Source organism: Pinus tabuliformis, chromosome 3_1, assembly GCF_031772625.1.
Source record: "Pinus tabuliformis cultivar Carrire ecotype Pingquan chromosome 3_1, CPIR1, whole genome shotgun sequence".
Classification (NCBI taxonomy): domain Eukaryota; kingdom Viridiplantae; phylum Streptophyta; class Pinopsida; order Pinales; family Pinaceae; genus Pinus; species Pinus tabuliformis.
Genome location: NC_142301.1, coordinates 175,245,327 through 175,317,415, shown reverse-complemented (window position 1 = coordinate 175,317,415; position 72,089 = coordinate 175,245,327). Strand labels below are relative to the sequence as shown.

Genomic DNA, 72,089 nt, shown 5'->3' with positions numbered 1-72,089 from the left:
TCTCCATTGCTGGTCTTCTGTTCGATGATCAACAAATCATATTTGGCAAATCCCAGTGGTATTGTGCTTTCTAGATCCTGGCATTGCTGTACCCAATTTCTGTCTTTAGCAAGGTAATTGTCACAGTGTAAAACAGATGAACGAGGATGGTTTTTAGAGAACCATCGTCCATACATACAACCTTCAAAGGCAATTACTTAATTCCATTGCAAGAGGCCCAAAATACAACATCTAAGAATAGGATTTTATCAATCCAAGACTGTAGAGAAAACGCTCTGACTTTGATTTGAAGAGATCACCAAGGGAGAATCGGATGGCAGGTTCCCTTATAGGAGATTTTGTATCTTGGCGAACAACTTCTACTGTCTTGGCATCAACGGGGTTTCCAGCTGTATTAGTCACATAGAACACATCAGCTACCTTATCACCCCGCGTTGACACCTCTGCTTTTGTAACTGACATCCCATTTTCTCTAAATATGTGAGTCACCTCCGACAGAAGCCCAACACGGTCGTTGGTGCAGAGTTCCAGTCGCATACCCTGAATTCATAAAATATCATCAACAAAACTCACACTAAGATGACTAAAATTTAAAAAGGATCAAATTTGAATGCACCGGGAATCCCAAGTCTTAATGGATTCGATCCTTGGACTCATACCTCTGATGTTCTTCGTCTAATGGCATCCTCCAAACACTGAATCACACGCTGCTTCTCTGCTTCTGAATACACGGGGCAACCATCAGTGTGCCTAATGTAGTACTCCTATATCACAAAAGAGAAGAATGGAAATAAATACCCCAACTCTTCTTTAACCTAATTTAGATTCAATATTAATCCCATTAGGGATTTGATCTGAAACCACCTATACCTCGTTTAACAAAATCAAATTAGCAAATAAACATTTGAAAAAAAACAAAGATCCTATGAAAAATCATGTCCCTTGTAGTTGCTGGAGCTACACCTGAAAAGTTTGTGGGCCTTGAGAGTCTATAGTGGCATGAAAGACAACATACTCCATATCTGTCAAGCTGCAAACAATATCAAAGAGAAGCTTAGGTCTGTCTTTACACTGAATAGTCACCACAGAATACCCCCTCTCCAAACAGTTGTCAACAGTCACAAGAGGCTTGGCGTTGTCGTTGTCCTTGAGAGAAAGAGATGCCGTGTCTCCAGTTCCATCGAGTTTATCATAGTCATGGTCAGCAAACATCAATTGATAAAGCCGCCTTTCTGTGTGAGTGAATCCCATTGACACCACCGTTTTAGCTTCTCTGTGTTAATTCAATTGTCGTATGTTCAGCGGCTGCCTCTAGACCTACTGGTTTTCCAAACAAAGGCACTACGCAAGGGTTTGTCGCCAACCTCTGCAATACAACGCATGGATGATTCAGAGGGATATTGCATGGATGATTCAGAGGGATCCAGAGCGGCGTGGAGGGATCCAGGGGAGGCAAGTCCCGAGGGATCCAGGGGAGGCAAGTCCTGACGCCCGCCTGGAGAACACCACTGGAGAAACCCTACCTCTAGAATGGCGATTGGCACCCCGCGCTCTTCATTACCTGGACCGCCTCAGTGACATTTTTGATCGACGGTTCCAGTGTTTGTAATCGTCTAACATCTAATCGTACGGCGTCAAAGGAGGACACGTAGGCAAAAATGGGGATGGATTTCAGAGGGAAACGCCTTACGACGTAAAAATAAAAACAAGCAGTACTGAAAAGAATTATTATTTAGCTCAGACATTGAAAACCACAAAATGAACCTACAGAAGTTCTCTACCCTGCACGGTGTAACTTCAACAGGACATACTCTATTTTGATAGCGGTTTGAATATTCTACTTTTCTTCTTGCTTTACTTGATGGTCTAAATATACAGATGTATGTCGACACAGGCTAGAATATGCTGGCTGAACATCTAAGAACAAACAAAACATTACCAGAATTAGCACAAAATTTATATGTATCCTGGTCTGGTTTAAAGCTTCATTTTGAAGTATGTTGGCTGAATTGTTCGGATTTAAAACTCTGATATGCACCTTTGTGCTGCAGATTTTGCATCATATGTAAATTCTATACTGATAAATATATCGCTTTTTTCATCTGAAAAAAAAAGGTGTATGGCGTCATAGAACAGGGTTATCCTTAAACCAGTTTATCTATCAACGGGAAATTTGTTCTATAAGGATTCTATAGCTTGAATTCATGCGCTAGCTACAGCTTTAGAAGTTGGAGTTTTGGGTTGTAGCAGACATTACAAGTTGGGGTTTTGGGTTGCAGCATACATTGATGGACTTCTGTTAAATAAATATGTTACTTGGGTTGCAACATGCATTAGAAGTTGGGATTTTGGGTTGCAGCAAACATTGCTGTACTTCTTTTAAATAAACAAGTCATTGCAATCTAAACAAAAACTGGCGGACAAATTCGTGTCTTCAACATATTGTTGAGTGTTTCAAAGAACAGAAAATGGTTGGTGAAAGCAGCGGTACATGTTGATTTTTCCCAAAATGTATTTAAACGCAACAAGAAATACTACCAACAGTGGATTTTTCTGCACTTAGTTAGGTGACCTCACATTCGATCTGAAAAAAAACATTGAGCAGAGGAAACCTGTAACGGAAGTTTATTACCTGATTTTGCTAATATCAAAACATCCAAAAAGTTGTTCGTATGAATATGCCACAAATCCACCGCGCACACGGGCATATTAACCATGTAAATCAGGCTGCAGGTCGGCATGTGAAAACCATAAGATAATAGGAGCCCGTTGTTTATTATCAAATTCTATTTGAAAGCATCTGCTTTAGACCAGGTTTAACATACTCCATATCTGTCAAGCTGCAAACAATATCAAAGAGAAGCTTAGGTCTGTCTTTACACTGAACAGTCACCACAGAATACCCCCTCTCCAACATTAAACCAGCGAGGATTTAGGTGATGAAATAAATGCAGGGCTTGGGTTTACAAGCGATTCCTCCTCCTCAATCCCTCTGAATCCATGTCCACTTCCTCATTCAGTCAATGTGTTTACATTTCCAGATTATTTACATGAATTACAATCCATAACAACATTTACGAGGGATTAGCTACAAGGGCCGTCACACAAACGTACAACAATATTTAAAAAAAATCTACTTAAAACAACATAATTTGGATTTTGACTGTTCCCTTCTCCTCCCATCTGAATTCTTGTCGATACTTCTAGATCAGCATTTCCTAGCAAGTCAATTAATATAAATTGAACCTCAGTGGTAAAATTTTTACTCGTTAATTGGATATTCAATAATCCTTTTCCCATTTGATTGTTTGGAAGAGGCCCTTGTCCGTCATATCTCCACCTTTCTTTGGACCGTTATTGAGGCTTACCACATCCAGGCCATCAGCGTTTTGTTTGGCATTTTTTAGTAATAAACCTGAACAACATCACCGAAAGGGCAAACCATGTGTCACTGCAGAAGGACCTGTAAGCAATGGTAGTGGATTCCTTGGCTACAGATTGGACAAGAGTTTTGAGCTATCTTTGGTTCTTTAGGGGGTCCAGCGGGCTGCTCTATGACGGAGCTACATGCCATTTTCGTGAAGGCACCTTAATGGATTGCTGTATGAATGTTAATTGTGGTCTTCAAAATTACAATCTTCCTGCAATTTGAATGCAGAAAAAAAAACCCCATTTTTATAAGAAAATAACCAAAAAATAAAGGACCCTATACAGCAAACTCGGTCAGTGACAGCAACCATTTGACCTCTTTCAATGAAAAAAAGTAAAAAGACCGTGCAAGAAAACCACACAGTCCCAAATAACTACTCCACTCGGAATCGTTTAATTCAAAAGTATTAACGCATGGAATTCAACGCATCTAAAAACAACGAGCAATCACACCATTATGAAATACAATAACAATCCAGAGTTTTGGAAAACAAAATTCCAACTGGATATGAAGAAGACACAGAAAAGGAAGCACGATGAGTATTACCAACAGTCGCAGAGTCATATGTAGAGGGAACACCAGGGAGGGACGGCACACTCATAGACCCCCTGATCACAGTCTTATCCATGCCATCGCCCACAAACATGAGATTAGTCTTATTGGGAGGAACCCTAACAGTCTCCTCATAGACCCCAGTCTTTACATATATCACGAATCTCCTATCAGAAAAATCAGGTGCACTGTTCACCGCTTGTTGAATGCTCATGGAGGATTCATCCTTGGAGGATTCATCATGCAGGTATTCCAAACAGTCGTTAACGGCGCCCGTGAAGTTCGCGTTAGTTGAAGTGGTGAGCAGCTGTTTAGAGTGAAGATAACTTTCTGTGGTTTCGGCGGACGAGAGATCCATGGCGGCACCAATGATTTCCTCTGGCCCTGCATTTTCACTAATATTAGAATTGGCCCGGAGAGATGACTTGCAGAGGTCCGGGTAGTGTGACGCCTGGCATGCTAAATCTATGATATGGCTGGCAGAGGATTTCTGAACTGAGAGCTTCTTTGAATGACCTCTGCGGGCTGAGAAATGATTAGCTGAGAGTTGAGCAGAGAGCGCAAGGAGGAGGATTGTGATCGATCGGCACTCCGCGCTCTTCATTACCTCGACCGATGAACCGCCTCAGTGACATTTTTTGATCGACGGTTCTGGTGTTTGTAATCGTCTAACATCTCATCGTACGGCATCAAAGGAGGACACGTAAGCAAAAATGGGGATGGATCTCAGAGGGAAACGCCTTAAGGCGTAAATATAAAATATAAAAGGCTTATTTTATATAAAATTTATAAATAATTATATTAAATTTGTTTTGAAAATTAAAAATTAAAATTATTATTATTTTAAATTTATATAGTTTTATTAAAAATATATTTGTTAATATTTTTTTATTAAAATTTATAAATAAAAATAAATATTATTATTTCTTTAAATTTATAAATAGGATTATTTCTTTAAATTTATATATTTTTATTAAAAACATTATATAAAAACGTAATATAATATGGAAAGTATAAATATTTATTTCAATTGTTTGAATTTTCAATTTTAAAAACATTTCACGTTATTATCCAAAAACTAATTAAAAAATAAGATTATAATTTTAATCCTTCTAAATTATTTAAATATAAATTTTATATTTTTTAAATATAAAATATATTATTTAATTTCACAATTTCATATTTAAAGTATTATTAGTTTCCACTTGAGGTAAAGACTAAAATCTTTTACATCTTTGAGGAATTTAGACTTCTGTGATCCATAATATTGTAAGAAAATCTTCGGCAAATTCACATAACCAATCTTTTGTCGACGCGTTTCGAACCAACCAGTGTGGTTCATCGTCTGGACAAGTTAATTTTATATATATATATATAAAAGTTAAGTGAGGATTATATATATATAGAGTTAAGTGAAGATTATATATCTATCTATATAAAGTTAACCGAAGATAATTGTTATTTTATTTTAAAATTAAATTAAGAAAAATAAAGCAAAAAACTAAAATAATAGAAAAATAAAAAATAAAATGCAATAAATCTAAATAGCAAAAACTTATGACTAATCGAAAAAGATAAAGTTTGTTTCAATTGAAAATTTTATTTATAATTTTTTTTAACAATATCAATTAGTTAATGCATATAATATAAATATAATAATATTATATATACTTATTAGTCCCTGCCTGGGACTAATAGCGATCGATCCATCGTTGACCATACATTAACCGGTCTTTTGACCAAAAAAATTTATCCACTATCAAAGTTTAACCAAAGTTTATCTCTGCAAATATTGGTGTAAGAAATTTATAACCAAAGTTGTGAATTGGAGGTCTTATTGCACGCTTCACGTGCCCCGATGCAAATGAACTATGAACTTTAAAATCTTTCCCTATCTTAATTATTTTATCTATTTGATATTTTCAGTTTACATAATATTTGATCTGGCTGTATGTCTAAGGACACCGTAAAAAATGCAATTGCATAAAATAATTTTTATATTATTATATTAATTGAAAATAAATATTATTGGGCGTTAGATAAAATTTACAAGTGTATGAGTTACGAATGTAAGGTGAAATAACGAAGTTATATTAATAATAATAAAATTTGAATAAGAGGCTATGTTAACCACAACTGGCTGTTGGCATGTTAGCCATTTGTCATCTATGAAGCTTCCCACAACTGCTAAAACAACAATTTGTGGCTCCTCTCTTCGCTTTTGGGGTTGGGTCTTCCCACAACAGTTCTTCGCTCCTCTCTTCGCTTTTGGATGGGGATGAACAGAGTTGGGTCTAGTACTAGATCTTCAAGTGCACTTTTTTCTTTGTGATGCAGATAACCCCAATTAATTAGTCATAGTAGCTTCCAGAAGACAATTTCTGTAATTTCCCCTGGTTTTGAACATCAAATAACCTTGTTTTTCTTTTGGTTTGTACGCTCTTTCCAGTGCAGATGCAAATAGAGTAACAGTTTTAGCAGCACTACCAGCAATTGCATTTACTCGAGGAGAAGTGAGGATGTAGATAGAGTAACAGTTTTAGCAGCACTACCAATAGTTTCATTTTCTCGAGGGGAAGCACCGAGAAGTAAAGTAGCAGAGGTCAAAGCATTCCATAACCCATTTACAAAGTTGAACCAGTATCCAAGGTTGAATAGAACAAACTCATAATAGAACACTCTCCAGAAAGGGCAGAATAAGAGTTGGTTTGTCTGTTCTTGAACTTCCAATATTTTCTTTTGAATTTTCATGAATATTGATGCATTATAAATTAATACTGAAGTCTGTTTATGTTTGATTTAAAATTTACTTATGTTTTCTCTTGAATTTTTAGTGTTTAATTTTCAAAGTTCTGTCTAAGTTTAGTCTATTCATACTTGCTTTACTGTCTAAAATTGATTGATATTTGCTTTACTGTCTATGTTTGGTCTAAAATTCATTCACGTTTTCTTTTGAATTTTGGAATTTTGGAATTTTCAAGAATATGGGAGGATTCTTTGCTTTACTGTCTATGTTTGGTCTAAAATTTATTCACGTTTTCTTTTGAATTTTGGAATTTTCAAGAATATGGGAGGATTCTTTGCTTTACTGTCTATGTTTGGTCTAAAATTTATTCACGTTTTCTTTTGAATTTTGGAATTTTCAAGAATATGAGAGGATTCAAATTTCCAAGAATATTGGAGTATTAAATTATGTCTATGTTTCTCTAAAATTAACTCATGTTTGGCTTCAGAATTTTATTAAATAATTTGTTAAAATACAAACATTTTTCATTCAATTCAAATTTACTTATGTTTGGCTTCAGAATTTTATTAAATAATTTGTTGAAATACAAACATTTTTCATTTAATTCTTTGCTTAATTATAAGATTCTTCTTATAATTCGAGGATTAGGCTTAAAACAATTGATATACATGTAAACTCAAAAGCCACAACTTCAAAATCTTTAATAAAAAGTATTATACAAAACTCGACTCAAGCATATTCACAAAGCTGCATGCACTGTGATTTAAATGAAAAGAATTTTAACTTCAATATCCTTAATAAAACGTGTTAGGTGAAACTCAACTCAATCAATCATATTCACAAGGTTGAATTCACTCTTATTTAAATGAAAATAAATTTAATTTGGCCCCATAAAACAACAATTGTAACTCAAAAATGAACACTCTTGAAAAACCAGTTTCAATTTACAATCGCAACTCAAAAAATAACACTCTTGAAAAACCTGTTTAGCCTCTCCTTCAGGTCTAAAACTTCCTTCATATGATCCAGGTACTTCAGGTGTCTTCTGCACCTTTGTTTCTTCCTTTTTATACATTTCCTTTTTTCTAACCTTTGTTGCTTTTATGTACATTTTTTTTCCATTTCCTTTTTTTCAAACTTCTATTTATACCTGCCATTTCCTTTTGTCCAACCTGTAACAAATGCCTTTTTTTCCATTTCCTTTTTTCGTACTTCTATTTATACCTGCCCGATTACTATATCTAAAGGGGCATCAATAGAGCAGTTGGTTGATTAGGCAGTTGCTATGGCTGATGATGCAGTTGCTATGGCACAAAAATGATTTGGTTATTTATGTTTTTCTTTCATGATGTTCGAGCCAACAAAATGATTTGGTTATTTATGTTTTTCTTTCATGATGTTCGAGCCAACAATGGTTTGCATCGCTGTCCACCTGTTTCAATGGTGCTTTGCATGGAGGCCCATGTGTCAATCCATACTTTTTCCGTTAAATAACAAGATATCCGTGGTGTGATATGTTGGGTTATAATCCAAGATAGTGGCTCCATTTAATAGACCATTCCAATAAGTTCCAGAATTCAAAAATCAATGCTGACTTGGAACATTTTTATAAAATTCATTTATATACATTGATTTTATATTAAAATAACCCTCTCATAATATTCAAAGTATCTTAGTAAATACTGAAAACAAGTGACGTGATTATATCAATTCATCCTCATGCTGTGAACGCATTGTTCATGAATAGTAGAAATATACTAATAAGTAGAGGACCAATGTCCTTGGGATTCCCTATTGGTTAATGTAATCACACAGTGCATTGGGATTACTTATAAAAATATATATTTTTCAATATAAAATATTATTTTTATGATTTCGTGAATTTTTAAATATTTTTATTATTGTTATTTTTGTTTTTGTTTTATTAGGGAAATTGGAGAGTATTGGATTCTAATTACAGTTGGTTAATTATTATAGTTTTTTTTCTTTTAAATTATATATATAATTATATAAATATTTTGAAATTTTCTTTACATTAAAAATTAAAGTAATTTAAATCAAATATTATATATATATATATATATAATAATTTTATAACTCCATTTATTTAGTAAAAATGAAATGCATAATTATACTTTTTTTTTGTGTTACATATAATATAATCAAATATATTGAAAGTCATTGAAAGATTAAGTATATATAATTTTTTAGTGTAAAATCTTTTATATTTTATGATGTTATTGGTTTTATTGAAGTTTGAACATAATAAATTGTAATATCCCATTTCCTAAAAAATGGATGATGTAAAGAATTAATATTTAATATCAAAAACTTGTACAAATAAAAATGTAAAAAGATTTAAGAATTTCTAACTTAAAAATATTGTAAAAGATTTAAGAATTCCCAAGTTAAAAATATCCAGATCAATTACATAATTGCAAAATCAATAAAAACACTACTCTTTTCTTCAAAACAATGCACTGCATTATGAATAATGAAAAATGTCTTATAGTTTAGGTGGTGAACATCTTTGCTAGTTTTTAAATCTGAATTAAGTCTTAAAAAATATTTATTTTTATGTGTAGTAGCATGCATCTATTTTAACTATTATATTATTTAATGTTAATAAAGATAAAATGAAATTATATATCCATTTTAACCATTATATTATTTAATCTTAATAAAGATAAAAGAAAATTAAACAAAATATTTTGTTCACATAAATATATATAAACTTTTATTAAAAAAAAACAAAAACAAAAACAAAACCATTATTTTTCATTGCCTAAAAAGTAGGAAACTTTTCCCTAGCATTCCAATAAAACCATGGAAGAGATCTCCCAATGCACTAAGCTATATAATTTTATATGCTTTTATTATATAATTTTATTTTATTTTAAATATATATTTATACGTTTGGGAAAAATATTAAAAATACACATATGTGTGACTAAGACATATGCACTGAAGGATAAGACATCAAAATTTTCTCACCATAAAATCCAATTATATACATTGAGCTTGGGTTAAAATAACCCTTTCATAATATTCAAAATAGTTAAATAAATATTGAAATCTGTTTCAGCTAATCAGTAGGTCTAACTAAAACAAAATCCATAGGTTTCGAATAAAACCCAATTACATATCAAATTCTGCACATCACCATCGATTTGACAACTCTAGGTGAACTATTTCAGTTCCATTTCAAATCCCATTTCAAATGGGACAGTATACAATCCATTTGTGTTGTCCTTGCAGACCCGTCAGGGACTACCGCCACGGCAGTGGCTCCTTGTTATTAATAGTGATATATATTTGATCTTTTACCAGTTGCACAATATTAATAGCTAATGGTATAAATATATTATGTTATAACAATATTAATACTTAATTTACAATTGATAACTACTCATACGCATTTGTTTTTGGGAATTGAGGTTTTTGTGATTTGAATTTAGTTGATCTTCTTTTTCTAGATCATTCTTTATAGATTTTATGAATAAATAAATTTTCCTTATTTTAGTTATCTCATCACAAAGAACACTCTTTACCTGTGTACTTAGTCACATTAAGTTTAACTATCTACCAATATAGACCCATCTTAACTATGAGTCTACCAAGCAAGGATAGGGATCAAATCTCTTAACAGACATGGATCAAATCTCTTAACATTAATTTTTTTTTTTAGTGCAAAACTTAAGGAAAGATTTGCACCTTGAGAAATTTGATTCTTATAGAAGCTTGGTATATTTGTAGTTAAGATGAATCTATGTTGATTCTTAATAATATAAATTATGTTTATATAAATTTCACATCTCCATATATAAAAATATTCTTATTCTTCTTTTATTAGAACCCTATAATACATATTGTTACATAGTTTATAAATTTTGTAATTAATTTTTTAATATACATGACATTGATGATATAGATAGATATATAATTTAGAAAAACAAATTATTGTAAATATTGATTTTTATATACTTATTAAATAACTTTAAATATAATAATTATGGATATAAATCACTATTTTTTAATTTATATGATCAAATAAATCTTAATTTATATAACTAAAACACATATATCAAATTTCGATATTTAAAATTTTTGTTATTAATTATATGTTCAGAAATATGAATTAGTATTATTTAAATTTATTTTAATGTGATATGTATATTATCTCTCATACATAAGAGAATTCAAAGGGTGATGATCTCGGAGAGAGTTAGGGTTTCTTTGTGTGCATCCTCACATGATGTCACAACCGAACTCTAGCAGGTTGCAGGCATCATTAGAAGGTTCAAGAGCGGGGATATTGGTTTTATCCATCCAGGAGGAAAGAATCATTTTTATGTATATTTGCAGTTCACAAATTACTCTCCCTAATGCTCTATTCTTTGGACCCTTGTGGACCAACGACACTTTTGCTTGATTGAAGAGTGGTTGCAGCGAGACTATATTACTGGACTGCCGTCCAAATGTTTTTTGTCACAAGATCTAAAAGGGAATGCAAGCTTTGGTATGATGGGACCCTAAATCGAGGAGAAGCCATGAACTTCAAACGAGAAAGGCTCAATCACGCATGAAGAATTGACTCTCCCTTCTAGATTTGAAATTATCGAAAGAAAGATGGTCATTTATTTTGCTTGATATGGGGGTTTCGTTCCTTAAACCCCATATCCGATTAGATCTGAGTGAAGATATCTTACCTCAAGATCAACCCATATATGAATATCCTATTTGGTGTTTAGATCCATAATTGGACAAAAGCTAGAAAGAAAGAGAAAAATATCATGTCTTTGTTAAGAATTTAGATGGGAAGGCCACAATTTGTTGGATCTAGGGCACAAATCTAGTGAAACAACTGAAACAAAGCATAAAAAATGATTGGGCATTACTAGTAACACATCAAATTTTGATATATGAAGGAAAAGTGCCTCGAGACTCTCTCCAGCTGAAATATTATGGCATGGCAAAGGATTCTACCATAATTTTAAATCTGAGAATGCAGGAGGGTTCTACAACCTTCAGAAACCCTAATACAAATCATAGAAACCCTAATGGATCTATCTCATTCAAGGATGCATTGAAAGGGAAGATCGTTTCTCCAGCTGGTTAAATCCAAAATCTGCCAGGACCTTACATTGTCGAGCAAATGGACAAGGCACCAACTATGGATGTAAAAACCCCAAAGGTAAAATTATACTTTACTGATCTACAATCTAAGGCCTTAATATGTTGGTTTAATTGATGTTGGTAGATACTTGAAGACTTATATTAGTGGGTGTACTCTTCTTGGACAATGAATTGTGATATCTACTTGTGCTCTAAAGGATTCTTCATAGCAAAATTTAATACACAACAAGATATGGAAAAGGTACCAAACGAAGTGCCATGTTTTTTGGGTAGAGCTGAGATTTTTAACAAGCATGGTGGTAACAACGATGCCATTTTAGGTGAGGTTGCCAAATCTCCCTCTTCCTTTCTGGCACCATAAAGTCTTGGAGGATATCGAAAATACTTTGGGAAAATTAAAAAAAATGGATCTGGACAGAACAACAAAATGAATCTTTACATTTGCCAGGATATGTGTAGAGATTGACCTTAACAAAGGTTTTCCTGATCGTCTTCTTTTAAAACATGAAAACTTTCAATGGACACAAGTGTTAGATTATGAGAACACGACATCTAGATGCTGATCTTGTTTTCAGATAGGTCACTTGCAAAATACCTACCCACAAGCAAAAAAGCCCCAAAAATGAAAAAGAGGCAGCCCCCTAAGCCAAAGGATTGGTAATTTCCTGACACTTCAAAAGATGAAAAAGAAGAGCCCGATTTTTTTTTTCAAATACAGAAGCATAGACACAACCTGACAAGCAATAAAATGGTGGAGTGGAGGATCAGTAAGGAACAATGACCCTTAGCCAAAATGGTACAAAATCAACAAAGATCATAGTATTAGAGCAACAAAAGGCAGAAACACCCACTTAAAAGTAAGAGATGGGCATAAAGAGAACCCATATATCTGAGAGCTCAAACTTAGAGAAAGAATTCCCCCTGCAGGTAGATGACAATCAACTGGTAATAATAATAGCCACTCCCAATCAAGGAGTATGGCAAAAGGTGGAGAAAAAGAAAGGAAAAATGGGGAAGCTAAATGACTTTTATCACACTTAGCCTCGACAAATTTATGTAATTTGTTTATATGGTTTCTTCTTCTTTTTGTTCACAAGCCTAAAGGCTGATATGATTAAATGCTTCGGAGCATTTGCATAATGTAATTTTGTTCATTGTTTTTCAAGTTCTTAAAATTACGATTTTTCCTAGGGTAAAAAATGTAATATATAATAAGTATATTATGATTTTTTTGGTAAAAATTGTTTGTAATTTTATAAAATAAAATAAAATTATAATATGAAAAATTGAATTGAATTGATTTATTATTTATATTACTTTTTTTTGTTCACTCAATATTATGTTTTATTATTATTATTTTTTGATATAATGTTTTATTTTAAGAGCATTACAATATTTTTCCCATAATGAATGTATATTTAAAAGTTTACACTCATTTCAACCACTACAACATCTCTTCCATATTGAATTAACATGTAAATATTTACAATCATTGGTGGACACTACATCATCTCCCCATATTGGGTGGTAGAGTATATCTAAAATGCAATTATAATACTTTTAAATTTTTTTACAATGACTAAGTTAACATGCAACACTTGTTTATTAAATAATAATTTTAAATAATTTTTTTAATAAAACAAAATTGGTTTTAAAAAATATTTATTTTTATGTATAAATTAATAAGTTAAATTATTATCGAGGATAATATCTGATATATAAATAAAAATTAAATATTATTAAAAAGTAGATGATTTTAGTGAAGGTAGCATCAAAAGATAACGACAAAGGACATGTGCTCTTTTTTTTTAGTACTATTCATTAGTTAAGAATTAGTTTTTTCCAATTTTTTAAAAATAACAATGGTAAGTCAATTATTTACAAAGTACAAATAAGAATAAATAATTTTAGATGACATCATTTTTTTTTTAATAACAAGAGCCACTTGGTGATAATGTCAATGCTTTTCCATTTTTGCAAATTGTCATCATGTGTCTTTTGTTTATTATGCAAGAATGACTATAACCACTATTTAATTAAATAAGTTACATGGGTTAGTTATATTCTTATTAAAATAAAAGTAATGGACCCTCTTTATACACTTACAATTATAAATATATATTAAAAAATAAATTATAACTTAAATTAATAGTTAGTTATCAAAGTTATTATATCTAAATATTGGAGTAATTAATAATTAGTTATAAAAATTATTAAATATATAAATATTAGAGTAATAAATAAATAGCTAGCTATATTTTTATTAAAATATAAGTCAAAGGGACTGTTTCATACACTTATTTATAAATAAATATTAAAATAAATTAATTATAAACTAAATTAATTTTAAATTAATAGTTATTTATAAAAGTTAAATAAATATATAAATATTAGAGTAATTTAAGGGAATGATAATAGAGTAATTTAAATTATAATTATGTATTACTCTAATATTTATATATTTAATAATTTTTATAACTAACTATTAATTACTCTAATATTTAGATATAATAACTTTGATAACTAACTATTAATTTAAATTAATTTAAGTTATAATTTATTTTTTAATATATATTTATAGTTGTAAGTGTATAAAAAGGGTCCATTTACTTTTATTTTAATAAGAATATAACTAACCGAAGTAACTTATTTAATTAAATAGTGGTTATACCTTAATCCTGTCCTAACTAACTAGTGAAATCTAGCTGTTACCTAGCCATTGGAGGTTCTGCTCTATCTATTTAACATGCAAAGCATGATCTGTTCATTCAACTTATCTTGACGATGAACCACACTGGTTGATTCCCTCAACAAATGAAATATCATGTGATAAAAAATCTCTCATAAACTTATATTTTTTTTCACAAAATTATTTTTATTATAATTTTAAAATCTTTAAATAATTATATATTTTTTATTTTCATTATCTTTTAAATCATAATTTATTTTCATTATATTTTAAATCATAATAAAAGGAAAATTTTAAATAATTTTTTATAAAATTATGTATGCAAATGGATTTTTTAAATATACTTATACATTTATTTTTAAGTTTAATCTCCTGTTAATTAATTAAAATAAAATTTAGATATTGTCATAACTCTAAAAATAAAAGTTATTTTAGTACTCATTTTGGTTTACAAATTTTTATATTTAAAAAAATAAATAAATATTTATATATTCTAAAATTGAAAAAACTTCTTTTCTCATAGTTTTAATAAATTAATAATTTATTTTTTTTATAATATTTAATAATTAAATTTATAACTATATTTAAAAATTCATAAATAAAGTAACAAGTATACTAACCTGTTTAGAATAAATATTTATTAGTCCCTACTTTTTGGCTTTTTAGCTTGGTATTTATCTAAACTAGTCTCTAAATTAAAATATCATAATCAGGGCCAAGCGAAGTGTTTCTTTGAGTTATACTTGTCAAGGTTGCCACGTCATTTACAAAATAAAAAATTAACAAAAAAGTTTTACCATCCAACCATTGAAGATTTTAACGTCCTTGCAACCATTGAAATGGCATCCCGCCTTCTGGTATACTCCTTGCGACCATTGAAATACCATTTACAAAATACAAAAATTAACCAAAAAAAAAATTTTACCATCTTCTCACCGCAGGAAAAAAATTCAAATTCAAATAAAATTACAATTTTTATACTTATTTTTTTATTCAGAGGGGAAATCCCCTTTGAAAAAGCTTTATATTACAGCATGATACAATTATATTAGAACGTTAATCGAGAACAATCCAGCAAATGCTTAATAATAGTTGCCAAATGCAACCAATATATAATGCGTGCGTGTTTCGAAGGCGAATAAAGAAGACAATATTGCACCGTTCCAACCACCCCCACACAACAAGGCAGTACAAATACTTACCTTTCTTTACCGAGAAGACATCAAATCAAATCCAAATATCTACGCCGAAATTCCGACCACCTAGAAAATGTTTAGGTGAAAAGTTTCCCTAACTCCGCCTAATTCCCAGGCGAGCCATATTTCCCAAGCTATCAGGCCATAAATGAATGGCAGATGTTTATGCCCACCGTTCGATTTCGAGCTTAACAAAATCGAACGGTGGACATATACACCCGCCATTCATTTATGGCCCGATAGCATGGAATTTATTGATCCCCCAATTCCCATGCTTCATCGTGCAATTCATACTTTCGGAATGTGTCTTCATACAATGTATCTGGCGATCGATCATGAGTGGAGCTGCCAACGTAGGATCGATCATGAGTGGAGCTGCCAACGTAGAATCGCAATAATGTTTTTAATTCCTGGAAAATTGGAGAGCATATGATGTTATGGTTGACTTTCTAAAATTGGAGAGCATATGATGTTATGGTTGCCTTTGGATACTTATAGTGTGGAGGTTTAAGTTATAAGTCTGACGGTCTAATCTTAGTAAGATTATATGCACCTAAAACCTGCTCTAAAAATTAATTAATTGCGGTTCCCAGCTTTCAGACCAGCAGTAAAACGTACAAAAATCAAATACGTATTCCAAAGGCGAGCCTTTCTTCTAAATAAAAAGCAGATGCCTCCCACCAAATATTTGAATTCCAGCCACTCCTTTTGAAATTTTGCATTCACTAAGATTTTGAAGGTAAAGGCGCCAGATTTGGGTCGATCTGCTTAGTAGCGTGCCGTTAAAATCGTGTTAATTCAGGTAATTTGAAGGCCCTCCATTGTGCGCAATTGTTTACGCGGTCCAAGTCAATGGTATTTTCAAAATCTTTCAGTTAAAATCGGTCTTGGGTTTCCCTATAATTGAAGGCCTGAATTCAATATTTTGTTGCAGAGCGAGCGAGAATGGGTAGCAGGTTTTTTGCTTTGTCATGCCTGGGGAAGCTGAAACACAGGGAGAATGGAGGGGAACAGGAATCCCTTGTGGTTCTCGTTCCTCCTCCCCATTATCCCTCGATGCCGAGGTACCCAATCGAATCCCCTGTAGATCCATCACCGCAGCTGGAGATCCGAAAAGCCCTCTTCAAGGTGCTTGGCATGCAGTGCTCTGCATGCGCCGCCTCGATCGAGAAGGCCGTCAAGCGTCTCGAGGGTATCGAGGATGCCACCGTCGATGTCATTCACTGCAAGGCACAAGTTGTCTATCATCCTTCGTTCGTTAATGTAAGTTTTCAACCCTTTTTTCTTCTAAGACTGAATTCGCAGTTGGGTATCAAATTTTGAATTTCTGGAAATCTGTGGGTGCTGTTTTATGGGAGGCCTAAAAACCTTAACATTTCTTTTCTTTGTTTTTGGATTTTCAACATGGGTAGTACAAGTCAGAGGTTTGATCTGACTGGGCAATATTGTTGAAAAAATTTCAGCGTCCGTGTTTGGCATTGATTTGTGGCCTTCTTTCACAGCTACTCATTTTCCATTCTTGTGAGGGGTGCCTTTTTCGCAGTCGACAGTTTCTCGTTCAATTTCTCCCTCTGCTCTGCTTTTTTTTTTTTAAATCTCATGCTTTCATAGCAAAGTGCTTTGCTATGAAAAGTTTTTTTCCATATGTAATTTAGTACCTTACTCTTTAATAAGTAGGACTAGTTGATATATTATTTTTGGTTTAAAATTTTGTGTGTAAGTTTGGCAGTGCTCTTCTTCTTCTTCTTCTTCTTTTCTTCTTTTCTTTTCTTTCTTTTTCTTTTTTTTTTTTTTTTTTTTTTTAAATTAATCATATATGGGCAGGTAACAAAAGATATTTTTGGTGGCCTCAACTTGCCCGATGGAAATCAGGTCTGTTGGCCACCGATCAGCATCATATGCCGTCCAAAATTTAAACAGTTTGAGAATATCCATCCATGCTAAATAAGCTACTGTATCCACTATATGTTTAATCATTCTACTATCAAAGTAAATGCTATCCGACTAGATCATTGTAGTAATAACAAAATTGCGTTACTTCCTATCTTATCTTCATTTAGTCATCTAATGATTCAATGGGAGTCGGGTCCTTAGCACTCGACCCAAACATTTCATTCTGCAGGAGGCTTTGAATTTGTTTTTCGATTTGGCCTAAGCGGACATTCTGATGATACTGCTGCACTTGTACAGCTTGGATCTCCCTTTGAATATCCTTTAAGCTTGGCCCCTCTTGCTGTGTTTGCAGGGGTTCCTCCAGATGCCTATTTGTTGTCATGGTCCTTGCCAGTAGGTTCTTCATAACCCAGTAAAGCTGGAATATCTGTCTGAATAGAGTTTGCTTGCCTTGGGTGTGTCTCGAGTCAATGAGCAAGGGATCCCAGTCCTCCGTTGGAGGCGGCTCTGCCGTTGCCTTGGCATTCAACTCCGCCTCCCATGTTGAAATTATGGCCTTAACCTGTGTTGGAGTTCCCCCATGGCATGCATGCATGAGGTTCTACATATTTTCCTCTCTAGTTTTCCTGCCCCTCTTTCGCTGGGTCTTGCTGGTCAAGGTTGCCAACGTTTTCTTTTTGTTGTCTGTCTGTTTGCAGGCACAACGACCCTTTTTTTCCCGGCTCCGCTTCAACCATCACCATTTTGTTTTCAATCAGAGTTCCTTCCAGCCACGACCACTCCCGACTTCTTTCTTTGTCCCGGAGCAGGAGCGCCAGAGTAAGAAGGGGAGGAAAATTAAATAGACCTGTAAGCGTAGCGTAAGCAGAAACATTAAAACCAAACCATATGGCAGTGTTGTCATCCGGCCATTCCATGTGAAACACCATTGCAGAGTCTCGATTCTAGGTTTTGTGGGTGTAACCCGAATTCCCCCCAACCTCTTCATAGCTTGCCTTTGTCCTTACTGTGCCTAGTTTTAAATTATTTTCTTCCCTCTGCCTCTCATTTCTCCCCTTAGTGCAACCAGCTCGTTGGCTTCTTGGTTTAGGCCCTACGACAACTAGTTTGACGAACTCGCAGGTTTTGGAATACATAGGAAAAAGGATGCAAATGGCTGACCAAGTTCTGACTGAATTGATAGGCCCTTTGGTTTGGAGACTCCGGCTTGTCATTCTTGCCCCTATGGACATTGAAACTACCATATAACCCAACTTTGACTAAATTGGCTGAGAGGTTGGTAAAGGACATACCCAAGATAAACAACATTCCCTCCCTTCGGTCTTTCATTCTACCCTCTACCCTACCATGTCTCCGGTTCCACGGAATTAACCACGCCAGTGTATAATTGACAACTGCACTGGGGTTCGAGTCCCCTAATTCCCTGTTAATGCCCCACTGCTCCAAAGGTTTACCAGGAAGCTGAACAACAGTTGGTAGGTCAGGTTTTCCAACTTTATGATACCCCGACACCCCGTTCCTAGCCCACTAGGCTTGAGAATCACCCGAGAACTAGACAAAACTAGACTGGACAGACATGTAATCGGTTTGGATCCCAGACCCCCCTTTCTTTCCTTTCTGGCTCAGAGAATTGCTAGGCGACTGTAGGCCCTCAGGGGAGCCTCGACCCCTTCTTGGTCCCAGACACCTGGTATTAACGAAGGCAAGAGTGAAGTTCACAACCCAAGTGCCAAGAGCTGCCCCTAACCCTCCATGTATCCCCTTTTTCCCCAACAGGTTACCATATAATGCAGAAATTAAAGTACTAGACATCAACAATAGAGAACCAAACCAAATTCGATCAGAAACATGCGAAACCACCACCATTGGTTGCCAGGTCAGCCTCCATTCTTGTAGCATTGATTCCATATGAAGATTAAGGTGGGTCTGAATTACATAACAATTCCCTCCGAAGCGTTGGTGGCGTCTTTCTGGTGGCGGCGACAATCCTTCCTCTCGCATGCAAGTTCCTTCCCCCAGCTTCCAGTCTCGTTTCCTGCGACCGAATTCCACCTCAAAACTTGCATGCATGCTCTAGTTCCATTCACCACCTTTCTCCCTCGTTTAACAGTTAGCCTTACCATTTGCCTTCCTAAGGTAACTGACACCTATTGCCATTCTCTCCCGGTTCTTATTGTCGCGCGCGTGTGGGGTCCTTGGGTGGGCCGCCCACCAGCCCTGGCCACTTGCCCCTCACACATGTCTTTGATCCGTCGAGGAATCTCCTTTTCCATAACACCTCGATTGAGGGCCCTTACTTCCTTCCTTGTCTTCTTCCAGAATCTCCCTCGAGCATCCATACCTTCTACCTGGTTTGTCTCAGTCCCGTGGATGTCCAGGTTCTTTCTCGGATTACCGCAACCCCAGTTTGCCAGGAGGTCAGCTGCGGAATTCCCTGAACGACGTACATGTGCTGGGATAAGGTATGCTATATCTTTGATGAGAACCCCTATTTCTTGGACTATCCTTGTTGGAGAAGATGAAAACTCCTTTTCTCCCTGCTTCAGGCATAGGATCCCATTCAATTCACAAGAACAGTGGATGAATCGATCCTTGAAGAGATAAATCCTAGAGGAGTGACATTAAAGAGTGCATGGCTAAGTCGCTAGGATATTTGGGTACAGGTGCAGGTACTGGTATGGCACTTTTGAAAAAAGTCAGGGCACATCAATAGTATATATATAGCATGTGGGTTTAATGGTTAAGAGCATGCATTTTCCTTTAAGAAGTGACAAGTTCAAATCTAGAGAAATTCAGAGGGGTAAAGTATGTATATCTCTGTAAATTTTAGCAGTCAAAGAGGTGAATCTCTTGTCTCACAAACAAAGTCTAGTAAACCAATTTGGTTTAAACTTGACATTAAGAAATCTGTGCTTGGGTCACAGCCATACAACAATAGTACAAAATGATGAGTTTCAGGCTGTCTCTATCACCTTTATCTGTGGCCTGAATTCGAAAAGAAAGGAAGTCTAGTGCACTAGTATTCAAAAATAGCAGGAGGTATATATCCTAAAAGAATACTAGAAGTTTACAACACCTAACTTGCCTATATTAACAGAGTTTATTACTTTATTTTAGTTCCACCATCACTTAGAATGTCTTCATTTAGAAGTTCCTCATTTTCCTGAGTGGGGAAAAACATTTAGATCAGGAATTTCTAAAATGTTGTGATTGGTAGAGTTACTCGAAAAAGGAGAATTTTGCTGAATCCAGTGCAGGCTGTGTTGAAGATACTCCATGTCGACGAATGCCAGCTATTTCATTATTAGTACTCCAAAGTTGAGACCTATGTTCCACTATCTTCTCCTTTTCATATATTAAATGGGATATTATTTGATTACGACGAATTTGGAGCTGTAAATTTTTTTTTTGTAGCAATGTGAGCTCCTCCTCCTAGTGTCTCTGTTCATTACTCCCAGCTCACTTCCTTTGTGCCATAAGGAGTTGGGATTCACAGACTTTGTATTGCTTCTTTTCTAACCCTGAAGACTTCTTAATGCAGACCCTTGTCTCAATATCGATCACCGGACTCCCTCCTTAACAGACCAACTCCCACTACTCTACACAAGATAACTAGACCACACTAGACTCCCTCTTTAACAGACCGACTGAAGAAGGGCAGCACCATACAGTCAATTTGAGAGTTCTAATTATGCAATCGACGTCTTTGCCTATTTCCCCAAAGCATAGTAAATAGAGATATTGTCCTTGCTTTGCCTCATCGGATTTCGTCATGTCGCAATTAATGAAGTTAATGTGAGACACAGTCCAAAGTTGCCTACCCTTTGCTTGGATCAACTGCTCCCATGATTTCCATGGCCAGCGCATTGCATGACCAAAGATTGCTATACTCATTATTCCTTGATCCAACAACATTTGGATAGGGAGTATCATCTCATCATTATGTGAGACTCCTTGATCCAACAACATTTGGATAGGGAATATCATCTCATCATTAATTAGAATGTGATCTACACATGATACAGAGGATGCTGGCTCGTGCCAAGATTGGTCTTGCATCACCATAATTTTTTCCTATGTCATTCTTACCTTAGCATGCTTCTTACTCCAATCCTATGCTTGGACATAATCCTCCCGCTGTATATAACGAGCCATCATTGGTACACCTACATGTTCCATAATTCCAATAAAGGACACATGGAGTCCATACATTAAATAATTTTTAACTCTATTGCCAACCTCCCAATAACATCTTGATAAGATTGGCAAATGGCCAGTTTTTTAACTTGCTGATTTTATCTGCCGATTTTTTCGAGAGTTTTTCAAATTTTAAGAAGTCATGATTTAATTGATAAAATCACGATTTTACGTGAGTTAAATGAAAAAATTGTCTGGAGGGGGATTAAATCTTAAAATCAGGAGTTTTTGGAAATTGAAAAAAATGCATATTTTTGTACAATTTTGCCGTTTTTTTCTAACGATTTTTTCAATTTTCAGACCTTTGTTGATTTATTCTCGAGTTCAACTTTTGCAACATTGGTTTTTATAGTGCATCAAATGGATTATGGGATTTGAAAATATCCAACTTGTTCATTTATGAGCAAGGTTTTGGCCTCCTTCTCGGTTCCTCTATTTGCCATTAGATTTGCTTGTTGATTGTTTTGCCTCAAAACAGGGAATATAGAGAATTCAATTGTGTGTTTCAAGAAAACTCTGATTCTTTGAAGAATAGGTTTTTAATTTATTCCACTTGGATAGAATTTTTAAGGAGGCAGGAAATAATATTTTTGGAATCCCTAATGATGATTACTTTCTGAATCTTTAGTGCTCTTGCTTGAATTGTATCTTGTAGGAGAGCATAAGCTTCTACTTGATTATTTGTTGCTACGCCTAAACTCCAAGCATAAGAAAGTTCCACTTGTCCTTTGGGGCATAAGATCACCCCTCACTCCTACCACCCCATTATTATTATAATATTTTTTTTGTCGATCAACAAAATTGCTATTATATTATCAAAAAGATGTAGATTACATAGTATCGGTCAACAACTCTCTCGGCCTCACTCTGACCGAATTTGTTGGTTAGGAGATCCAGATCATAGTGCAAAAGATTTTTCCATTCAAATCCTACTTCATGAGGGAAAAAGAGCCATACATACCAAACTAAATACAAAACCAATAAGCAACCAGTGGATCACATGTCAAGGTGGCAGATGGAAAGGTTGGACAAGCAGAGCAGCCATTGGATCGTGTCCTTCATGGACATGGAAATCTATATGCTCCAGTCTCGCTTCTATCTCATTCAGACAGTCGTTGTTCTGACATTGGCTTTTGCTACATTGGCCAATTGCTCCAAGATCTCATTCTGGCTATATTGTATGTCATTAATATAGGCCACTAGCTCATTCCTGTCTTCATATCTATGTTCCCGAAGGATATCTAGGTTGGCTTGGATTCCTTGCAGTTGATCAACAATCGTGTCCAAAGAGGGAGGTTGAACAATGTCGGGCCCATGGCAATCTCACCTTCCAGCGCCATACCCCCATACTCATCACTCTGGTCTTCCGCTTTGTCCCCCCTCGCTCCTCGCTGCCCACGAAGTCCACCACCTCTTTGAGGTCTTCCTCACTGGTAGAGCATCCTTGCAAGAATCATTTCACATTGGGCCTGCACCTCGAGGCTTCCACCTCCCCTGACGAGACTCTTCTGCACCAACTCCCCTGGAATACAAGGCTCTAGTCTTTGAGTTGGCTAGGGTGTGGGGAAGGGAAACCAACACGCCCTTACTATCCACAACACCCTAAAATATACAAAAAGCACACCAGAAGGAGACTCGCCATTAGCCACAGGGTGCCTTGCCCAAACAGTTGCTTTCCCCAAGGACCCAACAATATAGGAGCAACCTCGACTCTTACATTGACCCCAGGAGGCCCTAACTCCCACAAGACTCTGAACCACTAACAAGACACAACAGAAAGAGAAAACCTTGTCATCCAGTCTAAGAATTTTAGTATCAAGATACATACCAGTCTCGAACTCACCCACAACCAAAACTTGAGGAAGTTGAAATTATGGAATTCTGCCACCTTACGGAAGAGAAACCAACTGCGCTATGGACAATGAGTTTTCATACTCAGTGTGACCCTGAGCGGGCCCAACCCATTCGCAACTTGGAGGAATGAGCCATTTACAAAGGGAAGAGACCCATTCCTCACCTAGTTGAAGCACAACAACAAGAGACCGACGAAACCCAACATCAATTATGCTATACAGGCACCCATAAATCAAGAGCACAATGCTGGTGTTCTTCCACTACCTTGCAAGGAACACTGAGACTCTAACAGTAACTAGGAACCAAGAGAAATTATTATTACAATATTATGAGGTAGACATTGCAACATTTTATTTATGGTTGACATTGATTTTTTTGTTGTTGTTATTATTAATATATATATTCTTTATGCTGAGTGTCAAGTCCATGTTGAGCACAAAAGGAATTACGTATCTCCCTCATATTGGATTATAGAAAATGTCTTTTGGTGCAATGAAAAATGAAGCTTGGGGATAGTTCTCAAACTTTTTTTAATCAAAGAAGATTTCCATGGAGCTTTAGCCTTCTTGTTCATTTCTTCAATTAAGAAAGCCCTTGATGGATTTTGTCCACTAAACTTGCTCCACAAGATAAGATAATATTATTAATATCTAATAGATGATTAGAAAAGTAGGTCCCATGGGACTAGAAGAGTACATACATTGTAAATAAAATCTGGAAGTGCAAAGTAATTCCTAGATCAAGATTAAAAAGTAGGAACCAAGTGTTTAGCTAATAGCTAAATTAGTAAATATCTATCCAAGACATCTAAGTGTCTAGTTGAAAGCTAATATCATAAAAATGTGCCCTTTAGGCTAGCATTTTATTTTGAAAACTCTATAAATTAACTTTCCATGGGAATAAAAAAATGAAGCTTGGGAACAATTGTCAAACCTTTTTTAATCAGATTTCTAACGAGGCCTTAGCTTGTCTGGATCATTTCTTCAATTGAGGAAGCACTTGGAGGATTTTGTCCACAAAACTTGCTCCATAAGATTAGATAATAGTATCAATATCTAAAAAATGGCCACAAAAGTAGGTCAAAGGGATTAAAAATGTACATCCATTGTATTTTAGAAGTGCAAAAATAACTAGTGTTCCACGGGGACGCGCCCCTTAGGCTAGGGGACGCGCTCTGATGCTCCCCCACACTCTGGGGACGGGGAAACTCTTGGGGAAACGTTTCCCCCACGTCCCCTTTTTTGGGAAACTCCAGGGGGACGTTTTTTTGGCGATGAAATGTGACTCCTTTGCAAAGAGGATGGGGGGATGTCAGGGGGATGCAAGGTGGACGCATATGCGTCCCCCCATTTTTTTGTCTACTAATTTTTATAAAACATTAAACAAATACAAATTTAAATATATGAAAAAAAAACAAAACAAAAAATGAAAAAATGAAACTATATTAAAACTTAAAACTTGTTAAAACTTATTTAAAAAAAGAAAATTAAATTATATATATATATATATTTTGTAAGCTTGGTAGGTCTACATCTTCATCGTGTCCAACTTCTCTCACCCAAATCGGGGGATAGCACAAGATTTGAACCCAAGAATTCTGTTTCGGTGAGACGTCATTTCCAAGGCCATTGCCAATTGAGCTACCAAGTGGAAAATAAATTAAATTATATTAAAATTTAAAACTTAAAAAATAAAATAAAAACAATAACAAAAATATAAAACTTAAAGTATATTAAAACTTAAGACTTAGTATTTATTAATATTATTTAGTACTTTTTAAGAAATTTACAAGTATTTCTCTGTTGCTTTCTATGTTTACTTTTAGTTTAGTATTCTATGGCTATTTTAGACTTCAACATAATGTCAATGTCATTGTCATATGATGAATTTACTTTTTATCGTTTTTCGAAATTTGTTGGGCATTGCATAATTTCAATTGTCAAATGATGAATTTATTAATTTAATTTAGATGTACCTTGCATCATGCCAAATGATAATTCATATATATTGAAAGTTTATTTTTTATTAAAACACTAAGTGTGCTATATCTATTATATTTTTTATCTTTTGGGATCTTATAGTGGTATTAGAGAGCTGCCCAACCTGCCAGCCTGAGGGTTTCATGCAGGGAACATCGGTGAGATTTATTCTCACCCTTGTCAACATTACCATCTTCTGTGGTATTTGATATCAACCTAGGTGGTATCTTATTTTTCAGTCAAATTTGAATCCCTCCTACAACCAGTTTGAGAATCAGATTTATATCTGTAAAGGTGTTGACACCTAATCTTCATGATTGGGGAATTTGTAAAATAAATAAATCAGAAATGTGAACAGTCATCGGAAGATGAACTGAACAATCACTCCTAATGTATAAAACAATAACATACCTATGGAATAAACACCAATCAGTTTTTCTGCCCTTGGAGAGTTACTGCCTGGCCTGACATGGTATCAGAGCCAGCGCCATTTTTGGCTTCTAACTGCCATTGTAACTCCTTTTTGCCATTTTTTAGAAATTTGGGTCTACCCTCTGCCTGACAGGGTCTGCCCTCTGCGTGATAATCTGGATAACGCTTTGCATACCCATCGAATACCCAATGCTCTGTGTTGAAGATTTAGCATTGATCTCTTTGTTTTTCCGTTTACTGTATATGCATTAAGCCTAACCTGTGCAGAAATGTATATCACACTGCTCCGATTATCTTGATATCACGCTGCTCTGAAGAACTCTCTTCACGCTGGTATAACAACGCACCCTCCATACGCTGGTATATCATGCTGCTCTCTCCATAAACGCTGTTGAATATTCTATACATAACGCTGTTGCATATAACGTTGTCTGGTATCCTTGAAGAAGTTCTGTTGCAGCAATCGCTGCTCCTACAAAACCCAGACCTGCTCTCTCCACGCTAGTCGGCCTCCCTCCATATGCTGTTGCTCTCTCCACGCTAGTCGGCCTCTCTCCATTCACAGTGCTCCAGGTTCAATCCTTGTATGAAATTCTTGGTAAACGCTGCTTCATATATACGCTGCTCTGGATATCATATATACGCTGTTTCATATACGTTATATATACGCTGCTCCCTCCATATATACGTTGTTTCATATATGTCATATATACGCTGTTCCTGGTATATATAACATTGTTTTCACATAAGTTTAGCTGGTATAAAAAAAAAGGGAAGTACCTGCCTTTTTGATTTGCGTCCCCAAAAGACTCGTGCTATCAGGCCACCCTTACCAAGCATTAGGCATCATTGAAGACTGAAAGACAGAAAAAGAAAGAGATGTATTTTCCAATGAGAAAGTATGCAGTCAAAGTATAAAGAATAGGATTCGAGCATAGGGATTTATATTTATGTCCAAGTGTTTGGCAAATTCTGATTTGCATCAGATTTCTGATTCGCTTTAAGCAGTTGATACTATTTCTCTTGAATTGCAACCAGATTGTAGAAAAAAAAAATTTGGTGATATTCTATATGCATAGAATATAGTTTTGATCTTTGTATATTAATTCAAGAAGGAAGAATAAGGCTGTATTATTTTTGAAGCACATTTTCCCAGCAGAAGTATTTTTCTATCAGCAGAAGGTTTTTTTTTACAGAATGCATTCAATCATCTCTATGGTAGGGATAGTTCTCACTGGCAAGGAGAACTATCCTGAATGGTCCCGGATGATAAAACACACCCTCATCTTCAATGAGTTGCGGAAGGGAGTGTGTGTCGGAGAAGGAGACAATGATCCAGTGCAGCCTACATCAGACAAAGAGCTCGTCATTTGGGATAACAAGAACAGCAAAGCATATGCATTAATCGCAACATCTGTAAATGAAGAAGTAAGTCGCCATATTTCATCATATTCAACTGCCTTTGAAGCTTTACAAAAGCTCAAAGAACTCTATGACTCACATTCTGCACTTGAAGTTGTTCAGCTCATGAATAAACTCTTCACTCTTGAACTGAAAAATAATGATCCTCTTGCTCTTGCATCTGAAGTAAAATCCATAATGCATGATATCAAATCCACTAAGGTTGAACTGGATATCCCTCTTATTGCTTTTCTCAAGGCACTCTATCCTACCTACTCCAATTATCTTGAGTCTTTACAAGCAAATGGAAATCTTAAAGATATAATTTTTGACTCTCTTGTGAAAAAGTTTGCTGAAAGAGAGAAAGCCTTTGGAAAGAAGACAATCCTTGAATCTTCTGAAGAGACTGTTTGCCTTTGTTAAATTGGCAACTAGGGCCAAACTCCATGTGGATCAGCTTATTTATGACAGCTGATATTTTTATTGGATCCCTCTCGTCGAGAGGTGTAGGATTGATCCAAAGATCATCCGATTCCGATAAGTATTTATGGAGATATGAATTTATTTTGTTTATATAATTATTACCAAGCCGACCAGCAACTTGAGTAGGCTCAGAAGCCCAATAGACGTGTCTATTCATCATCTACGTTCTAGTATAAATTGGTGAGGATTTGAAGTCATTTTAACACACATTCTTGGTGTGTTCTCCTCCTCTCCACGTCTTGGGTTTTTGGAGAAGGAGGGACACCTAAAATATACATTTGCTGATGCCCTAGCCGCAGTAGCTGATGCCCTAGCCACAGTTCAGTTGTGCCCTAGCCACAGTGCAGATGATGCCCTAGCCGCAGGCTTATAAGAAGATCTAAATGCAGATAAGAGGAGACTTATGTGCAGCATGAATAAGCCCCTATACTGCTGTCCTAAAGAGGCTCCTATCTGCGGTGCTAAAGAGCCCTATCCACTGTTCCAAAGTGCCCTAACCGCAGGTCAAGAGATGCCCTAAATCCGCAGTCTGTTGAGCCCTTATTCACAGCTAAACAGTGATCCTATTCCACAGCAACTGGAGCCTAATACGCAGCTAAGAGGAGGTTCTATACACAGCCAATACGGAGGCCCTAATACGCTGCCTGTAGCAGCCTAAACGCAGTCTACACACAGCATATATATACGCACAGCCTGAAGCACTTGTACACTGTCCACGCTGGAATGAAGACGCAGTCCACCCTTGGTATGACAATCTTCGTATTACATGGATAAGGTATGACTATATGCTGTTGTGGTATGCCTGTAGAATACCTGGTATAAGGATGACCATATCATGGATCTATTCTATAGATCACATGCCTATTTATAAGGAAAAGCTGTACCCAAGCTACTACAATCTAATAATCATTGTTGCAGTAATGATAAGGATATCAGAGATGGTCATCATGCTGTAGAACTCATTGGAGACCTGGTTGATATAATGAAATGACTGTCATAATAGAAATCTCTGTATAGCAATGAGAGCAGTAAACCAGTCATTGAGTACACATTAGATGGGTGCAGATCCTTGATGTTGAGATCAACACTGTGATATTTGGGTACAGCGTAACATGATGAATGGGCAGCGTGAAGATCATGAGCAGCATGTAGGATGCTGTGTGTTGGCGCTATACTGTAAGGTACAACAAATGAACGAGATGCAGAATGATGATAGGTGAAGGAGTCACCTTGAGAATCAGTTGAAGCAGAATGTCTTCAACTGATCTCATAATTATACGAAATGATCTATGCTAGATCTAGATAAGTCAAAGTATTGACTGCTGTTGTAAATGTACTCTCTCTCTCTCTTTCTCTGCTGAACTTTGAAGATAAAAGAAGATTTGATCAAAGGGTTTCCCCACACATTGTGGGGTTTGTCCCTGGCTCGCGCCATATCTTGTGTCCTCTTGTCTTGGCTTGTCTTCTGCGTTTTGTATTTATGTTCTATCTGCAGTTTATCGTAATGCTGATGTGATTGCTAACAGTGAAAATTTAAATAAATTGCTCAAGCATAGAACATACCTAAAATTTAACATGGTATCGGAGCTGAGGTGAAGACAATGCCCAAGCAAGAGTGAAAGAGCAATCACCAAAGGCAGTTGGGACAAGACAGAAGGATCAATGGGTTCCCCATAATTCACCTAGGGTGAAGTCAAAGCAGAGAATGTTATCAGAATGGCACAGCAGGAGTTTCTGATGGCCCATCTAATGATCCCTTCATTGGGAAGTTCGGATCTAAGGGTGGAAGGAAAGGCAGATGCCTTGTTGAAATAAGTTCGGCCGTTATGCGAAGGAGTGTCCGAATGGCAGGGACACATCTCTTGATGAAGATAACAATCATTCCTGGGCGATTAAAGGAATGACTGGTAATGCAGGTCATCAAGGAAATGGTCGACTCTTCCACGAAAGCAAGAAACCCTAAAATCTCTTCTATGTACCTGATCGCAAGAAGAACCTGGTGTCCATCTGAATGGAAGTCGAAGGTTACAAAGGTACGTGTTTGAAAATAGATATTTTAAAGATACTTTTGAGTTCAGGGTTGTATCAAGTTGCAGGAAGTCCATTGGGGACCATGTCCATTGACTCAGCACCGGAGGTCTGTGAGTCAGATGGTGACTTAAATGCCTGAATTCAAAAGGGAGCATGCAGGTACTTGTCTGAAATGTACTGAAGGAAAATATTATAAGGGGACCATTCCCCTCATGCAGCAGGTCCACAGGCTTGGAACAACCTGAGGAGTTTGAGACTCATGATCGAGAATCTCATGTAAACAGGTGGAAGAAAGCCCTCTATGGCTTGAAGCAAAACACCTCGGGCATAGTATGAGAGGATTGATAGCTGTCTAATGCAGCTGAGACTCACCAGGAGTGAAACTGATCCAAACCATTACTCGAAGGTTGTGGATGATAAACCTCTCATACCGGCACCTATGTCTGACAGGTGCAGACCCTCTCATTTATAGGAGATAGAGGGAGTTGGATTCTGAATGTGAAAAGATAAGCTGCAAGCCTGTGACTACCTCAAGGGTCTTAACTTTCAGAAGTTATATGGTAGTGATGTCGGACCTGATTTGGGAAATGCCTCTGAGTTTTATAAACTCATTCGCATTGATGTTCTTGGAGAACCTCTGTCCGGACATCTGTGTTGCAGTTAGCATGGTGAGCTCATATTTGGTTGAGCCTCACTGGATTGGTGCCAAGAATCTTCTGAGGTATCTTCAGGGCACAATCTCTCATGGATTGAGATACACTGCCGAAAAGATGAAATTGCATTATTATTCGAATGCTGAATGGGCAGGCAGTGTGGAGGATCACTAAAGCACTTTTAAGTGCTCTTTCTCTTTGGAATCTGCCTCGATACCCTGGATGAGCAGGAAGAAGAAGTCGGTGACTCTGAGCACCACTAAGGCAGAATACATTACTGATAGTATGGCCTTCTGTGAGGCAGTCTGGTTGCTGAAGCTCTTCAGTGAGCTGTTTGTACACATGATGAATACCACTGTGATTCTCTGTGACAACCAGAGATGGGATTCGATTATTGAGGAATCCTGTATTCGTCGATTGCTCCAGCCGATAGACATCATCTGGGATATGGTAAGTTGATGATCTAGGAGGCTCCATCGAACTATGATGATGTAAAGGACAGAGCCCCGAGGAAAGATCAAATTTGTGATTTTCCTGGACGACTTGGAGTCATCGAGAGACCTTTGAAGAAGGGTCCTACATGTTGCATACATTGAGCTCTGGGAGCTCTGGGGGGCTTGCAGTTCTACTGAAGCAACATACGACCACAGGGTGACTCACCCTCCCCTGGTGGTGCGCACTGGAACAGGATGATTCGCTCTCCTGTGTAGCAGGATGATTAGTTCTCCTGTGAGGCCTGGATTGATGTGTTCTCCATGGCGGTTGTAGCAGGATTGATGTGTTCTCCTGTGAGGCCTGGATTGATGTGTTCTCCATGGCGGCCTGGATTGATGTGTTCTCCATGGCGATTGTAGCAGGATTGATGTGTTCTCCTGCGAGGACAGGATTGATTAGTTCTCCTGTCGAGGCATCCTACCCATGCAGTCTGGGACTCATGGGAAGTACCTCTCATCTGATCAATGAGCAGGGAAATGAAGTTAGGGACCATAGTAGTACCGATGGACGCATCGTTGTATCTACCGTACTCCCTATGCTAGGATGACCTCCATTGATCTGGGATCAATGATACTGGTCTGGGACCAGTGGTAGGAGTTGTACATACTATGACGCTGACTTCGGGTCGGCTGAAACTGGTCTGGGACCAGTGGTACATACTCCGAGACTGACTTCGTGTCAGTGCAGGACTGGTCTGGGACCAGTGAGAGTCGTACATACTATGATGCTGACTTCAGGTCGGTTGGGACTGGTCTGGGACCAGTAGTACACTCTCTGAGCCTGCGGTACTAGTCTGGGACTAGTGAGAGTCGTACATACTATGACGCTGACTTCGGGTTGGTTGAGACTAGTCTGGGACTAGTGGTACGCACTCTGAAACTGACTTCGGGTCAGTGGAGAATGGTATGAGACATTCTCGATCAATTCTTCTTCTTCATAGTTCAGCAGAGCTGAGCAGAGCAGAGCTAGCAGAGCCAGCAGAGCTAAGCAGAGCAGAGCTAGCAGAGCCAGCAGAGCTGAGCAGAGCAGAGCTAGCAGAGCCGAGCAGAGCAGAGCTAGCAGAGCTGAGCAGAGCAGAGCTAGCAGAGCTGAGCAGAGCAGAGCCAGCAGAGCTGAGCAGAGCAGAGCTAGCAGAGCCGAGCAGAGCAGAGCTAGCAGAGCCAGCAGAGCTGAGCAGAGCAGAGCTAGCAGAGCTGAGCAGAGCAGAGCTAGCAGAGCTGAGCAGAGCAGAGCTAGCAGAGCCAGCAGAGCTGAGCAGAGCAGAGCTGAGCAAAGCAGAGTTAGCAGAGCCAGCAGAGCTGAGCAGAGTTGGGCAGAGCAGTGCAGGGCACTGATGGCCGAGATTGTACAGTCGGACTTATGGATCACTGGATGGAGTTCTCCCTAGTTGAGAGGGAGTGTTAAATTGGCAACTAGGGCCAAACTCCATGTGGATCAGCTTATTTATGACAGCTGATATTTTTATTGGATCCCTCTCGTCGAGAGGTGTAGGATTGATCCAAAGATCATCCGATTCCGATAAGTATTTATGGAGATATGAATTTATTTTGTTTATATAATTATTACCAAGCCGACCAGCAACTTGAGTAGGCTCAGAAGCCCAATAGACGTGTCTATTCATCATCTACGTTCTAGTATAAATTGGTGAGGATTTGAAGTCATTTTAACACACATTCTTGGTGTGTTCTCCTCCTCTCCACGTCTTGGGTTTTTGGAGAAGGAGGGACACCTAAAATATACATTTGCTGATGCCCTAGCCGCAGTAGCTGATGCCCTAGCCACAGTTCAGTTGTGCCCTAGCCACAGTGCAGATGATGCCCTAGCCGCAGGCTTATAAGAAGATCTAAATGCAGATAAGAGGAGACTTATGTGCAGCATGAATAAGCCCCTATACTGCTGTCCTAAAGAGGCTCCTATCTGCGGTGCTAAAGAGCCCTATCCACTGTTCCAAAGTGCCCTAACCGCAGGTCAAGAGATGCCCTAAATCCGCAGTCTGTTGAGCCCTTATTCACAGCTAAACAGTGATCCTATTCCACAGCAACTGGAGCCTAATACGCAGCTAAGAGGAGGTTCTATACACAGCCAATACGGAGGCCCTAATACGCTGCCTGTAGCAGCCTAAACGCAGTCTACACACAGCATATATATACGCACAGCCTGAAGCACTTGTACACTGTCCACGCTGGAATGAAGACGCAGTCCACCCTTGGTATGACAATCTTCGTATTACATGGATAAGGTATGACTATATGCTGTTGTGGTATGCCTGTAGAATACCTGGTATAAGGATGACCATATCATGGATCTATTCTATAGATCACATGCCTATTTATAAGGAAAAGCTGTACCCAAGCTACTACAATCTAATAATCATTGTTGCAGTAATGATAAGGATATCAGAGATGGTCATCATGCTGTAGAACTCATTGGAGACCTGGTTGATATAATGAAATGACTGTCATAATAGAAATCTCTGTATAGCAATGAGAGCAGTAAACCAGTCATTGAGTACACATTAGATGGGTGCAGATCCTTGATGTTGAGATCAACACTGTGATATTTGGGTACAGCGTAACATGATGAATGGGCAGCGTGAAGATCATGAGCAGCATGTAGGATGCTGTGTGTTGGCGCTATACTGTAAGGTACAACAAATGAACGAGATGCAGAATGATGATAGGTGAAGGAGTCACCTTGAGAATCAGTTGAAGCAGAATGTCTTCAACTGATCTCATAATTATACGAAATGATCTATGCTAGATCTAGATAAGTCAAAGTATTGACTGCTGTTGTAAATGTACTCTCTCTCTCTCTTTCTCTGCTGAACTTTGAAGATAAAAGAAGATTTGATCAAAGGGTTTCCCCACACATTGTGGGGTTTGTCCCTGGCTCGCGCCATATCTTGTGTCCTCTTGTCTTGGCTTGTCTTCTGCGTTTTGTATTTATGTTCTATCTGCAGTTTATCGTAATGCTGATGTGATTGCTAACAGTGAAAATTTAAATAAATTGCTCAAGCATAGAACATACCTAAAATTTAACAGCCTTGCTCATAAAGAAAAGCATCCTGCTCAAGATTCTATAAGAGGAAGAGGTGGACGAAGAGGAAGAGGAAGATACTTCAGAGGCAGGGGGGGCAGACATTCTCAAGGAGAAAAAGCAGATCTGCATTGCATTCGCTGCAAACGAAATGGATCACATGATGCTTCTACATGCAAGCTACCATGGGACAAAATTGAGCAGAAAAGAAATTAGCAGAAAGGTAAAACTGATGATACAGACAAAGGTAAAGCACCTGAATCCGCTCACTATATTGAGGCACAATGCAACATTGGAGTAAATGAAGATTTGTTTAATGCTTCACTTGCTTCTTCGAAAAATGATTGGTTGCTTGATTTAGGAGCAACCTGTCATATGACTCTTAGGAAAGATTTTTTTGAAGATTTCACTGACAATGTTGATGGAGCAGTATACTTTGCAGATCAGTCAAAAATCAAGCCATCAGGGCTTGGCACAATCAGGCTTAAACTGCCTGGTCTTCCAGACTTTCTTCTGGATCATGTTCTATATCTCCCACAGCTCAAGAGAAACTTGTTGTCCTTGGTCCACATCCGCCAGCAAGGTCACTCCATTCATATGTTTGATGGCAAGCTTGAGGTAAGAAAAGCATCTGACCACTCACTTGTCATGAGGGGAATAGAAGAAGAAAGGCTTCTCAAACTGCAAGGAACCTCTGCTCATGCACAACATTTCTCATATATTTCTCATCATGAAGAAGGTACACTTCCATCAAGTTTATTATGGCATGCTAGATTTGGACATTTAAACTTATGACAATCTCCGCTTATTGAAGAAAAATGGTGTTGCTGGTTTGCCTACAATTCCTAGGAAACATAAGCAATTTGATGCTTGCATTCTAGGAAAGCATAGCAAACAATCTTTTCATGATTCACATTCAAGAGCACATAGGAAGCTTGAACTCATTCATTCAGATTTATGTGGTCCAATGCCTGTTCCTTCTGCAAATGGAAATAAATATATCATGACATTTATTGATGATTACACCAGAATGTGTTGGGTTTATTTATTGAAGAACAAATCTGATGCTTTTCAAACATTCAACAGAGCAGCCTGGACCATCTCAGAAAGGTCCCCCAAAGTGGCTGACAAAGACACTTGAAAGTGTTCATCCTGATGAAATTGGAAAAACAGGAACCAGAAATTCAAACCGACAAAATGGAGGTGATGTAGATGACTCTAATTCACCTGTTGATATGGATGTTACTTATGATTGTGAATTGAACTTGTCTACAGATTTTGAACCAACTTCCTTCAAAGAAGCTGCTTCTCATGATGAATGGAAAGAAGCGATGAAAAAGGAGTATGATGCCCTCATAAAGAATGGCACTTGTGCTGGTTGATCCTCCATTTGGAACCAAACCAATTGGCTGCAAGTGGGTCTACAAGAACAAATACAAAGTTGATGGCTCACTTGACAAGCACAAAGCTAGGCTTGTGGCAAAAGGCTTTGCACAGAAGGAAGGGGTCGATTATGAGGAAACTTTTGCCCCCATAGCAAAATGGGCCACCATCCGGACACTCTTTGCACTAGTTGCTCAGAACGGTTGGAAAGTCCATCAAATGGATGTAAAAACTGCATTCTTGAATGGAGATCTAAAAGAGAATGTTTTTATGTCCCAGCCTGAAGGATTTGCTGTGAAAGGACATGAACATAAAGTATGCAAACTTGTGAAGTCCTTGTATGGCCTCAAACAAGCACTGCGAGCCTGGTATGAAAAACTAACTGAGCATCTTCTGAAACTCAACTTCAATCATTTTGATCTTGATGATGCACCTTTATTTGCCAAGAAAGTTGGCAAAACAATTGTGTATCTTGTGGTATATGTAGATGATCTTTTAATGACAGGGAACAATGAAAGCTACATTGCATCCATAAAGAAGGAATTAGGGAAAAGTTTTGAAATGACTGATTTGGGCTATGTTAATTACTATCTTGGCATTGAAGTAACCCAACATCCAAAATCCATATTTCTTTCTCAAAAGAAATACATTGGAGATTTGTTAAACAGATTTGGCATGACAGAGTGCAATCCTCTTTCTACTCCAATGGAACAAAACTTAAAACTCACATCTATTGAAGGAAAGGAATTTGAGGATGCAACAAAGTATAGACAACTTGTAGGAAGTCTCATCTACCTCACTACTACCAGACCAGACATTTCATTTACTGTTGGAATCCTCTCCAGGTTCATGCAAAAGCCTTGTGAGGGACATTGGTCTGCTGCAAAAAGAGTTCTAAGGTACTTGAAGGGAACTCAAGACCTTGGAATCAAGTATACACAGGTGGACGACTTCAGCTTGATTGGATACTCTGATTCAGACTTCGATGGAGACAAAGAAACTGGGGTATCTACTTCAGGATATGCTATGAGTCTTGGATCAGGAGCTGTCTCCTGGAGATCACGCAAACAATCAGTTCCAGCGGATTCCACAACTGAAGTAGAATACGTGGCAGCAGCTGAAGCAACGAAAGAAATTGTGTGGTTCAGGAAAATTCTTGAAGATTTGCAGGTAAAACAAGTACAATCAACTCCACTCATGATTGATAACACCTTTGCAATAAAGTTGGCCAAGAATCCAAAGTTCCATGATCGAACAAAGCATATCAATACTAAATATCATCTGATTCGACATCATGCTGAGGCCAAAACAATCCATCTCCGTCATTGTTCCACAAATGAGCAAATTGCAGACATCTTCACCAAAGCACTTGGAAAGGAAAAGCTTGAACGATTCAGAATGATGCTTGGACTCACCAACATCCCTTCAGATTAAGGGGGGGAATGTTGACACCTAATCTTCATGATTGGGGAATTTGTAAAATAAATAAATCAGGAATGTGAACAGTCATCGGAAGATGAACTGAACAATCACTCCTAATGTATAAAACAATAACATACCTATGGAATAAACACCAATCAGTTTTTCTGCCCTTGGAGAGTTACTGCCTGGCCTGACAAAAGGGTTTTCTGTTCTTTAAAAAAAAATTATTTGGTTTTCCACGTCGATCAATTTCTAGATCGAGAGCATTGGTTTCAAATTTATTTGCAGGGACAAGTTGATTGCCATGGTTCGTGAAAGCTGTCGCACCAGATTATGTTGAAGGGCTGCGAGGCCATACTGTTTTGTGGAGAAGAAGCATAAGATTTGAGGTGTTTCACAGGTCTCGTTCATTAGTGAGCTGAGATCAGAGATTCCCAACAGAAGTTGGGGACCTTTTTTTTGATCTGGAAGAACGAAAACCCTTGTATAACTCCATCCTCCTGTACACAAGGTATAGGCAAGGTTTATGTTTGAGGGAGGAGTTTGAATCAGACAAAATCATTCAGAAAGCAGACTCAATTGTCAGTTTCCATCCCTGATATTTGATTGGTTGTCATTTAACCAATGGAATTTGAGACTTCTTAATTGTTTTTCTTTTTGTAAGCTTGGTAGGACCTTCTCATTTACGAGTTTTTACATGTTCGTTATTCACCCCATTTACGAGGAGGGTAGCACAAGAATCGAACCCAAGATCTCCAGTTCGGTGAGACTTCATTTCCACGGCCATTGCCACTTGAGCTACCCCATGCGGACTGAGACTTCTTAATTGTTATTTTGAGACCTTAAGCGAGTTTTCAAGTGAGGATTTCAGAAGGTTTCCAATCAATAGTTTCTTGGGTCCATTTTGAGCACAGTCGTTTGTATGAAAGGACAGAAAGACCACAATAAACTACTCATTTTGGATTGGTTGATAGATTGACATGCCTCCCTACAAATTGGGCATGGACCTTGTCTCTTTTGTTGAGGAAGTGTAACTCGCAGCAGGGAGACCAAATTGTTAGACATACGCTTATCTGTCGATGCTGTGGGGGGCATGGACTACCAACTCCAGGACATAGGGGTTGATCCATTGTTTGGAAAAACTGAGAGGCATCACACTAAGGAAAGAGTGCTTTTTGGAAGGCCACGGGCCCATCGTTAACCAAGCCAATGTAAAAACACCCGGGCATGGAGAAAGGCGGAGTGATGGGCTCGTGATTTACTGGGGGTGACGATTGTAGGAACAAAGCCTCCGATCGAGCTGGGGTGTGAGCTGTCAACAACCATGCGATCACTGGGGAAAAATAGGTGTATTAATCACATGAAGGCATGAATGACTTGTCAGTGTGGAGGATAATTGTTGAAGCCGCTCCTTCAGTCTCATAGAAAGGTTTGCCCCTTTATTATTCAACTCTGGAAAGTTGGTCTCTTTGTAATAGCGCGCATAGTTTCCATTGGTTTCTTTGAATTCGACTTAGGTAGGATGGAGGATAAATTTGGTTGGCTGTTGTATGCTTAGGCCCATACGCTCCAAATTTTGTAAACCCCCTTATCATTAATAAATAAATTGCTCTCTATGTTATGACTGCAAAACCACCACAGATCTCCACTGTATCACTTGTACAAGAACGCATTTTGAAAGGCCACAAGGCCATCACGCTGAGCTGAGAGAGAGCACTGAAGAATCACTTGACAAAAGCTGATGCTAGGAGACTATTTGACAGGGTGATCACGGGCCTTCACCATCTGGGATAGGCCGTTTAATTTCCCACACTATCTTTAGCCCAATCATCGACTGTTTGAGGGTAGTCAGATCTAGAGTTCAATTCTTGGTGATTTCTTCATGATCAGTCACAAAGGAGTTCTAGATCGTGGAGCACGAAAGGCACAAGTTGTGCAACCACCGAGTTCCATTAATAGGGAAGGTCGACAAGGCGGACAACGATTGCACAATCAACTGCAGAGCCCAACGACATCACACAGAGCATTCAAGGCCGGGTGCAGATTATTCCAACAGGCGAGACCATTGTTTCGTGGGTAGGGCCGCAAATCTTTTATTTGTCTCAGAAGAGGCCGAGTGATGCACTCGAGGCTGCGATTTCGTGAGTGGGCCATAATTATTAAATTTTTCTTTTTTTGGGCACATGGTTCACTGGATGCTCCATTAGAATGTTATTAGCATTATTTGAGCACATGGTGGAGATATGGGAGATATAAGGGTTTCTTATATTATATACATAATTAAATGTTAAATAATAATAAAAGAAGAAGAAGAAGAAGAAGAAGAAGAAGCAAAGAGAGTTTAATCTCTTTTTGGAAAAAGGGGTGGAAGAATCATTCTAGCCAAATTTGTCAAAATGAAATATCTAGGCAGACATGATTAACAAAATGTTGATATAATCCCTTTGTTTATAATTAATATATTCTTGCATATTTTCCTGCTTGGTATGTGAAAAGATGGACCGTCTTGAAGAGACTTTGGAAAACACCCGAAAAATTATTGATGAACTAGCGAGGATATATGGTCCTTTACGCAAAAATACCTCCATAGACCAAAATGATGGTCATAGCAGCAAACCATTCTCAAAAAGGGTCCATGTCATTTTGCAGTAGAAGCAACCATGGGAAGTGAAGGAAGGACAAGGAAGAGGAGCTAAGCTCTTCGCACTTGACTCTAAATTGCAACAAACAAAGTTAGTCATAGACCTTCTGTTGACGGTGTTGGACCCGCCAACATGTAAGGGGATTTCCCCGGTAAGAAGTCCCAACTAGACCTCATACTGTTTGATGTGGAAGTCCCAGTAGTGGATCGTATGGTATCGCCTTGACTGTGGTTTCGCACAGAGGCAAGATGTTCCGGTTGGTAGCAAGGGTGTGACATATGCAGTAAGTCAAGGAAGGTGCATGAGCGGTTCTAACACACGGAGGGTGGGGTGAGTGCGCCCCTTGGAAACTTGTGAAAGCACGGAGTTAAGAAGGGAACACACGAGTAAAGATGCATCACAAATGGATGGAAAGTGAGCTAGCAATCCAAAGTGATGGTTAAACCAACAACACATTTCAGTTAGATTCATACATACATATACAAAAAATAGCTACACATGCATGCGTAAGCAAACAGATACATATATCATTTAGAGTAAACAAGATAGCTGAAATACAATACGACATATGCATGAAACTTGCTGGCTCTGTTATATTAAGAAGTGTAAGTTCCAGTCATACAATACAACCATGACCAACCACTAGCTCCGACAGCGGAACATTACAGTGAATGCCGCCTACTCCTCCAAAGAGATATACTAGCTCTGCACAGTGGAGAAGCCAAGGCTCGTTACAATATTGTCCAAACTTTCTCTAAGATACTCCTATTGGAAGCTTGGCTGACCAAAAGCCTCTATAATGAGTTATGAGGGACTATTTCTTGCAAAGGGTGGGGTGACTCTTGACATTCCCCTTTGTGACCGTTCATCTACCCTCATGAATCTTCGACTACTCTATGACTGTTACATTCAACTATCGACCCTTGAACTTCCACTTGACAAGACGTTACATACAATCTGCACATGTAACCATGTGAGACACAATGGCTTGAGCAGCCATGCAAGACATCACTAACACTTGGACCGTTGTGGTAAGACCAACTCTTCGACATCCTTGCGATGATTGACGGTGGCGAATTGATGCCAAGCTTGGTCGTCCGTGATGGTGTCCGTGCGCTCAATGGTGACATCCTGCTGAAAGCAAACTCTTGCCTCTGTTGCATTTGGGTACACTGATATGGCCCCTCTGTCCAACTCGTTTGATAGCATGCACATCATCATCTTGAGTGTGGCTGGACCAACAACATATTGATGCATAGTGTTTGTGCTGATCTCCAAGTGTGTGCTGGTGACCATGCGCATCAACTTGTCAAAATACATGTTCAACTCCAATCAGACTTGCTTCTTGTCTTTGCCTCGGTGAGTGTGCCAAATGGGTGGGATTGCATGTGTGCGCACAATGACATGCATGTTGCTAAATTCCCTTGCATGCAATCAACAACACTGCTCACCTTGTCTGCTCCGTGCTAGCTGCTGGGATGGATCTATAACTTGTATGGGCGCAGTTTCATCCGTCTGTGCATGTTGCGCCCCTTGTTGTACTTGTTCCTGCTGTAACTCATTCTCTCGTCTGTGCAACTCCTGTTCTTCCTTGAGTTGTTGCTTCAGCACATGCAACTCCTTCTCTGTTTCTCTCTCTGCCTTCGCACGATCTTCATGTCGTGCCGTCACCTCATAGCCTCAATCTCCAAAGCTGCTTTCGTCATGAGTGGATCTACTTTGAACTTGTAGCTTTGCTCCGCCTCTATGTTGTCAACAACATTCCTCTTGCATTTATCGCGTGTAGGTGTGTTGCCTTCTGTTGCTATTGATGGTGCTGCTCGCTGTGATGTTGTTGCCATTCATCTTGATATCTTTGTCCATGAACAACTTGATGTCTTTGTGGATAAGCAAGTTCATAGACACTTGATTGACTGCATCTGCAGTTGTGCTCTTAATAGTGTCTTTGACTCTGCTCTCCTAGAAGCCATTGTACTCGTGCTGTTGGGAGGCGAACGACACTTGTGATACTTGGAGACATAGCAACACTCATGGCAAGCAATCTGTCAGTTGAAAACCAAAACAAACTAGAGGACTGACATGCAACATACCTGTGTGACTGTCTATGAAGATTGTGCAATTTTCACTGGGAGGCTGGGAGACTGACTGCCAAGACTGGAGACGACACAGTTCGGGCTGCAGAGAGGTTGACTGACTGTTGGAACTGCGCAATGGACAGTCCAGCTTGGTCTACTAAGGACTGAAACTGCGCAGTGCACAATTTCAGTTAGTAGTGACATGCAACTAGCAAACTGTATTGTGTAGTTTCTGGAGCCAGCAAGACACTGCCTCCAAGAATTGCGCAATGCAAGCCTGGACGTCAGTGCTGGGCCAAACTTGTGCAATTTCTGGAGGGAAGGCAGAACTTTCGCTTTCGAAAATGCGCAATGCTAGCCGGGCAAGGCATGGTCCGTGCCAAGGCAGCCCAGACCAACCGATGGGTGACTAAAAACATGAGAAGTCTGAATGCATGATGAGATGAGTGCAAACAAGAGTGAATGATTATGCATGCAAACAATAAGTGTAGGATTCAGAAAATGGGACGCATGCATGTGTGTGAAGAGGGTTGCCGCGACGACAACCAACAGTGCAAAAATAGTGTTATGCATGTGACAGCAGTGAGATGCGAATGAAAACTGAAACGACGCTTGTACAAGCTAACATGCATGCAAACGACAACAAGAGTTCACAAAAATCAAGCAGACAACATTCACACAAGCCGAAACACAAAAAGTGACAAAAACGCAACACAAGATATGTGAAGCGAGCTTACCCCGAAACAACTGAGCTAAATGTGCCGACGAATCCTAGATGCAATGTGGGATGTCAGAGCTGCAAGATCGATGTGAGGAATGAGCTCTGCAGCGTCCGGTTCATAAGTTTTGATAAAATCGAGGTTATGACGCGCATGCCACAAATCTAGGAAAATCGACACTTGGCGGGAGGTTTCTGAAATGATCTTTGCATGTAACCTCCAACTACTAAAAATAGATCCCTAAATCTAGGGATACCTTTGCACATTGCCTTGGTAAAAACAGTTCATGCATACAAATCAGTTTTGGTCGGTCCTGGAGGGAACTGGTCAACTTGAAGGCACATGCTTCGGTCTGCGAGCCTGGGATGAAAATTTGCGTTGTTCCTGGGCTGAGCAGAGCTGGCTATCCAAGAGGGATTGTGTAATTTCTAGGAGGAATATGTGACTGTCTCCCAAGATTGCACAATTTCTGGGCTGAGCAGTTGTCTTGGGTCAAATTGTGCAATTTTCTCAAAGAAGCCTGTCTGACTGCATTGTGCAATTTCTGAGCCCAATAGGGTACTTGACTGATTTGTGCAATTTTTGCTAGTTGCTGGGTTGGCTGTCCCAAAGGGATTGCGCAATTTCTGGAAGCAACAGGTGATTGTTGCCCAGAATTGGTTAATTTTTGGGCCGAGTAGTTGTCCTGGGATGAATTGTGCAATTTTTGAGAGGAAGAATTGCGCAATTTTGGAGCCCAGCTGGGTGTCCAGTTGGGTTTGTGCAATTTCTGGAGGGAAGGCTTGTTCCCCTCCAGAATTGCGCAATTCCCAGAGGGAGCTGCTCGACCAACAATTGACACTAAGTCTGGAAAGCTGCCTGTGAAGGAGGTGGAACAAACTTGCATGCACAGGCTGACAAGACTCTATGAAACAGCTGAAGTGTATGTGCTTGACGATGCAAGACATGTTGCTGAGGATGGTTGGTAAGGAGGCTCCAAAACGAAGCTAAGGCAAAATTTTGGAGGGTGCTTGTAGCTGTTACAACACCTTCATACGTTGCAGGAATTAGAAACATGTTTGTCAAAGGTGGGGTAGCCAGAATGGAAGAAAATCAGTTGGGCTCTCAAGCCATCCATGCTTGCATTAATACAACCCAAACTTTGGGAGCATCCTTGTGAAGAGGTCAGGCTCACAGTTGCTTGTCTCCGCAGATCATAGCTTTAACATCACCACCATTGCCTTACAATAATGATATCATGAGAGATATTGCAGTTGATAGTAGAAGCCCTTTAGGGGTTGAACATCTTGCTTCCTACCTTTCAGAAGCGACGCAAAATCTTAGAACTCATGGCAGAGTTTAGCTTTGGCACATTCATGTTGAATTTGGAATGTGAGGACTTGATCTTTCAGGTGTTTTAGAACTTTTACACCAACATTACATCAACTCATCCAAACAATGTCAAAACAGGCATGCGAAAGATTATGTCCTTATTTTTACAAGGAGATGCCAACATCTGCAAGATACTAATATCCAAATTGTTGACCATTTGGAGAAAGGAACTAATTGTATCACCAGTCACCTATGATCTAGTTGAGAAGTTGGTCATACAAAACATCAAATTGCTCAGAAGGGTGTTGACTAAGAAGGAGCTTAAAACAATTGATGAAGGAAGCAAGAAAAAAGGTAGTAAAACTTGCAACAAGAATGAATTAAGAAGGAGAGGACTATGGTTTAACTGCAAGGGACCTTGGGCACATTACCATTCATGTCCAGGTGATAGGAAGTAGGCAACAAGGACAAAACAAGAAGAGATTCCTTTGGATCATGGGGAGTCTTCTATAGTTGGGTCTATTAATTTTCAGGATGATGAGCAACATTGTGATATTATTCAGAGAGACTTGCAGGATGAAAAACATTTGTGAGTGTATGATGAAATTCTACCTAATGGTATTGATGAGGTAGACTCCTATACAACTGAGTCCATAGGTCTCCAGGGGGGTGACCATGAAGAATATGAGAAATCAAGTATAGATAGTAGTCCACCAGTCCATCTATGTTCGACAACTGGAGAAGATGAACAACATATTGTCTTCACAGATGGAGGAGGCCAAGAAAACTTGATTGAGGAGCCAGTAATAGTGAACTGACATGATGAGCATGATCATGAGAGGGAGCATGACATACATAATGTGTAGGATGAACCATTCCTAGAGAGCCAGTCAAAGGCTCAAGTTGAAGCTGTGGTTGTAGGGCATCCGGTGCAAACAGGTACAGAGACATTCAACAGGGCACCAGAATCACTTGTAGAGGACTTTCGTGGGAAGATCACGCATTTCAAGACAGATCTTATGATGTTGAAGTAGAGAGTCTGGACAACCCGAGATACTATCTTACAGGAGAACTGAAAAATTGAGTTCATAGGGGTGTGTGCCGAGTCAACAACCAAACTGTCTAGTGTAGAGGAACGTCTCAAGTCCCTCACAAGGCAGCCAATGGAATACAATTGGGAGTTCCAGAGCAGCCCTCTACAGGAGTACATAGATAGGGTTTGTGGCACTGCCAAACCATCTTTATACATTAGGGAGAGCATGACAGAGTTCTACAAATGGATATGTTGGGTGATCGGGAGGAGCAGCTTGAGCTGAGCATCAGACAACATCAACATGGTAGACTTATTCCATGTGCTGGCATTCATACATTATATCCTTCCCACGAGATGGATTGGCAAGAGATTATGAGTTGGAACTCTATTAATATGATACTCTTAGCCAAGGGCATATTGTAGCTTGGGCCCTTAAGCACAAACAATGATGGAGGGCTAAGATGGTATCATAACCCACAAGTCCCAAGACTTAGGTGGCATTGGGATCTAGGAGAATCCATTGGGGGCAAGATTGGCCGGAGGATTGTTTGGGATCCAAGTATCGAAGGATCCATTTAGGATCATTTAGCATGGAGGCATGGAATAACACACTAAGTTGTATGGGATCTTGGTATCAATGTACAAATGCTTTTGCTGTGGATAGAAGTGGATTGCTTGAGGGCAAGCAATTTTTGGGTAGGAGAATTTGTAATATTCCCCTTTCTTGATATGGTCAAAATGGACGGAATTTACTTGTGGTATTTGCCTATGGGATCTGCCCAATGGTATTTGCCTTCATTTTTCGAGGGAAACTAATAAAATAAGATTTCTAGAGAGTCCATCAAGCCTATTAAAGGGGATAGGAGCTAGGCCTTTGAATCATCTTGAGTTATCCATCTATTTTGCCTTGTTGAGAACTTGGCGATGCCAATTCTAGTTTGATCCCAGGGACGAAAACCCGTGGGTCTAATCTGTGTGGTGGATCCATCCGGGGTCCACAATTGTGCTTCAATGTCTTAGATTAGTCTTTTAATGAGCAGCCGTGCATGCCATTTGCAGGGGTCCCAATCTTATTGTATGGGCATGTGTTATTTTCTTCAGCTAATGATATATATAAAGGGTTGCATTTCTAGATTCCATTTGTGTTCTTATTCTTGTTGAAAGTTTATGTTTAATCAGAACACTACTTATGCTATAACTATTATAATTTTTGTCTTTTGGGATCTTACACACTCTCAGCAAATGCAGCCTAGGGACGAAGGGACTTGTGGCCAAACCTCACCAATATTCACTTGGTAATCCTAATTTTCCAAATGACTACACTGTTGTGTGAGCCATGCTAAAGACAACATGTAAAAGCTCAATTGGTATCATGGATCTTATTAATATCAAAATTGTAAATACATATCAAGAAAATTGAGTGGCCAAAGGCTGAAGGTTGAAGCCACCCTTTTCCCACTCTCCTTGTGATCTTGATACATTTTAATTGATATACTATTAAGACGGGGAACCACCCAATCCGTCGTTTCAATTAATTATGCATCGTATATTCCAATTTGTCGAAAACATGTAACATATTGTTATTTATTTTTTGAATATAAATATTTTGTATATCAACATTGGTCATAGGGGAAAAGAAAAAAAATGCTTCCATGGGATTTAGAATCCAGAACCCTTTTTTGGCATATTTCAATGCAATTTAATGCTTTGTTTTCTTGTGCCTTCCAATATTTGCTTGAAGCAAAGCTTCAGTGTGACTAAGGGACAGGCTGCCATTTGTCATCGAACAGATCAGTGAATGATCAGTGAAAACATAAGGCCAAGAGCTTTGAATGTTACAATGCTTTGGGAACAAAGCAGCCTGACAAGACTTGCGTGTTCAAATTGGTCCGCAAGCTTCACCTTCATAAATTCTTCTTAAAGTCTAATCCTACCATGTTTTTTCTTCAACTGCACTGACTTGTATGTTCTCTTTGACTACTTTGAATTTAGGGCATAAATGTTAGAGAACACACATGGTAGAACTATAATCAATAAGTCTTCATCAGCGACGCAGAAGTTGGCCCCTTCTTTTGGCAAATGCAAGATCCCTATATGTTGCCCTAATTAATATATTATTCAAATCGTTATTTTTCATGTCTTTCAAAAGGCCTTTGCAACAGAATGAGGAAGACTGGCAGGCATGGACTGTGTTATCTTATCAGCTAAAGAAAGTCTGCAGCCTTTCACTGGTATCTTGTACACATTGTCCATGATGACAAATATCGGCAACCAACAAAATTGTATATCCATCTCTGTGAATATGCAACCACTGCAAACTATAGCAAATGCTTCATGAACTTAATTTATGGAGTTTAAATTGAAAGAGCATTGAAATAACAACAATTTTTATGAATATCACTCTGGAGTGGCCAAGATGTTGTTGTACAAACTGAACCACCAAAAATCTCCCAGGCCAGCTACTTCTCTGCCCAGGTCGAAATTAGTATGCAAATTGAACGAACAACTTAAGACAATAGACTGTAAGGATAACGTGCGGAATTTTGACGTGAGATATTCTCCCAGTTTGTACACTGTTGCGTAAACTATGCTAATCAATCCATCAAAGCCAAAATGTAGAAGCTCAATTAGCAACAGCACATGCTTTATTAATAGCAGAAGTTTTCTTGCATATCAAGAAAATTGAGTTGCCAAACGGCGGAAGGCTGATGCCTCCCCTCCCTCTCTCTGAGATCTTGACATCTTTTCTTTGATACAATATTAAGATGGTGGGGGGACTACCCAATCTATTGCCTCAAATTATAATGCATGCTATTCTCCAATCTGTGCGAAACATTAAACATATTGTTATTTAATTTTTGAATATAGATATTTTTTGCATCACCAACGTACCAATTAATCATAGTTGTTAATGTGTGTTTCTAGTTAAATGCACTATTATTTTTCTTTTTGCTAAAATAATATCCTACATGTCCACAGGAGGAATCAATTAGGGAGGCAATTGAAGATGCTGGCTTTGAAGCCACCTTAATAGAAGATGATGTTGATGAGAGGTCTACAATAATTGTATGTCGTCTTCGCATAAAAGGAATGACATGCACTTCTTGCTCTAGCACTGTGGAATCTGCCTTGGAAAAGGTTCAAGGAGTGAAGAAAGCTGTAGTTGCTTTAGCAACTGAAGAAGCAGAAATCAGATACGACCCTAAGCAAGTTAACTACAAGCAATTGATTGATGCAGTTGATGACACTGGTTTTGAAGCTATGTTGATTAGTACTGGGGAAGATAGGAATAAGGTTCATCTCAAACTGGAGAGAATCCCTTCTGATACAGAAATTAGAGTAATTCAGCAGTCACTCCAAGCATTGCCAGGAGTAGAAGATACAGAAGTGGATGTACAACTAGAGAAAATAACCGTGTCATACAATCCAGATTTGACTGGACCCAGAACATTCATCGATGTGATTGGGGAGACATATCCTGGATGCTGTACGGCAACTTTATTTCAGCCTGGAGGACTAGGAGGACCGGACAGAAGTGAAGAGATTAAGCAATACTACAAGTCTTTTCTATGGAGTTTGGCTTTCACTGTGCCAGTTTTTCTCCTAGCCATGGTTTTTATGTATACTCCAGCAATTAAAAGAGGTTTAGAATTAAGATTGGTGAATATGCTAATGCTTGGAGAACTTCTAAGGTGGATCCTATCAACTCCTGTACAATTTATCATTGGATGGCGCTTTTATACTGGTGCATATAAAGCATTGCGTCGTGGCTCAGCCAACATGGATGTTTTAATTGCCTTGGGGACAAATGTAGCTTATTTCTATTCGGTCTACACACTGTTGAGGGCTGCAACTGATAACAGTTTCAATGGTACTGATTTTTTTGAGACTAGTGCTATGCTTATCTCCTTTATTCTTCTAGGAAAATATCTGGAAGTTCTAGCCAAAGGGAAAACTTCAGAAGCTATTGCCAAGCTAATGGATTTGGCACCAGATACTGCTACTTTATTGACTCTTGACAGCCATGGGAATGTGGTATCTGAACGTACAATCAGCAGTCAGCTGATCCAACGCAATGATATCATCAAGATTTTACCAGGTGAGAAAGTCTCTGCAGATGGTTTGGTTGTCTGGGGGCAAAGTCATGTCAATGAAAGTATGATAACAGGTGAAGCCAGGCCTGTTGCAAAGCGAATAGGTGAAGAAGTTATTGGTGGAACAGTGAATGAAAATGGAGTACTGCATATAAGAGCTACACATGTTGGCTCAGAGAGTGCCCTTTCACTAATAGTCCGGCTTGTTGAAGCAGCGCAGATGGCTAAAGCACCAGTGCAGAAGTTTGCAGACAAAATTTCAAAATTCTTTGTCCCATTGGTAATGCTAAAATTGAATTTTTATTAGTTTCCTGATTAGTCTTTTGTCATTAGATTTTGAAGTTCTTTTGTCCACAGATGAGGCATCTGTCCTTAGATTTCAAAGTTCTTATTCTTCCACATTTACGTAAAAAAACGAGCCTTTGGCTTTTTTTGATTCCACAAGAGCATTTGGTATCTGCAGGCTGAACCTAGCTCATATGAAACTCTGCTTTTGAAACTATGCATGGTTACCTTTGTTTCCTGTTTTGTAGGTTATTGTGATCTCCTTTACTACCTGGCTAGCGTGGTTTGTAGCGGGCAAGATTGGTTCGTACCCAAAGTCTTGGATCCCTTCTTCCATGGATGAGTTTGAACTTGCTCTTCAGTTTGGCATATCTGTCATGGTTATAGCTTGCCCCTGTGCTTTGGGCCTTGCAACACCCACTGCAGTCATGGTGGGTACTGGAGTAGGTGCCACACAAGGTGTTCTCATCAAAGGGGGAAAGGCACTTGAAAGTGCACATAAAGTAAGTGATATATTGAGAGGAGATCTTTTTGTTATTTGAATGTGAACTAGGTGTCTAGCATTAGAGAAGTACCTCTCTTTCTGGTTATGTTTGTCTTTTAAAAGAAAAGGTTCATTGATGAATGGAGGTTTTGCTATCTGCAGGTGGACTGCATTATATTTGATAAGACAGGGACACTCACTATTGGAAAACCTATTGTTATTAACACTAAGCTTATGAAAAACATGGTCCTGCATGACTTCTATGAAATTGTTGCTGCAGCAGAGGTAGGTCCTACAGCTTTATTTGTTGATTATCTGATTGGTTCAATATGTTAAAGTTGGGATCAGTTGATTCTTGGGCGGCCTATTTGATTGACATCATTGTTGTTATTGGTTTTGAAATTTGTAGTAGTAGTACAGAGGTTGGTAGGATGCACATTGATGCATTCCTGTGTAGCCAACTCTCACAAATATAATACTTATTGATCTGTACCTAAATTTATCTTCACCATCATTCTGCAGTTTTGGTTATGTTCAGAGTTAAGGGTTTATATGTCTCATTAGCTAACTTGAATATTGGGTTATGCTCCAGGCAAACAGTGAGCATCCTTTGGCCAAGGCTGTGGTTGAGTATGCCAAAAGTTTTAGAGGAGAAAGTTCAGAGGCAAGCAGGCTGCCCGAGGCACAGGATTTTGTGTCTGTAACTGGCCACGGTGTTAAAGCTAGAGTGCACAATAAGAATGTCCTTGTAGGCAATGTCAAGCTGATGTTAGATTCTGGAATTACTATATCCGAAGATGCTTTTGAGATTTTGAAGGAGGTTGAGGGGATGGCTCGAACAGGGATTTTGGTGTCTATCAATGGAGAATTAGTTGGAATAATTGCAATATCAGATCCAGTTAAGCCAGAGGCACAAGATGTGGTGTCCATTTTGAAATCAATGAAAATTAAAAGTATTATGATCACTGGAGACAACTGGGGCACTGCAAATGCCATTGCCAAGGAGGTTGGAATTGAGACTGTAATGGCAGAAACGCTGCCTGAGGGAAAAGCAGTGAAAGTGAAAGAGTTACAGGTACCCAGTTGTCTCAAGCAACATTTCAGTTTCTGTGTTACCCATAGGCCCTGGCCACCCGTTGTTTCCTCCCTGTAAAACATTTTACCTTGATCATGTGCAATGTTAGAATGACTATCCAATGAGTTTATAAACTTTTGTTGTTCTCTCGACATTTTGACTGTAGAAGAGTATTTTACTTTCTACTAAGAGAACTTGTTTCTTTGTGTTTTTGGTTGTGCAGGAGTCTGGGATGACAGTTGCAATGGTGGGTGATGGCATCAATGATTCGCCAGCACTTGTGGCCGCTGATGTGGGTATGGCAATTGGTGCTGGTACAGATATAGCCATTGAAGCTGCTGACATAGTACTGATGAGAAGCAACTTGGAAGATGTCATTACTGCCATTGACCTTTCAAGGAGCACATTCAGGCGAATCAGACTTAACTATGTGTGGGCTTTGGGTTATAATGTAATGGGTATCCCCATAGCAGCTGGATTATTGTTTCCATTTATTAGATTCCGTCTTCCACCGTGGATTGCTGGGGCAGCCATGGCAGCTTCTTCTGTGAGCGTTGTATGTTGCTCACTGTTATTAAGATACTACAAGAGGCCAAGGAAGTTGGATTTGCTTCAAATGCAAACAGTCAGGATTCAGTAAGGTTTGAAAGTAGAAGCACTTTACACAATTAAGCTCAAGCAAAACAACTGGCTGATCCATGGTAACTTACTGCTGCAGATTAGTAGACAATGTTTGCACTGTTGCTTAAAGATTCCTTGGTTTTTTTTAATGCATAAGTGCTTCAGCAGTTAATGAAATACCTGCATGAGTCCTGCTAAATGTAATTACACGGGAAGCCAGAGATCTGGTCACTCTCACATATCAGCTTTGGAATTTAAATATTCTAAACAGCAGCTATTCTGGATGGCTGTCATCTTAAAATATTTGTGTGTAGGTTTGAAAAACACAGGTGTTTTTGTCTCAAGTTACTGTAAATACTAAGCTGTAGATTATTGTAGATTATCCACTTGAAGTGGTATGTCTGTTCTCTCTGCTTAAGATATATGTAATTACACTGCAGGAGACTCTCATGTAATTTCTTTTATGACAGGATTGATAAGATTGATAATAAGCGGTTTGAGTAAAAATGCATTATATATTCCAATAAATAAATGTGAGTGTATGGGAATTTGGCACCATGATTGTCTTTCTATAACTGACATGGGATGGAGTATTGCATGAATATTATTGGTTTTATTTTTTTGAAGAAAAACCTCTTTGGAAACCCCTAGGCCTTTCAATGCATTTCATGGATGGTACCTAGTGTAAACCCATTGCTGTAACCACCTAGTAGGAGATCAAGTGCGTCACACAACAGAGGCACTCAGCGTAAGAGATTGGCCCCAAAACCTCTTGCATGAAGCTCAAAGCACCCAAGCTAGCCCATTGGGCTAGATGCAAATTATTGTTATGGGCAAGATTGATCCCTTATATTGCAAGAAGCGTTTGGTCCCATATGTAATCCTACCAATTCCAATTTATAGCTACAACCGAAATATATGGTGTAAAAAATCTCTTTCTTATGGTTGTGTGGAAGTAGATTGATTATATCAAACTACTTGCTTTTAACACTGTTTTTTTTGTTTCCCAGAAAACTTCCCAGTTTTTAGCCGAAGCAGGGGCAGTCTCCTAGGAAATATTGCTCCAAGGATTCTAAGGTATAGCCATACAGCATGTGTTGAGTACCAAACTTGGACTAATGTTAAAATCGCCCACCAGTTTACCACTAGACTACAATTCTAATTAATACTTGCATGAAAGGAGGGTACAACACTAGACTTCCGAGGAGTTTACCCATCCTAGTACTATATTTTGAAAATTGTTATCCTAGTACTATATTTTTTTTCAAGGAGTTCATCCATCTAGTACTACACAGGGCAGAGATTCATTATCAGAGGTACAGCCTTCGTTCTTTAAACCTAACTACCTCCTAAAAGATTAAGAGAGGATTCTTAATAGTATTCCCAAATAACTCCAAATAAGACTAGTGTCTTAATAGGAGTTGAGAAGTGGAGAAATTAATGTACGACACTGTCCTACTGTTTTTGAATATGATTTAGTAGCAAAAAACTGAACATCATATTAAATGACACCAAATGATGGAAAATGTATTGCGTAACAAGTCAAATTTGATGTACATAAAATATTCTAATCAAATATAGTTTTACCTCAGTTTGGATTGTTGGTTAGGAAGTTAAAGGGCATATTAACTTGCTATCCTGTTATATCAGCTTGCAAAAAACGCATCAAATGATAAGGGGCATCAACCTATATGGTCCATCTTAGTGCCCAATAAGTGCGAAAGCACTCCTAGATTTTGGATGTAGGGTGAGAAGGTTGGAGGATAAAATATAAGGTTTATAAGACCTCTCAACCTGTAACAATTGAAAAAGACAATTTCTAGATCTAAGAATATTAGTATAGTTGGAAATTAAATAAATTGAACTCTAAATAGTAAACTAGACGAGGATAAGCAAGCCAGAGCCACTAGAAAAATTTCTGAAGGTCTTTAACACAGATCTTATGTGCTACAACCAATAAAAGCTTGGATCTGCATGCAATTTTGACTAGATACAAGTGTAAGATATGCTCAATGAAACAAAGTATCTATCATTGATTTAGATCTATCACTAAACTCAATTTCTCCAAAATGAAACTTGCTAGATGTAATTATTGAAAAACCAACAAGTAACTATTTCTAATCTAATGCTGAAAATAAAAGCTTTAAAATTTTATGAAAGAGAAGTGGTTGTTGGAATTATACCTTGTACCAAGACTACCTCATTTGTCCAGGATGTGAAACTTACATCTTCCTTAGATTGATCTTGCAATTTGTCCAGGATGTGAAACTTACATCTTCCTTAGATTGATCTTGCAATTGGTCACGGAAGTAGGTTTGGTGTACTAAAATAATTTTGTGATATCTCTCAACTTAATGTTTTATTGTAAATAAATGTGCATAAGTTTAATTTTAATATAATATGCTACATTAAAAGATAGATAGACATTTGATTATCAATTATTTTATTGATAATAATTGATGTAAAATTGTTGTTTATAAAGATTGTAATTATGTTTTATTTTATGATTAACTGAGAAATTAATGGTTGAAGTACATATGACTGAAAGAGGAAAAACAATGCAATCTATTTTGAAAATTGCTATCCATCAGAAAGTCTCAGGGATCTAATCTGGGTGATTAGATTTAATTATGAAATTATTACATTGGCCAATTTAATGTTTCTTAGACGATAGATAGCTGTCTTCAGAAGTGGGAAACAAGGGCTCATTAATGACAATTAACTACCTGCTACCTGTTGGTGGGGTGGACACAGTGAATAACCACTTAAAGAGTGGTAGATGGATCATATCTCTAGAATTTCTGACTTTTTTTTCACAATCTTTTGAAAAGAAAATTAGAAAAACTAAAGAAAAACAACAAGAAAAACAGAAAAGAGATTGCAAGTCTGTTTGCTCCCGGGGGAGCTGATTGTTGTGTCAAGGTTGAGAGGAGGCAAAGTATTCAACCCTTAATTTCCAGAATTACTTCATTAGTCAGAATTACTTTGTAAGTCAATGTTCCTGACTTTTCTATTGCTTAGATTAAATTAAAAGTTAATTGTTATTAAGCAATTAGTGTATCTAAATGATTTCCCTTATAGATGGGTCAATGAAAATAAACCTTTATTCTTTTCTATGATGTTGGTTATTCAATGACGAAACAGAAAAACTAATGATCTGGTTATTTTTCTTCGTTTGCATAAATCGAAAATATCACTCTTTATCAGAATATCTATTAGAATTACACGAATTTTTGAAACAGAGACTTAATGCAAAATATATTCTTTGACTTTAGGCCAAACATATTTGTAGAAGTAAAAAGAAGCTTTGGTGCAATGATACGTTAAAACTTAATCCTTAGCAGTGGGTTATATATATAGATATATATTTCAATAAAATCACCAGAAAGTTTGTATTACCGAAAAACTATGAAATAACCGAATGCACTGTATGTAAAAGAAAGGAATTTACATATTCAAAAGAAAAATTTAGAAGCAAGGGTTAGAACTGTGGAAGGAATATTGAAGCCGAAAATAGAAGCAAAAGAAGAGTAAGATCGCAATCAGACGAGTTATTAAATGTAACTAATAAAGACCAATATAATAACAGGAAATTCCTGCATCATTCAAACAGCATCATTCAAACAGTACTAGCGTAAGAAAATACCTAATGAGCATCATAGAAAAGATTATATAAACATTTTTTAAGACTTTAAAGTTCCAACTAGAGTACTGTTGAGAATTAAAAGTATTTATTTTTTCCAATCATCTTAATCAATTCTACCAAGTCAAAATTTTAATTGAGGTATATGTGAACCCAAATTATATATATATATATGCCTTAAGGGTAGGGTTTATAAATTATTTCTTGTGTTCAAACAAGAGTATATGAGTCAAATATTCCGAGTCTACAACCCTTGAAAAAAACCTGTGTTTCCAATCAAATTAAAAAAGAAAAAAAAACACCATATAACGATTATAGGTTAATGGTTTTTGGAGCAGCTGCATGTTGAGTTCTTGTGATGTTATTGGAGGTATGACAGCCATATGGTCGTCTCATACACATGGTTAAGGTGTGATGGAGGACCACACATTTAGGAGAGCATATGTGTTTCCTAATGGATTTGTTGACACTATTTTATGTTGGATGATTTTTATTATTGTTGTCACATTTTGCTAGTTGGATCATATAGAATTTATGTACCTCACTGCTTATGTTTTTGCTTATAGATGAATCATGTATGTTGTTGATATATTAGATGGATGGATTATATGTTGCATTTGCATGGATAGAAAGAGCATGATGTTGCTTATGATAGGTTGGATATTCATTTGGTTGAGTGATGTTGATTCATATGTGATCTAAAATGACTATATACTAAAAAATGATGTAGAATTGATTAGCCATTAGTGATTTGAATGATAACTTAAAGCACGGAAATCGAGGAAAACTGCTGGAGTAGAACACTTTACGACAACTGATAAACCATAATGAAGATGCAAAATAGAAGTGAAAATAGCGAAAACACAGATATACCAGACAACAATATTGATTACGAAGTTCGTTCCTGATGGATTACGTCTCCGGGTCTGCTTTCAAGATGGGCGACTGCTTTATTAGGAATGAGAAGAAAGAAGACGTTTACACAGTGAATTGGACATAATGAACTTGCACACAGGCAATTCTGACCTTTGTCATCAGATAGCTCTCTGAACCAACTTTCCAACACTGCTTATGGTTTCCAAATCCGACTCCGGATGCTCCCAAAACACTAAAAACAAAATCGCCTCTATCCTTCCAGAACCTACACATGAAATCTCAAAACCACTTCCTCCTGTCTTCAAAGGACAAATCCACCTCTTAAATTTTGCAGATGCATGGAAACCTCCTCTCACTGTATTTAGGGATGAATTTGGCCTAATTTGGGTTTAGGAGCTTTGGTCTTGTGATGAAAGGACACATGGATAGGTTCCATGGTCACCGAATTAGTTTGTTTGTTAAACTATTTTAAAAACCTCAAAAATACCATAGTTATAACCCGTAAACCGCATGCAGTTTTCTAACAGTGCGGAGGAGACTGCCAGCGCATGTGAACAGTCGACCTGGATTTCGGTTTGGATGTTGGCGGTTCCATTGACTGGCAGTTACAGTGATAGTGGCGGTGGCGATTTGTGTTGCGTTCACATGCTGACTACCTGATTAACTTCCCCCATGGCTTAATCCCAAGCTACGGTTTGCATAACCCGACGGTTATCCTGCAGGTGTTCACATGAACTCTAGTCCCGACGCGGCTAACAACTGTGGTTAGGGGACCTAATTGTCCGTTAACCTCCGACAGTTCAATACTGTAGTCACATACCTTGTAGTCCCACTGCGGTCTGTGGACGCGGTTAGGGCTGTCGTATGGTTTTTAACAATGTTTTATATTGTTTATAACATACAATAGGCCGAGAGCTATATAGGATTAGGATTAAAGTGTTGCGATAGGTTAGGACTAGGGCTTAATACATAGTTTAATGTATTAGGTATTTAATACATGGATGTAATGTATTAGGGTTGGCACTTAGGTTTAGCATAGGATTTGATTTGATACATGGTTTAGACTTAGGGAAAAAATGCATTAGGATTCTTAGGGTAAACAATGATGAAAAGATAGCTTAGGAGTTAGGGTGTAGGTCTAGGCTTAGGTAAAGAGTTTCTTTTAACTTTTCAAGACCCATGTCGGCTCTGCAAAGTGACATCGGTGAAACTGAAGCCTTTACTAGACGGTCGACCCTTGTACATCCTTTTGGTCTCCGTGCAACATTCGTCAACATTGCACGACGACGACCATCACATCTTTGAGACTGACACTGGTGGTGATGATGACAAGACTATGTGATGATGACAAGACTCTGTCGTCGTCCAGGTACTTCAACTTTGAATCCTTTTACACAATCAATTGAATGCCATGAAATCATAACTACGAACATTACCTGAACAACCTGATCATAACCAACAATATCGATCTGTCAAAGCTGAATTGAAGCGACGACGACATTGAACGACACCCATGAAAACTGATGATTACAATTTGAACACTTGTGTAATTGGATTGATGGATCCTCCTGGATCAATATGGCTGAGTATGTATGGAGAGATTGTTGTTGCTCATGATGAGGATATGTAATTGTTGTTGCTACTATTGTGATATTGCTGCTATCGGTTGATATTGTTTGTTGATGCACATGTGGAGCATGGTGGTTGCTAGTGGTTATCATGATTATGCTGCTGGATATTCATTGTTTGGATGGTGATGGCCAAAGTGTTGAGTGGTCTTGCGCTAGCACATGGTTTGGTTAGTGCTCCTATTATTGTTGCTACATATGGAGAGCTTATGTTATTGCTAAGGGAGGTCTTATGTTTTTATGCACATGCTATGTAATGCATTATATTGTCACTGCCATACGGAGCATATGTTGATGCTCATTGATGCCATGTATTTCATGTTATTTCATACTTTTGGGCACGTATTGATGAGAGCACATTTATGTGCATATGTAAAAGCCAAGCTATGTACTGTCATTGTTTCATATTTTGGGCACATTGCTCATGGAGAGACCCATGGTATCTAACATGTCTTGTCATTTTCTATATATGGGTCAATGGGAGTCCAAGTCATGTTTCATCTTGTATATATTTGATGTAGCCCCACATATTGGGTGCATGATGTAAACTTGGGTCCATAGAGTCATGGTTGGTGATAGGAGAGTTTATAGATGATTCATATGTTAGTCCTGTGTATTTTTCACAACCATGTTTTTGCTCCATGAAGCATTATATTGTATTGTAATGTATTGTATATCATGTCCAAAGTCAGTTGGAGTCATGGTCCTTGAGTAGTAGTCTCTTGCAATTGGCAAGGAGGATTATTGCAATAGGCAGAGTTGTTGCTTCAACAGGTAGATTGTAATAACCCCGATTTAAGATATACAAATAATTACATCAAATTATATGATTAATAATCAACACACAACTATTCCACTAATTAACATAAAATTTCCAAAAACACGAGCAAAAACAACTTACTGTGGTGATGATATTCCTTAATTGTGAGTTCGGAGTTGAATGCTATTGGAATCCCGTTAACTGCAACAAATTTTTCGGGACGACTCTCCACCCAGCGGTAGGCTCAACTGCACGTAATCTTTCTACAGTTGGCCACCCCCGAGCCCTCAATCAATGTACTACTGGCAGAGAATCTTTTTTCTCACAATACTTTTCTTCCAAGAGAATTGATGAAGAAATGATGAATATTATCTTCTTCCTCATCGTCAATTAAATAGACCAAACAATGGAAAGGGGTCTGCATGCACACATTCCATGTGTCAACATGCAACTTTTTTATTTTTTATTTTAAGTTTTACTTAATCTAATATTTCTCTTAATTTAATTCTTTCTTGTTTTAGTCATTTTTACTTTTTGATAACTTATTTTTACTTATTTTATAGTTATCGTGGTTTAACTCTTTCTTATTTTATTTTACTTTTTTGTTAACTTTACTTACTTTTACTATTTTATTTAAAACTCTAGTATTGTTATTTACTATTTTATTTATTTATTATTATTATATTCTCTTCATTATTTATTATTTATTCACTATTATTATCTTTTCTTTAATTTTTACTATTATTTATTTACCATTATTATCTTTTTTTTTGTTTATCATTTATTTGCTTATATTTTAATATTATATTACATTATTTATTATTTTTATTATTACTAAGGGACATTACATACTCCCCCTCTCTAAGGAACTTTGTCCCAAAGTTAAGTTGAATCATTTAACATTTTATTTATTTAGTTATTTATTACTTCACATTTTCCCTACATCCTCTGCTGAACTAGTATAACTAGCAAGCATTGAAAGTTTCCACAACACCTGGGAAATCTCAAGGAATCTCTGTCATTTTTCCCACTTTCGGAACCAGGCATAAGCCTCATTGGTCTGTACCATAGCCCAAGGCTGGCCCCAAGGCTCATGCCCGGCTCAAACCTCATCTTCCCCAAGGCAGACATTCGGTCCCAGTACTCAATGACTCTGGGCATCTCGCAAGGCTGGCCCACTCCCTCCACACTCACTAAGGTGCACAACCCCAGGCATCAAAGTCCTTACACCCCCACCAGACTTCGACATCCCAATCCAATATCAGACACTTGGCCTCCTCAAGATGGTCCCATAGCCCCTCAAGAGCTATCCATCAAGAGCTATACAAGACAAAGGAACCACTGACATATGTAGTGTTGATTGAGTTTTTCCCCAACCCATATGGTGTTACATATTCTCCCTCATAGGTATGGGCTCCCATGAGATCATCAAATAAATTAGCCCTCTCAGCCCATTTGTGGAGTTCTTGATAGTCGCCACATCTCAACATGCATCCACTACATTAGTTATAATCATAACATCAAAAAATAATCCACATGCCAACTCTTACATGTCATCATCATAACACAACATCATTGTTAATCACCACATTCTGAATAGTAAATAACTACATACTCATGCATGTCATAAAATTTGCATGCAATTACCACATGCTTCTCATCATAAAATACCCTCATAAGTTATAACATCAATATATCAACATAATGACATCGCATAATAAATGAACTACATGTCAATATATTTCATATCATAACATCACATAATAAATGAACCACATGTCAATATACCTCATATCATAACATCATAATTCCTATGCTACCTTATGAATATCATATCTCTCATGAGCATACAACATTATTATCGATCAACTAAATAAATAGGAACCACATGTGCATCATAATTCTCATACCATCATCAATATGAGAATCATCTCAATACTTATCAAATATAGAACAATAATACACTATAAGCATTCTTATCATGATTCATTAGAAAAAATCAATTTCATTTGCTTGTATAAACATTGAATACCAACTATGAACTAAGATTATTCAACATCCATCTAGGATTTAGGTTGTCTCATCAACACTATTAGTGTTGTGTTCTCAACAAGATTCAAATTGCTTTAAACAATCATTTCCTCTTATTTCAATTAGAAATTTCAAAATTTACGAAATAAGCATAGCGACACTAGCAGTGTGCTATAGTTTTGATACGGTCTATTTACTTGCAAGTTTCACCATCTAGAGTCGTAATCTCTAGTTAAGGTATTGATGGCCTTACCATCATTCATTAAGTCATTTTTTCATTTCCAATACATTGACTCATTTAATCCAAATACATAACTCATCAATGACAAACAATTTCTAAACCTTCATTTTTTGTTTTTCATTAGTCCTTAAGCCTCAACTTATCTCCTTTACCAATGGTAAAAAAATTATTATCTTTAATATTTATCTTTCATTGTTGGCTTGTCAATACTACCGTTGATTTAAAATGTGAAAAATTGAACCACTATTACCCTTATCATCCACCAAAACATTTAATATGCTTGGTGTGCTTGGTAACTTCTACCATTTGCCATTTCTCACCAATTACAAGTATTCACAACTTCCAATCTTGAGACTTCAAAATTATATTAGTCATCACCATGACCCTTGCCATTCACCCTTACTCATCATTCATGTCACTAAATCCATTCAACAATAACCTTAAGAGTTATTGTCATATAAGAGAAACACTCCTTCACTCATCACATAATTTGGTCCTAGGCTTTATTGCCTTTTCACCTAGCAATTTCATACCATTCATTAGGCATACCATTCATTAGGTATACACCCCATGGGAGTTGTATGAGCTTCAATTATTTACCTCAATTCTACAGTTCCATAGTGTGGTTACTATATTTGGGTACCATGCTCAAATATCCATTATCTTAACGAGTTATGAGAACATTTCCTTTATGTTAAGTTGCTTTTCCTTGTTTTCCTTTCTTTTTTTGACTTGTGGAATTTTCACTAATCATGATTATTTTTCTTCATTTCCTTCCCACAAGCATCCATGGGTTTGTTATTTTCTTTACTCTAAGAATTCCATATTGTTGTTATTCAATGTGGCACCTTATCTAACTATTAATAATAATCGACTAGGTAGGAGATTATTTCCTTTATGCTTAGGTGTTTCCTCTTTTCCCATATTCAATGAAAATTTTAGGGGCTAATATTCGCAAGTGGGCTAATTTTCCATGTTTTTTTTCCAAAAAAAATATTTGCCATTTTTCATTTTTTCTAAAAACATTTTGCCTAAATTTTATGGTATAAAATTATTTTACCTTATAAATCACAAAATTTTTATAAAGACTATATAACGAATCTTTAGTAATTTGAATATTTTTAGAAAAATATGACAAACATTTTACAATTTGCATGTTAGGGACAAGAAAGGTTGCCAAGGTTTCTGAACTTTAAGATAAATTTTCATGCTTAAAATTTTCCCTGCCCATATTGTCTTCTTGTTTCCATCTCATAGGTGTTGATTTGGTTAGTGTCATCATACTATATGTAGTGTATCAAGGTTTCTCTTACCATTTTTTTTTTCCAAATGTTTGTTGACATAGTTCTTTTATTACCATTCTTCCATTCCTTAGAAGTGACATCCTCGAAGCAAGACAACCTATTAGACATTAACTATGAATTCGATCACCTAAAGCTCAATAATACTCTAAATGCATCTTCCAATTTGTTATCTTTAGATATGGTTCACCACCATACTAAAATTGGACCATTTCCCTAAAATTCTTTAGATATTGATTATTACCTTTTAAGTTCCATTATAAAGCAATGACTACATGTTAAAGGGATATTATTTAAAAAGTGAGATGTTTAGGTAAAAGAAAATTGCCCTTTTTTTAAATTACTATTTATTATATTTTTTAATTAATATAGATGCATGTCCCTTACTAGAACATTCTTTTTGATTAGGCTCCTGAAAAATCTTTAAGGCATTCCGATTATGCAGGAGTTACCCGTCAAGCTTGTGATTTCAATAAATTCCTCCTAGATTTTAGAGAAATTAGACTAGAAAAACCCACCAGAAAAACTTCCAAAAAATCTCACTAAAACCAATTCTATAGATATATTTCACATTATCAAATTAATATTAAAAATATTATCTATGGATTGAATCCCATATATATTATGAATACCATGATTAATATGATGAGAACATAATAAATTCCTCTTGGATTTTAGAGAAATTAGACTAGAAAAACCCACCAAAAACACTTCCAAAAAATCTCACTAAAACCAATTCTATAGATATATTTCACATTATCAAATTAATATTAAAAATAGGAGTAGTCTAACGAGGCAGAGGAATTGTCCGGTTTCTGGTGTCGCCCGGAAAAACCTCCGGCTCCGGCCACCGGACAATTCCTCCGCCACCCTACGCGAGCTCCGCCCACCTCCGCCACCGCGAGCATTAACTGCGTCTGACAGGAGGACCGACTTCCATCACTGTCTGCCGCCGTGAGTTAATTCCCATTTCAATTCGAATTCCAGTTTTCCGCGGGCTGCTCCTGACCAATTCGACCTGGCACTCCGTAGCTCCCTCCCCTGCAGTTCACCAGGTCACCAGAACACTCCGAAAACTCACAGAACGGGCTCACCAGCACAATGGAAAAACTCATTCCCACGCTCTGCAGCTCACCACCTGCACCAGCCAGGTGAAAAACAGGCACGTTCAACACGTCGAACCCATGAATGGTGCATGAGTCGTGGTTTCAAGGTAGCAATATTTGCTGACCAGACTTACAAGTGCCCTCCTTGTGGCATTGCATTCAGTTGCAGTATTGCTTTGGAGTTACATCTGGTGATGTCGCACAAGGTCGCATTTTCAAAAGATAACTTGCCAGAATTGACTGGGATTATTCAGCTACTTTCTGGCTCATCAAGTGATTGCTCCAAAGTTGGCATAAATCTGGAATGCCTTTTGTGCTCAGTAAAATGTGAAGCCATAGATGATTTTGTTCTGCACTTATTTTCTAGTGTGCATATCAAGTCCTTGAGAACATCTACTTGCCTAGTTTGCGAAAAAAAGTTCATTCATGTGAATGACCGGGAGAGCCATTTGCATGCATATAAACACAAATTTCAATTGCAAAAAGTTTGTTTAAGCAATAGGCTCAAGAAGGTGAAGGATATGGGACATTTAGAAAACATGGGATATTTATGCACATATTGTATGATATGGTGTAAAAGCTGGCCCTGCTTTATGCTTCATTTACTGGGCAGTGCTCACAAGTTATATGCTGAGATTCAAGATCAGCGACATACAAATAAAGTAGTACAGACTCAATCACAAGAAGAAAAAAAGGAAGTGGCAGTACCAGATACTCATTCCACACTGATATCTGATCAGAACTGGAAGAGGTGGTTGGATCAGTCAGATGGGATATCTGCATGGTGTCTTGTTTGTGAGGAAATGCTCTTGACTCCTGAGGTACTTGAAAAGCACTTGGAGAATCATCATGGCTTTCAAAGTATGTCTATGAAAAGGAAACATCATTGTCTAGATTCTGCATTTGAAGCAGGAGAAAAGTGTAACTGTTTTGAATGTGAAGTTTGTTCTGTCGTTTTCAAGAATGCATTTTCTCTGATAGTCCACAAAGCCCTTCGGCAGCATCATATTCAACAAGCCCTTTTGTCAAATGATGGCATCTTATGTCGTTGTTTCGATTGTGGAATGCGAGGAAGTAGAGCCTCAGAGAAAACTAAGTTGCCAAAAATTGACTGTGCAAGTAGTGATTTGGAGGAGAATATGGCCAGTGTCAAAAATCATTGTACTAAGGGGTGCATTTCAGAGGCCAACAAAGAAACTTCTGTCAAGAGTCCCAACAGTGGTGAATGGCAGACTAATATGGAGGATGACTCTGGAAAGATAATGCCAGGCCCAGGTTCCCACTTCTCTCAGGAGCCTGACAGTAAAGTAAAAATGGAAAAGGGTAAGATGGTTTTCAAGAAATCAGATACCACAGATTTTAACCATAACCCTGTAGGGCCTGCATATCCTCATACTAATAAAATATCAACACCAGAAGAGGGGGCTGAAAATGATGCCAAACATGAGACTATGGAACAACCATGTGATTGTCAGGATAAGAATGTTTCTGTCTATCATGACCCAATTCAAAACAGCAATGCCCCTGAAATGGTCCCTGTAGTGATTGCTGCTGCCCTGCCGGCATCTGCATCAATTCAGAATAGTCTTGAGTCTGCAATGCAGTTGGTAAAAGAAAGTTTATCCACAGCTGTTCCAAGAATTCGAAAATCCTTAACTGAAGATTTTTCATCTAAGAAAAGGCCAAAGGGCGATACTGATGATATTTCTGCAGATAATCTCAATACTGGATATTTACAAGCTATCCTTGCATCTGCAGTTTGTGAAGGCTTGAAATCTTTTCATTCTTATTCTACTTTACAGGAAGCATCTATTTTGAGAGAAAAGTCAAATTATAATATCAAGCCGGTTCTAAATACAGCGAGTTCAACATGTGATAGATCAAATGGTTTAGATCTACCTCCCATGTCAGTTTCCATGGAGAATGTACAAGGAGTCTCAGTTGTCTTTGCTGCGGCTGTTATCCCTCAATCTTCAAGTACTCATGCAATAAGTGAGAACCAGACACACTTATCAATAGATGACCGTGAAAATTCACATTATATTGCCGTGGAGAAAACTAGTGGTGATCAGGAAATTGAACAGAGAAAAGATCCTGAGCATATTAACTCTGTACAAAATAAGAAACTATCTGAACAGGAATCTACCCCACATTATAATGTTGTCTTTGAAGAGGATTCCTCATCTGACAGCGATCGACAAAGAGTTTACATGTCAGACGATGATTCTGACAGTAGTGAAGCCAAGTACTAGTGCTGGGGGTTTTGTAAACTGTGCTAGGCCTTTTTCTATCAACTATTAAATCCAGTACTTACTTTGAGAGTTTGGTTATGTAGTTAAGTAGGATCTTAAAGATGAGAAGCCCATGATTTCTCTGAGGGCAGAAAAGAGGTTTACATAAGAGTGTTCTATTGCTAGAGCTTCATTTGTAGGGGTCATTGTGAGGCCTCTGCCAAGAAAATTTAGGTATGTGGGAAACAAACATCATAATATTTCTTGAGATAAATATTCTTGTGTTGGCTTTAAAATTACTTTTGAAACAGTGGTGTGTTGTGTTTGTGTATATTCTGGAAAAGTCCTAAATTTGCATATAACAAAATACAAACGATCGGAATAACAAAATACATACCATCCAGAAGTGGCTGAAGCATTGACTCAGAGGCTGACAACTTGATAAGAAAAGCTCTTAAAGCATATTCAAGGTCGTTTTCCGGGAAATCCAACTTATATGATTGATTCACCTTCAATCTGAAAACAAATTTCTCGATTGGTATTTGATTTTTGTCACTAAAGATGACTGCCACTCTCTCCACAATATCCTGTTCAGGAACCATTTATTATTGCTCTCAATAACAATAAATCACCGAAAAGGCAATTTATAAAGGATTGAAGTTCCATTACGCAAGCAACTAATTATAAAATCAAAAGAGTCTAGTTTTTCATCAGATTATCTTCAATTTTGATTGTTAACTTGAAAAAGGTATACGAATTTCCTATTTGAAATTTATACCCACATTGAAAGGCTTTAGCCTTATTATTCCGAACTCCCTGATACCAGTTCATATCTGCAAAATCTTTCAGGTTATTTTAACTGAATGAAAATCAAGCAGGACATGTTTGGCATCACAAGTCCTTTTTCAGAGTCTTCCATTATGTTCTCTTCAGTACTCCAAAACATCAAATTCACTAATTTCCAATTCATCATAAAGGAAAAATGATTAACGAGGAATTCAAACCCTCCCTCAAGGGAGATCTGCTATCAGCGGTGACAAACCTTTAATTGCAGATATTCCAGTGCAAATGTTTGATGATATTATTCATCTTATGAATTCTCCTGCGAACAATAAGAAAGGGGTAAAAGTCCCTATGCCAGAATAAATATTTTGGCTCCCCTCACCAAAGAATGTAATAGATAAGCAATAAGAGGATGAAGATTCCCTGGCTGTTCAACACCCCACTAACATTCCCGTAATAATCAACATGGGGCAGCATGTTTGGTTAACATATGCATGATACCATTTATTGATCATGTTTTGTGTGGAGGTTCGAATGTCAGGATCAAATTTTAGTACAGTTTTAATAGACGAGGGCATCTTAAATGATGCACCAATGCCAACAGTGCACAGAATAGTATAGATTCAATATGAAGAAGAAGCTCTATTATTCATTAATCATCCATGACGAAGTTTTAGTCTGAGTTTCATAGAGGTTAGCATAGGTCCCTGATTGATTGATATACCCTCAAGACACTTCAATGATGATTAATGTTAGCATACCCTCAAGACACTTCAATGATGATTAATGTACAAGAAACAAACTTCTACATTTTCTGTCGAGAATAGAAATTCGTTTAGATCCTTTGCATTATTTTATAAAATGTGGATAAATATAGGGTAGTTCTGGTGTTTTGACATTGCTGTAAATTATGTCTGAGCTTAAAGAACTTAAATTTTCAAAATTTCGATAAGGATCTTAGAGGCATCTTCATAAGCATCACTTTGTTTGTGTGATAAAATAAGCTCTCACATCACAAACACCAAAGAGTGCACACGATTACATTCAATGATACAACTGGTCCTTTCCGAAAAATGTCCAAGCCATGTAGTTTCGAAGATCGTAAATGTTTAACCAAGATGGCAAAAAGTTTATTAAAGAACTTCAAAAATATAATTCTGACTTTGTTATTGTCAAATTAGATTTTCCATTCAAAATAAAAAATTCAGGTATTGTTGAAAGTAATCAAATCCTTTCTGCGATCTTTAGAAACCTGAAAATCAATTTGTCTAATGCTGTCCATATTGTTAACAATTTTGATATGATGTGATAGTTATCAGATCTTATGTTTTACAAGATACCAAAAGTTTCATGACAGGATTAAGAAAGTGCATCATATATAGCTTCTATTTATATTTCAACCATTCTTCTCATAATAAGGAATGAAAACAATTAAGAGAGAGCAAAGCAAGAAGAATCAAGGGCAACACTAATTTTGTTGTTCATTCTCAAACTATTTGTGAGAAAGTGAAACTAATGGTGAACAAAAACCATAAGCATTATGGGTAACACAAATTCTTCCATCATGATTTAAGCGATATAAATATTAACACCACAAGCATGATTAATGATAAAACCGTTTCAATGATAGTCCAAGCCATAGAAAGTTAATTACTATTTCAGAGAGGCATCAACAGGTACTTCATTCATGCAATGATTGCATAGAAAACGCTATCTTAACAACTTATTACACATGCAAGATTGTATTGCAATCATTAAATATTACAAACTAGTAAACCATCTTATTTCAGATGCTTAGAGATCATTCTAACCTCCCTCAAAATTCAGTTTATAGCCAAAAACTTACCTTTAATAAATATGACAGATATGACAATAATAAACATGAACAATCTGACCAGTGCAAGCCACACAACTCCATACTGCCCTATAAAATGCAAGCAACGATCATGCAAATGCAAAACTATTGCAATATCCAACGACTGTAGTGGAGCGATCTTAATTACTTTTATGTCAGAGGCCACGTTCTGATGCATCAGTTCAATTTGTTACAGGTACACAAGAGCACCATTAAGTCCAATTTATTGCAGGTACAAAAGACCGTTAGGTCTAGACAGCCCAAATGTAGCAGTAGCAGTCTCATGGCTGCAGTCTGGAAATTCCACTCTGAGGAAGAGGAAAACTCAATTAGTGCATCCATAACTTCATGAATTATGGTTCCAGTGCCTATGGAATCCCAAGTGATTTTCCAGTATAATTGCTGAAGGAATAACTTTTCAGCCAGGTCCTCTTCCTCTTTCCAGTTCAGTTGCTTGAAGTTTCAGCCATTTCGGATGAGTAGATTTAATGATTCTACTCTTAGGTCTGATATTCCGATATGATTTCGAAGGGTATCTGTATGTTATTTCATCGATAATAGTTGTATGTTTGATTCTTCAGAATATTCACAAATTCTAATATGTAACAGTTGATGGGTTTCATGTGGAGGAAGCCTTTTTTCTCCCTTGATTAAAATGCGATAAGCAAGTAGTCTTCCAAAGTCCTTCACCAGCTGGGTGGCAAAGACAAATTTTAATTGAAAAACACTTTTTATTAATATTTGTGTTCCTTTAAAGGTCAGACCAGTTTTGTATATCCTACATAACAGTTTTAAGGGATGGTAGTAAATGAGTCGGCCATTCTACGAATCTGAAAGTGTCAAAAGTTTGAACTAGCCATTGATGACTATAATCCTCGTTCTCCAATGTATGAGAAAATTGATCGCTATGACTAGAGATATATTTGGGACATTTGCAAAAAAAATAAATGGGACTGTTCATAATGTTTCAAATGGGTGTGCAACTTTACAAACTTTTTAGACTCAAATTGCAACTATGTTAATTTGATCTTGAATTTGGTTGATCTCTCTTCATTACTATGTATCTGTCCAAGTTTTGGTATTTTAATTTTGAACTTCTCATATTTTATTGTAATCATGCACAGCTTGAACAGTTTGTGTTTGCACATGATTGTGCAAATGGTCTCCAACAGAATGTTAAACTCTACCGAAGGGATTTTACCACAGGGAGCTTGTAGAAAGAGGGAGGAGATTCAGTGAATTTTCAAAAAGGGCATTTTGGAGAGATAACATGAATTTACATTATGTTATTTTTATCAAACAAATGCACATAACATGGAAGGGAATAGTGCCTGAGCTAGTTGTAATTTGATCCATTCAGTTGTTATGGCTCTCTCAATGCTGTATCTACAGTTCAGTCTGAAGGGATAATTGTTGTTGCACAATTAATTATCAGTTTTAGTTCCTATCTTTGACGGGTCAACTGCTTATTTTTGCTGGAAGGTGTCTTTGGATATATGTACTTGTTATATCTCAATTCCTTGAAAGTGGAACATCCACCTATGGCACCGTGTTGTTCTAAAAGTCATCTGACTTTACTGGAAAAATATTATGATTACTGGTTTGCCACCCACTAATCACTTAATTGAACTTTCCTCAATTAAATTTGGGATAGGCTTCTTAATATTTAGATCCAGGTTTATAATCTAGATGTCTAAGTTTAGACTCTTTTAGATAGTGTAAATAAAAGTTCACTCAAGCATTGAAAAAAAGCTCATTCTTTCAAGTGGGAAAGACGTAACTAGGCGTAAGGCAACAGTTATGATCCATATTCTATGGTGAATTGGAACCTACAGAGGACTTGCAGTTTCATCTTTCTATGTAAAGCAAGGGTTTTTACACTTCAAAGTTTGAGAGGAAATATTCACGTTGTGCAGAGTTTTTCCCTAGTTAGAAATGAAACTGAGTCTCATATTGATTCAAATAAAGTAGTGCTGCAAGCATGTTTCATTTGATATTCTACTTGAAACGTCCACCTTACTTACTGGTAGACCACTGGCCATTTATTTCCAGCAACGTTCTGCAACAAAGGTGACATTCCCTTTGGTATGGACAAATACCTGCTGCAGCCATCCTCTCTACAGGGAGTCTGAGCTCATTGAGGAGAACAGTTTAGGTATTTTTTAATCCTTGTTTTCACTTCTAGTTGCTGGGCATCAATATTTTTGTTATGATTCCATTTTTTACCATCTACAGTGCCCAACTGAAGCAATTTATATTTGTCATTGGTGTCTAGGGGTCAGAAATGCAGCCCAAAGGAAGCTGTATGATGAACTAGGCATTGCTGCAGAAGATGTTCCAGTCGATCAGTTTGTGCCACTTGGTCGCATACTTTATAAGGCTCCTTCTGATGGAAAGTGGGGGGAGCATGAATGTACGTGATGATTTCAGATTTTCAATTTTTGGATCAAGTGTTGGGTTCTGCAGAGTAAACAACATTTCTATATATTGCGTGTTTCTACCATGACTGTATGTGTTTCAGAGCAGTTTTAAAATGTCAAATAAAATAGCTCTTTTTGATCTGTGTGTTTTATTGCAGTGGATTACCTTGTTTTCATTGTTCGGGATGTTGCCATGCATCCCAATCTAGAAGAGGTTGCTGATGTTAAGTACGTAAGCAAAGAGCAGTTGAAGGAGCTCATAAGGAAAGCAGATGCTGGTGAAGATGGAATTAAGCTTTCACCTTGGTTCCGTCTGGCTGTTGTTATATACCTAGGGGAGATAATATGGGGTACCAAGGGAGGTACCCAAGGTAATAATGTAATAATGGGATGGGCCATAGTAATAAATAAGGTGGTTAACCCATATCATGTAAGGGACCACAAGTAGTTAATAATAATGTAATGGGCCCATGGTATTAGTTGATGGTATGAGGGAACCATGGTAGTGACCCATGGTATTGTATGTATGAGGCCTATATAGAGTCTAGAGACTCCATGTTAAGGAATATAGTGAAGGATTATTGTATGAACAGGCATATGGCTTGTGGAGTGTTCTCATTCCTTAAGGAGTGAACGTATGGTATTGCCCTACCTTAAGGGTTTTGATCAATAAAGAATCATTTCATATTATTTCTGGGTTTATTTGCATTGTCTTATATTTTCATATCAGATCTATAGTATTTCTGGGTTAGAGCTATAACAAGTGGTATCAGAGCTATAACACTGTCGACAACTTCTTGTTTGATTGGTGGAATAAGGCTGAAAATGGCACTCTGGCAGAAGCAGTTGATATGAAAACCATACATAAATTGACTTAGAATGGTTGCGAAGCACCCAAATCCTTTTTTATAGACTCCAGGATTTGAAATCTATTCAACAATAATGGCATATTTCAGTTAAGGCGAAATGTACACATATAACAGCCTGTGGGATATTCAGCATGACTTAATGTCTATTTTTATTTCTATCCTTTATTTTCATTGGTTTGAAAATAGCATGCATATTATGTCACAAGCAACCATACTCTCGAGTCAATATTTATATGCCTATATTGTTACCTTTGTTTCTTGTTATGTAACTGTATTTTCCTGCTAGCATTTTTCTAATGCCCCTTGATCTTTGTAAGCCTTTGAGCTTGCAATCTTTTGTTTTCTTCTTGCCTCCTTTATGCTTTCAAACATGCCTTTCTTTCCAGTGTCATGTTTGTGCTGTTGATTCTGTATCTCTTTGTCTTCCTTTCTGACAACTTTGATTTCCATATTTATGGTGTTGTTGACATGCGAAACAATGTTGATGAATTGTTAGTACATTGATTAGTAATCAACATTATAAACAGTTGATTACTAATCAATGTACTAACAATATGATTTATATAATATTTTAAATCATACATGTTAAATGTACAAGTAACATCTTTTAGGGCAATTCCAACAACACTAAATTGTATGAACCTCCATGGTGATGACATCTCATGATGTTCTGCAATGCCTATGTAAAATTCTATTTGTGAATACCCTTGCAGCAAAACTTCTTGGATATACATTCCATATAAATTGATTGGGCAGAGCTTTGAATCTTGAAAGATATGAGGAAATGCAAGTTGCAGGAAGGTTAGTTAACCATTACTCAATTCAAATAATAGGCAATAGAATATTTACTCTCCGATTTCATGCTTTGAGAGCATCATAAGCCAAAGAATAGGCTTTTGGTTGCTGTAAGGACTAGGAAAAATGGTTCCTAGCACACATCTTCTGAATTTCATATTCTAAAGTCATAATAAGTATTCTACTCGAGTCATGTGCATGCT

At 37.5% G+C, this 72,089-nt stretch overlaps 2 protein-coding genes and 1 pseudogene across 2 annotated transcripts; 1 reads left to right on the top strand and 2 right to left on the bottom strand.

The window, feature by feature from the left end:
* Nucleotides 1-231: 231 nt before the first annotated feature.
* On the bottom strand, nt 232-1,251 carry LOC149186372 (ACT domain-containing protein ACR4 pseudogene; annotated as a pseudogene).
* Nucleotides 1,252-3,381: 2,130 nt separating this feature from the next.
* On the bottom strand, nt 3,382-4,601 carry LOC149186371 (uncharacterized). Its single transcript, XM_089412608.1, has 2 exons — nt 3,977-4,601; nt 3,382-3,641 (listed from the first exon to the last, which is right to left on the bottom strand). The coding sequence occupies exons 1-2, from the start codon at nt 4,584-4,586 to the stop codon at nt 3,631-3,633; spliced, it is 621 nt and encodes a 206-aa protein (XP_089268734.1). The 5' UTR covers nt 4,587-4,601; the 3' UTR covers nt 3,382-3,630.
* An 11,793-nt stretch (nt 4,602-16,394) lies between these two features.
* LOC149186370 (putative copper-transporting ATPase HMA5) lies at nt 16,395-51,671 on the top strand. The gene is made up of 7 exons (XM_089410986.1): nt 16,395-16,551; nt 16,684-17,012; nt 47,768-49,162; nt 49,416-49,670; nt 49,814-49,936; nt 50,244-50,726; nt 50,950-51,671. Exons 2-7 carry the CDS (start codon nt 16,695-16,697, stop codon nt 51,364-51,366), a joined length of 2,991 nt encoding a protein of 996 aa, XP_089267112.1. The 5' UTR covers nt 16,395-16,551; nt 16,684-16,694; the 3' UTR covers nt 51,367-51,671.
* The last annotated feature ends 20,418 nt before the right edge of the window (nt 51,672-72,089 follow it).

Excerpts from the sequence above, each read along its gene's own strand:
- LOC149186371 (XM_089412608.1), bottom strand. The coding sequence starts at position 4,586 with ATGAAGAGCGCGGAGTGCCGATCGATCACAATCCTCCTCCTTGCGCTC.
- LOC149186370 (XM_089410986.1), top strand. The coding sequence starts at position 16,695 with ATGGGTAGCAGGTTTTTTGCTTTGTCATGCCTGGGGAAGCTGAAACAC. Across the intron at positions 17,013-47,767 it reads ATCATCCTTCGTTCGTTAAT|GAGGAATCAATTAGGGAGGC; the intron begins GTAAGTTTTCAA and ends ACATGTCCACAG. Across the intron at positions 49,163-49,415 it reads CAAAATTCTTTGTCCCATTG|GTTATTGTGATCTCCTTTAC; the intron begins GTAATGCTAAAA and ends CCTGTTTTGTAG.